Here is a 72089-nt window from a genome sequence, read left to right on the forward strand (position 1 = left end):
ACTATTTCATACTTGCAGAAGGTTTATGTAGGATTTTCAGCACAGCAAACCCCCTGGGAAATTATTGAGCTAGAACAACAGGGCAATTTATTGCGGAAAGCACCCTTGCATCTATGTAGTCACAAACCATACAACATTCCAAGGGTGGATCCCTCCATCCAACAGACCAACCTACAGGTGAACTTGCATATCACACATCATATAGTAAACACCTACATCTCTACTGCATACAAGTGCATTTAGTGCACTGCAATTTACTTATTATTAACATAGAAGTGACAAACAGAACCTTCCTAACAGGAGACTGGCGAAGAAGGAAAGCTTACCCCTTGTAGGCATTTACTAGATGTCAACTAAATGAAGGGCAAAAAATCAATATATTATTTTATAAAAAAAACAAAAAACATTCCTCATTAGGACCTTGTAGTGCTATCTAGACACAATGGTTATGGATAAAGATTTTAACTTTATTCCTTATACCAAACCAACGTATCTAAGTTAGAATAAAGTTTCCACCCGCCAGGTCTTTTTATTTGCTTTCTGTGAAGTCAGTTAATAGAGGTATATGAGATAACCTCTACAGATGATTAATATGAACAGTAGGCTAAGAAAACAGTAGCTAAATTACAATTACAATACAATGTAATATAAAATATTTTACTTTTCCATTCTGGATGGAATGGTTAATATGGACATGTGAAAAAGCTGGACTTTCATAACATTCAGTATAATGCATACCTCCCAACTGTCTCGGGACAGTCCCTCTTTTAACAGCTCAGCCCACAGTCCCATATTTTTACTGAAAGGTCCCTCATTTCCCTTTGATCTCCTGCACTGACCGCTAAAAAGATACAATGTTTCTCAAAACTTAATTAAAAAAAGTAGCTTTTGGCAGAGAGCCCAGATATCTTAACAAGCCACACCTGCACTTAGATACAATTGTAACTAATAAGCTAAACATGTCTTTTGGGGGAATTGAGACTTGCAGCTTAAAGGGCAATTTATACTTTTAAACAAAACTGTAATAACCCAAAACCACCAGAAATGTGTTCAAACTTCAAATAACCTGCCAAATTTAGTAAAATGGTTGTGGTAGTTAGGGGGTCTGGTCGCAAAATGGGTGTGGTAAAATAAATTTCACCACGCTACACGCACCATTTCTTTTTGTCCCTCTTTCCATTTTTCAAATGTTGGGATGTAAGATAATTTTACAAGAAGGTTCTACTTGTGACTAGTGATGAGCAATTTTTTTCACCAGGCATGGATTTGCAGCAAATTTCTGCATTTTTGCATTTGCCATTGATGAATTGTTTTGAGAAACTTCTGCGAAAATTAGTCACGGAAAAAAAAAGTCGCAGTCACGTCAAAATGGTCACGGCAAAACAACGCACGCCAAATGGGACTAATTCGCTCATCACTACTTGTGACTTCTATATTAATAATAGTAAGGAGTACTTAAGTGCACTTGTGGGTTGATCTATGTACCTGATAAAGGGGGTCCATCCCCAAAATGTTGAATGGTTTGTGACTAAATAAACACGGTGGAGCTCACTGCATTAATTGCCCTGTTGTGCCAGCTCAGTCATTTCCAGTGTAATATATTGCCAATTACAAATTAATTGTTTTGCTCTTTACTTACTCTTTATGAAAAGTATAATACCTACAAATAAAGTTTATTGAGGAGAAAAACAGGAATATACAGAAAAATGTATTTCCTGTATATGTAGTTTTTCTATGGTACAGAAGTTGGGCCACTTTATAATAAACTCAATTTTTACATTCAGTTTTCAGTTGATCCCTGAATCCATTATTTCACTTTCTAAGTTTAACCTTCCATTTGCTTTACCCCCCAATGGTCCCCCTATTTATTTGACATTCCATGGAACCCCTAAAAGAAGTTGGTAATCATGGAAGTTCCAAAAGAAACTGCCGCTGTTCATGTATAAATTCTTGCATTATAGAAAGTTGTGTAACACTGTAGATGCTAGGGGTCATTTACCTTGACACCCAGACACAAGTGCTAGAGCACTAAGGGGTACAAATGCACACTCCTTATTGCTGATTTTCAGTAAGGTCATCCAAGCACAAAAGGAAGGCTGAAAAGGAGAAGGAGGAGATGATTTGAAAACGAATATACTATATATCCTAATAACTGCATATGTGTTTTGTGAAAACTTTGCAAGAATTTCATGGGTAGCCAACTGGCTGCAGGACTCTGTTTACTGAGTAGCAATGAGAATCAACATTTATTAGATTACCATCTAAATTATCACCTAAATTTTGCAACATATTATTCTGTTTCCACCTATCTCTAATTTTGGTCCAAATGGTCTTTATATGCATTTAGTTTCTGAATAACTCCAACAGGTTCCAAGGCAAAATGATACTAGAACTGAGTACTGTTTGCAGACTCCCGTGTGTTAATTTTCATGCACACTGTTTATCTGCTGTGGGCATTTCAAGTTAAGGCAGTCATGTGCAGAAACTGTGACAGAACATCGATCCCGAGGGCCCCCTCAAGCACCTAGGGTATCAGATATGTGCTTGCTGTTAAAATGTTTATATTCTGTACATCCTGATATTATTCAGAAAGGCATCTTATCTCAACCGAGATTTTATGCCACGTTCATTTTCTAATTTATTCCCCCTTTGTGTGTAATGGACTTAGGAGAATACAGGATAATGTTTGTGTCCTATGCATTGTCAATGATAAATCAATAAAAGTTACCATGATAAAACGTAGCTATGACAGCTGTCATGCAAGATTACATCCCAAAACGAAGGATAAAATGTAGCCGCAGTTGGAATCTCGCTACTGGTGCTGCTATTTTTATGACACTCTCATTAAAACATCATTACAGAAACTCCAGCCTTAAGGCACCAGTCAATCCTTTTTTCCACTCTTTATCTGGCACATAGACTAGCCCATCCCTAACATTATTATTTTGCCATTAAGTTATTCCAGGAACAGATACAATATTTTTCAGTATATGGAAGGTCGCATTTTGAGATGATTGTTTAATACTATTATTATTACACTTCACATAAATGTCCAGCAGAAAATAACCATGGCAATGGACAGCATAACAAACCAATGCAACAGACAGCACTGAATATAATTTAAGCAAATGTTTAGTCTAGTCTGGGTGCAGATGAACAAAAGTTAACAAAAGCTATGGTTAGTGACAGAACAAAAGTGAAGTTGCTGGGGTTACAGCAAGGATCCTCAAGAAACCTACAAAAAGTTTTGCTTGCAAATAGTACGCCGGAGATGTTCTTTTGCAAGGAAGATCTTACAAAAATGGTATATAAATATGCTTTTATACTTTTGGCGGCAATTGTACTTTGACCTAAACCTGCACTTGTAGTTGCATGTATTTGTGGCAAAAACAATTGTGACTATCCAATCTAATGAATCATGCACAAGGAAAACTGGAACAAGCCTGGTTATTGGTCAAGAACATGGCCAAAATAGCACTTTTTACACTAATGCTGCCTTCATAAATGACCTCCACCAGGTCTTCTATATTGAATAAGGAACATTATTTGTGGTGGGAAATAACTGCCCACAGCGTACTGTATTTTTTTATTTTGGACCTGCAACTTTCTTGCTTTCAAGGTTAAAACCCCCATATGGTTGCCCTTTTATTGGCTCCACTGGGATCACCTGACTGTAGCTGGGAAGAGTGGGAGCTACAAAATGGAGCTGGCCACTGCTCCTGTATAAAATGTAGCAAAAAAGGGGGAAGTTGTGCTCAACCACTAAATTTTAAACCAGTGGAGCCAATTACAGGGCAACCATATGGGGGTTTTAACCTTGAAAGCAAGAAAGTTGCAGGTAAAACTTAGTCCCTTTGCTAAATGTATATTAAAGCAGTAGAATTCTTAATGAATCACATAAGTCAGTGTAGGACTGGCCAGAAGGGACGACTTTGTTGTAGTTGGCCATCTTGAAGTATATTGCAATATATGGACAAACAATCCCTGTTTTGCTTAAAGGGGAGGGCATTTCTTGGTAGCTTAATGCACAGAATGTCTTAATGTCCTATATATATTGATAATGGGTGAGTGCAGAGGATCTCTTGTTGTTGTCTATATGTATTTTGTGGTCACAACCTCATTGCACCCCCGCCAAATGGTTTAAATTTTTTTTGCTCTCTCTCTCTCTCTCTATATATATATATATATATTATACATACTAAGGTAACTTCATATGTGGGGTGGGACTTATAAAAGTGTGCCAGTCTGTTTGTTTAATTCCTTCCTAAGCTTCAAAAACTTCATAACACCGAGGCAATCTTTTCTACAATCAAAGCCAGATTTAGCTCTTTTTGTAGCACAGCTTGCTCATTACAGCCATATTTATACATGTACACGTAGCTAAATAAAGCTTAATTGGAATTTAATTGAAGCTGGGAAAAACTGAAATTATAATGGCTGGAGATATCTTGTTCTGGCAGTGAAATTAAATTTTCAGAACATTGCCGGCCTCTCTAAACAATGAGTTGTTTACTCTGGACAAAATACAGGCGTTCCAAAAAAAAAAATAAAAAAATGTGAACTTGACTTGACCAATAACATAAACAAAGAAACAATAATGATAAGACAAGTGAGCGAAAATTCTAAATGACTTCCATCTGCCTGACTGCATACAAAACTAGATTAAGATGCTAGATTTTATTATACATATGGTTCAGGGCCTCACATGAATTATGCATGTTCTCTCTGGCTTTTTTTATAATTTCGTTTTCCAGGTCAATATGTTTTATTTGTTTACAGTAATTATATTTTTATCAATTCCAACTCACTGCTGTGTGGATAATTTCCCAGGCCTGGTGATTGCTAACATGTGTGTAAATACTGCAGATGTCCTCTCTTCCTCTCTGTATTCAGCAAGAAATAGCCTGATTGTGGGACTGCAAGACAAAAATAATGCAGATGTAATTGTTATTAGTATTTGTATTATTTCCCTGAGATAAATCTACACTGTTACTGATATTAAAAAGGGGGAATCTATGTGGTGACAGTATGCGCCCATCTGCCGCATCCACATATATCATCAAATGTGAACAAACTGGATCAGAGCTTTAGTATATGGCTGTCTTTTACTCCTAGAGCATTTAAAGAGGTTATTCATCTTTGAGTTAAGATGTAGAGAGTAATATTCTGAGACAATTTGCAATTGGTCTTCATTTTTTTAATTTCACTTTTTATCCAACAACGCTGCGGTTTGGAATTTTAGAAGTTATCCAATTGCTACAATTCAAATTACCTTAGCAACCAGGCAGTGGTTTTAGTAAAGACTGATATATTTATAGGAGAAGACCTGAATAGAAAAATAAGTAATAAAAAGTAAGAATAACAATAAAATTGTAGTCTCACAGAGAATTTTATGTTTAGATGTTGGGGTCAGTGACCACCATTTAAAAGTTGGAAAGAGTCAGAAGAAGAAGAAGGAACATCATTCAGAAACCATAAAAAAGACCAACTAAAAACTAGAATTCTATAAAATACTAAAAGTTAACTTAACTTAAAGGTAAATTATACTGCAAATCCATCATCTTTGTATTTAACTGAACGGCAAATCTTTCACCAAACATTCGGCTGAATACCAAATCTGAATCCTAATGTGCATATACATGCTTGAGGTACATTTGATTTATATAGAACAGAAAAAATAACACCACTTCCCCCATTGGCCAAGTCAAGTATCAATACTCTACACTGATAGCTTCAGATAAAGTTTGTGGCCAAACACAAGTGCCAGAAACCCAGTGTTTCATTTACTACATTCTACATGACAATATGTTGTTTACAGATAATCCCATGCACTGACTATTAGGCATATACAGCAATACTGACTGTTAAGCATATAAACATATGGAATAATGTACCCCCATTGTAAAATGTATGACTATTATAAGTCACCATGTAGTTTCATGGTATTGGCCAAGTGATTTTATATAGGTTGACATCTAGAATAGGAAATACATATTTGTGGATCCAAGCATCCCCCACCAAAACTTCACCAAGGGGATCTGTTGGTGTATGATATATAGAACATATACAATCAGTAATCAGTTAACTTTCCCCATCAAATCAACATAATACTAAAGTGGAAATTATCAGTGAGGGAAATTAATCAGGAACAAAGAGGCAAAAGGAATACTTAAAGGAAAACTATACCCCCAGAATGAATACTTAACCAACAGGTAGTTTATTGGAATATATATATTAGTATATATTGCCCTTTCCCTTGAGCCACCATTTAGTGATGGGCTGTGTGCTCCCTCAGAGATTACCTGCCAGGAAATAATGCAGCTCTAACTGTAACAGGAAGTAGCATGGAAGCAAAAGGCAGAACTCTGCCCATTCATTGGCTGATGGGGCCTAGCATGTATGTGTGCCTTGGCTTGTTTGTGTGCACTGTAAATCCTATGATCCCAGGGGGAGGGCCTTAATTCTTAAAATGGCAATTTTCTCTTTAGGATTACCCAGTAGCACATACTACTAAAATTTTTTTCTGAAAATGGTTTATTTAGATGAATCAGGGTTTTACATATGAGCTTGTTTATGCAATATATTTTTATAGAGACCTACATTGTTTGGGGGTATAGTTTTCCTTTAAATGAAAGAGATGTAAACTAGAAATTATAATTTTGCATAATAAAGACAATATAGGCAATATATTAATTAAAACTGTGTATTAATGTAGGGTGATCAGATCATTGCATTTATTGCAATTAAATTTAAAGAAAACGTGCATTTATTAGATGTGTCCCTAAATTTTCAAGTGATCTGGTCACTCTATATTGATTTCAAAGTTATTTGTAATTGTAAATTCTATTTAAAGCGGGTATCTGTCTTGCCTTCTCCTTCCGGCAGGACTTTACCTACCCCAATACCTGGCATTTTCAGTAAAGAAGGTTGTACAATCACAGCAGCATTCAAGCCATTTGTAGCTCTTGTTATATTCCTTAGGGCCGATGCTGCCCCTATATAGACTTTATATACAGTATATCCAAAGGTAAAGGTTACGTTTCTCCTAAGCACTTTGTTTACATCTCATCCAATATGTCATAACAGTTTTAATCCAAAACAAACATATCCCATGTAATGATATCATTATTATCTTGGGGCAATAAAACAAAGCTTCGTGTCTGAAGTAGGTCACCCATTCAGAAATGCAGGAATCTCCTATTCACCAAGATAATCAAGAATAATCAAGGCAATCAAGGATTTTTACAATATAAAATAGCAGCCATTTGAAAATAGCTTAACACACAGTTCATACAGAGGTTAAAATGTTTTAAAATGGACAAATTTTTATGATAACAAATGTTATTTCAACCAAATGAATTAATTCAAATGTTACTATTTTAACATACGGATACACAAAAGATTTAAAAAAAAAATTATATACTTTTAATACCATACAGCTCATTTGGCAAAATTCATTTAAAGAAGCTTAGCTGCTTTCTTAATCTGCATCTGTCAGGCAATATCTATACTGTGTATTCTATGGGGCACATTTACTTATCCACAAACGCTCCGAGCATTCGTTCGAATGGTCCAATCGTATTTTCCTTGACTTTTTCGTACCTTGCACAAATTTTTCAACGCTTCCGTATTTTTAGCCTGAAAATTTTTTTTTTTTGCCGCTGTTTACAATCGTTCGGTACGAAAATTTTGTGAGTTTCGGATCGCCAATACGATACTATCGTGACTAATATGATTTTTTCGTAACCATTTTCGTGATATTTGCGATCTTCAGAAATTTTCGTTTCCAATCCGAATTTTTCCCATTCGGGATTCGAACTCGTGTTTTGATAAATTTGCCCCTATGTATAAATACATCCTAGAAAAGGAAATTGTGTTTTATTTCATTAATTATTTTCAAAGGATATTTGTGTGTGTGATTCTGAAAATTGCTTCTGTTTTACAAGTTGTCTATGAAAAGTATACAATAACAATATATTCTACAGTATATTTATACAGACTACATTCTGTTCCATGAGCACTGGAACCCATGGGAGGGGGGCAATGCTTTTATATATATATATATATATATATATATATATACACCATCCCAGGTATATATATATATATCCCAATTTAAAATGATTATCTTCTGAGCAACCCCTCAACAGTAAGAAAATGTTTTAGTTTAGAGCATTGATAGCACAGGTAAAGTATGTATGTATATCATTATTTATAAAGCATTATTTATGTATGCAGCGATGTACAGTAATTCACATAGGCATTTATTCGGTGTTTCCACGATCCTGATGTGGCATATACACACCTTCTGTTGAAATAATTTGTACAAATGAGAATCACAATAAAAATTGCAAGGTAGAAAAAAATTGCAAGACAGCTGTTAGACAGCTGCTAGATACTATAAACCAGTGATGCAAGGCCCTGCAGTTTGCATGGAGGAGCAGATCTTCATGCTCCTGAATTGGCACAAAGTGCAAACAAAAATGCTTATGGTGGGAGACAGTTGGGTGTCCCTGGGAAGCTTGCACATCATGGACTAGAGAGCACTGGAGACCACACAGAACTACACTTACCTTTTGTCTAGTATGGGGTTGACTTGAACTTCTTGAACCATTCTGCACTTGGAGTCAGATTTTCATCTGCAGTAATTGAGAGTGCTCTACGCACAGGCACTAAGGGCAAATTATGCTTTTACTAACCCAGGAAAAAGTAAATTAATCCTTTACCTATCAATACCTTTTAACAAATGAAATATTCCCATGAGTCTAAATGGGTAGTTTACCTTTAAAAAGACACTGACATCAGAATTTAAACCTTTTTGTACATTTATCATAACATTGCCTTTGCATGCTATTTATAATTTTACCCAATGCTTTTACACTCCCTATTGGATTCCCAATGTTGCTCTATGAGGGGGCGGCCATATTTATGCAGCAGTAGGCCGTTAGCATTAGAAGCTATAACTGGCAGGTTGGGAAGGGACAGTCAGGTTGGCAAAACAGTCAGGTTTAGGAACTTCAAGTAACAATTACTTACAACAGCAGCCCTAGCAGCAAAAAAAGGTAAACTTCTAGGGGCACATTTCTGAACACTCAAACCTTCAGGCTCAAGCATTCGTGTCCCAAAACCTAGCAAATCAGGTTCTTTTTTTTCCCCAACCAAAAAATAAAAAGCTTGGCAGGTGTGGGGCTTTTTATTTTGGTCAGGGGAAAAGAAAAACCCGATTTGCATGAATCAGGCTATTCTGATAAGGAAATCACGCGAGAGTGGTTTTGTCTTGTGTGGTTTTGGGATACGAATGCTCGAGCCTGAAGGCTCTAATGTACATTCATATTTTGAACAGTAGTTTTTTTAAGTGTCAGTATCACTTTAAGTGAACTTTTAGTATCTTAGATAATGTTCCATTTTTAGCAACTTTTCAATTGGTTTTAACTTTTTAAATGTATTTTTTATAGTTTTTTTTTTTATAGTCTTTGTAGTTTTCATAGTTTCATAATAAATTGGACCCTAGCAACCAGATTACTGCTGAAACCCAATCTGGAGAACTGCTAAACAAAAAGCTAAAAAATAGGTACAGGATCTCTTATTTGGAAACCTCCAAATTACAGGAAAGCCATTTCCTATAGAACCTATTTTATGCAAATAATGCTTTGTTTTTTAATGATTTTGATGTACAGGTATAGGACCTGTTATCCAGAATGCTCGGGACCAAGGGTATTCTGGATAAGGGGTCTTTCCGTAATTTGGATCTCCATACCTTAAGTCTCCTAAAAAATTAATAAAACATTAATTAAACCCATTAGGATTGTTTTGCATCCAATAAGGATTAATTATATCTTAGTTGGGATCATTTACATGGTACTGTTTTATTATTACAGAGAAAAAGGAAATCAGTTTTAAAATTCTGCATTATTTGATTAAAATGGAGTATAAGGGAGACGGGCTTAACGTAATTCGGAGCTTTCTGGATAACAGGTTTCCGGATAAGGGATCCCATACCTGTAATAATAAAACAATACTTGTAATTGATGATAACTAAACTGTACAAATCCATTTTGTTGCCAAAACATTTATATTGGGTTTATTTAATGTTGAAATGATTTTTAGTAGACATACAGATGAAGCCACTTGGATTTGTGAGTTAAATGTGTCATGACTCAAAATAAACTGAAGAAACTGTGTTATCTTAAGTCATGTAAACTCATTAAGCACAGTTAACCTTTCAAAGAGCACCATTGTTTACATAAGGCAACTCCTTAATTAGATGGGACTCAGTGATGCAAATTCCTGTGTTAAATGGGATAAATGAGTTATATGAGTTTAGTTATTCTGCATTAAACACACAAAACAAAATGGCTCCATCTGTAAGGTATGGCGATCCAAATTACAAAAATAAAAGCCCTAAGCAGGAAACCCCAGTTACTAAATTCATCCTATACCTGTAATTTAAAAAACACAAAAAATAAAACATAAGGGCCAGTTGTAAATTGTCTCAGAATATCATATTGTTTTCATTATCTTCCTGTAGACTTTGCTAATTATAGCCAATTAGCTAGGTTTTCCTGTTGTTTTTTTAAGTGTGTGTAAGTCAGAAATAGAAAAGCCGATCATTATAATCTTTTTGGTGCTTCCAAAACCCACAAATAGGAGACCGTGAGAACATTTTCGTTAGTGTGCAAAGATCTGCCTGTCCTGGGAACCCTTGTATTCTTGCGCCCACCACCTGGGAAAAGGGCCAGAAACTGCTAATGTTAAAAACACAGGGTTTCACTGTACCGCTGCCTTTATTACAAACAAGTCCACATCTCTGTTTTTCTAGGCAAAAAAAAAAACAATATACATTTTAAAACAAATTGCATTATCTTGAAATAACTGCAGAATTAGTTCATTTAATCTTCGGGTTATACATTGCTTTTTCCAGTAGCCCTTTATTGGTAAGCGCAAGAAATAAAGTTTTTTCCATCAAATGTTTTATTTCCTCAAAATTCCAGCCTCATTCCACCCATGCACACAACAGATCGTATAAAACTGATGTACGTTTTCTTGTCTTTTCTATTGTTCTATAATTATGGTCCCATGAAAGTTCAAACTTTCTTATTGTGGGTGTCATATAGGAATGTTCTGGGGTGTTCACTTACATGGCCTCCAAGTGCTCATTAATTCATTGGGGGGGGGGGTTACAATGGAGACATTGACATCTTCAGGCTAACACTGATCCTGGTGCAGGGAGATGTTTCACATTTAGCTCTCCAGACACGGTTCCTGAGTGTCCTGGTGTTCCTGCATTGTGGCTAAACTCTGCATGCCCTAATCTGTGCCTGAATGGACTTGAAGTTCAACTGGGCCCCTTTGTTGCCTGTTCCAAGTGCCAGCCTTGCCAGTTTTATTTGTTTCCCAGTACCTGCTTGCTTCTTAGTCCTTACTTCCTACCCTGACATTCAGTGACAAGTAATATGTGTAATGCAGGCACGGTGTCTGTGTAAGCATTTTCTGTATGGTTTTAGAAGCCTTGGTGCGGGACAAGTGCAAGACCACCCATGTAGGGGAGAACAAATGCAGGATCTGGAGCAATAGTAAAACTACCTTAAAGGACAAGGAAAGGTTAATATAAATTAAAAGTAAGTCTAAAGGCATTCTTTTTAAGTACGTACTGCATATCTAAAATCCCAGATCCCTGCTTGCTTCTCTGAGATATGGTGCTGGCAGCCTACAGCAGTGTGAAGGCTACAGTGACATCACTGAAATCTCTCTGTCCTTCCTGTAGGTGCCAGCGGCAGCCTTCCTATTCTCTGAGCATGTGTGTAACTTGATCCTGTCCGCTGTTCTGAGCTATACATGCCCATCAGCCAATCAGAAGCGGATCTGCCAGAGGGGAGGGGGGGGGAGGGAATGAAACACATGTGCAGTATGAAGCAAGGAGGGAAAGGAAGGGAGAATACCTTTTTAAAGATTGTTCCTAGCATGGAGAAAGAGCTAACAAGCAATATTTGTCTAGGATTCAGGGATAGATGTATTACCAGTCAGTATATTTTTGCATAATGATGGTTGCTTTACACATTATTTCTGAGCAGATACCAATTTGTAGTAGCACTTGATGGCTCCCATTGACTTTTCAGGGACTGCTGTTGGACTCACCAGAGAAGAGTCATACCCAACGTGTAAATCAGCACATTTAAAAAAGCCAATTCGCTAAAACCCTTTCCTGACTTTGAACTGCTGTGAATCTGTGTCTGGCTGCGTCCCTGAGATCTAATAAAATCTTATCTTGTACAGGGGTGGTTTCTCAGTGATGTCCTGGAATTACTTGTGTGAAGAGATAATAATTGTTGATTCTCTGGATGAATTTAAAAAGGATGATTGATCCATGGGTTTTAAAGAAATCTGAGAAACCAAGAGGGTTGGGTCCACTGTAGCAGACTGGGCAAATGTCTGTGATACTTAAAGTGCTAAATTGGCTCAAAAAATAGATACAATTAACACAGTGTGCTACAGTACTCATTACTACAATCATTTCCAAGTCTGGTGACCAGTGAACATTTTGGAAATTAAACCATTCCTATATTTTACAAGATTTCTCATTTCCCCATTAACTCTGCAGGCTGGCATCAATTTTCACCTAATCTGCCAAAACATCATGCCTATAGGAATACATTGTAACATGCATCCTGCCATGCATCTTCATTTTGGTTATCTGGCTTACATCCGTGTTTAAGTGCAAGTCTCCATGTACTTGTATCTGTACCTTTTATTTTTTTGGGGCTCAGCTACATTGTATCCTAGAGGAGCAATCTTACCTTACTGAGCTGCACCTTGTTCTGGCCCATGGTAGGTCGTAGATAGTTGAGTTCCTGGGTGTTCTGATATTCTAGTTCCTAGTCATAGTTTGTAGTCCCAAGCTTGTCATGGCTATTGTGGTTCACAGTTTCAGTGTTCCTATTCATATTTCCTGGTGTTTGGTTCTTGCACCTGGTCTGTCCTTGCTCTCCAATTTGTCTGTGGTTACATCTGGGGCTTAACCTGGCTTCTGACTAGTCTCCTGTCTCACCTTTGTCTGTGTTAAACAGTCCTTTTTCACTTTGAATCCCCTGAATTTTGCTGCTGTTTGTAACACATATGTTTGATGCAACACACTCCTAACAGACTAACTCATTTTATACAATCAGTGGCTGTTTTTATATTACAGAATATCATATAGTGAATTATTTCAAGACTCCAGGTAGAGCAAACAAGAAAAACATGCTAACATGTTGAAGTCATCAATTTATACCATATATATATATAACCAATATTAGAATAAAGCACACTATTTCATGATGAAACAAATATAGAAAGGCATAAAATGATTGAATATTTATTGTTATGTCGTTATGATGTAATTGGATGATGCAATTAAAAGTTGTAACAATTGCATTAGCATAGTAACCCTTAGTAACCAATTAAGAGGTAGAAACTACTGGTCACATCTTTGAATGGAAACATCTAATATGTTGCTGTTGGTTATTAGACCTGGTACAATAAACGTTGCTCCTTTTATTACATTACCCAACCAGCATGTAGAGAATGAAGATTAAATCTATTGTGGGCATATTACTGAATGGTTGCATAATGGGAATGGGGTATCTCTGTACAAATACATTCCTGGGACTAGAAGTGGAAACATATTTTGTCTGATGGAAAAGCAAAGATAACAAAAGCCGAAACATTAATAAAAACACTGTTTCCTGTCACACCTATCCTTCATTTTTTTTTTGCAGCATTACATTTGTAAATAAAATATAATAACTTTATATTACACACTCAAAAAGACATTTAGCAGAGTCTTTTGATCTAACTTATACTTTAAAATGTATTGCAGCTTAATATAAACAGGGTTTACTAGAACCTCAAGGACATTAAGGGACACTACTACTCCCATAAAGGGCAATACATCAATCTGCTGGGTTCTGCTCCTTATTACCTCTTAAGGCCCCCTAATAGTTTCTTTTGGGTGAGATGCTGATCCTAGTTTATCGAGCAGTGTGTACCCTAACTAACATGTCTGGTAGCAACACTGAAGGGGCTCAGAGAAGCTAAATAATGCAGCTTTTGCAAGTAGTATGAAAAGAGATTACATTTATTTACAATATTTTATTTTAAACTTAATACAGTATTCAGGAGACTGGTAGATCTACCTACTATACAAAGGTTCCATAAATAAACAGATGTCTAAAAGCATATGGTTCTATTAATATTCACTTCAGAATAAATCATATACACCTACAGAAGATTTTCATTTTCTAAACAGGACCGGAACTAGGAGTAGGCAAAAAGGCATGTCCCTAGGGCGCAATGGTGAAGGGGCGATAGGCACGTACCTCTTCTTTCGCCCTCCCCTAGTCCGGGCCCTTGTCCCCCACTGCCTAGGGATTGGACGTCTGGTCAGCTAGGCCCGGCACTGCCTCTAAATGTTCACAAAAAAACAAAACCTCTGTATAGTTCATATGTCATAAAAAAAGCATAAATAAATGATAGAAAATATTAAAATTGCCAATAGTTGCCCCTAACCCCCCAGTGAGAAATCGGTTTGTATATTATGGAACTGGGTAGGTTAAAATCAGCTGGGGTATCTCGTCAAACTGTAATGCTTTTCGGCATTAGATTCCTTATTTGTTCTCCAAAAATGCTCATTCCACCTAACTAAGGGGAGAGTTGCCATCTCCTCACTCCCTGTCACTGGGCTAATGGGAGATTTATCCAACAAAGCTAATATTTTTTATTTTTTTAAACTACAAATTGTCCTTGAGTGTTTTAGGAATGCATGGTGCAAGTTGAACACACACAGCCCTTTGGAACACAATGCCATCTTATCCAGTTGCCAAGATTAGCCCAGAGCATCTGAAATATTCTGAGATGATATTAATTGAATCCTTTGCATTTAGATATCTGTTTTTTTATTAGAATCTTATTGATTGGCAGACTTGCCAAAATATTGTATTTGTATCTGTTTTCATTGTGGAATATAGTACAGGTATAGGACCCATTATCCAGTATGCTCGGGACCAAGGGTATTCCGGATAAGGAGTCTTTCCGTAATTTGGATCTTCATACCTTAAGTCTACTAAAAAATCAATAAAACATTAATTAAACCCAAAAGGATTGTTTTGCATCCAGTAAGGATTAATTATATCTTAGTTGGGATCAAATACAAAGCACTGTTTTATTTTTACAGAGAAAAAGGAAATCAATTTTTAAAATCTGAATTATTTGCTTATAATGGAGCTTTCTGGATATCGGGTTTCCGGATAAGGGATCCCATACCTGTATATATATATATATATATATACAGTATATTCAACGAATAGTAAGCGCACTCCAGGGTCTTAGCTTAAAAACTGAGTCTTTATTTCAATATTGCCATCTGATCGATTTTTTTAAGCCATATTAATTTTTAGGGCTTAGTTCTCCTTTAAGCTGTCTATATATGTCAAATAAAGTTGGACAGAACAGTTTTAGGAGACAGTTGGTATATTTGGTATACAATACAGTTATTAGCCAGTTAACAACCTTTCGATGATTATAAATTATAAACTCTTAAAAAAAGCCATCATACATTAAAAAAATGGAAAAAATATGCTCTTTGCATGCATGTATATATATATCTATATTTATAAATACAGTTTTTGTACAGTACTAAAGACGCCAAAAAGACAAGGACCAAGGATATTCAAACTTCTGCAACTTAGGTTTAGAACTACTCACAAGAAGTGAGGTATTTACTGTATGATCTAAATAAAAACATTTGCAAATCTTTCAATGTTCTTGCTGGTGACATTGTACAAAGCAAACCAGCATCACCTGAAGGCTAGAGGTCACCTACACTCACCAACTCTTTCCACCTGCAACTGCTACAGTCACCCCTTCTTGCTTCCTTGTAAAGCCAACTGTGTCTCTGTTTTATAAACAAAACCACACAGATAGCATCTTACTTTTACAAGGTCATTGGTGATACATGTTGCAGGATTATGGATTTTATAATGCATAGAAATAAGATTCCACTCCTATGAATGGCAATATTAAATCTTTAGTACACAGTAATATTTGTGCTAACAGATTATACAACTCAAATATTTTAAACTGTAACAGAAAAAAAACAGGTAAAGGAGAAATAATTATATAATCACTGGGGTGGGCCAAAAGTTAGGCAACCCCCAGCGATAACACTTGCTTACCTGATACCCTGGGATGGAGCTTCTGTTTGCAGAAAACTACACTGGCCTGGGGTTACCTCTGTAGAAGCACCATGGAGCAATCATCTTCTTGCACTTCTTCATTCTTCCACAGTTGTGGCCCAACGCATGTACCGTAAAGTTCAGCTTTAAAGGAATACTGTCATGGGAAAACATGTTTTTCAAAACACATCAGTTAATAGAGGTTCTCCAGCAGAATCCTGCATTGCAATCCATTTTTCAAAAACGCAAAGAATTTTTTGTAATTAATTTTGAAATTTCACATGGGGCTAGCCAGATTCTTCATTTCCCAGGGTGCCACAGTCATGGGACCTGTGCTCTGATAAACTTTAGTCACACTTTACTGCTGCGCTGAAACTTGGAGTGATATCACCCCCTCCCAGCAGCCGATCAGCAGAACAATGGGAAGGGAGCCAGATAGCAGCTCCCAGTAGGTATTACAATAGCACTCAATTAGTAAGAAACCCAAGTCCGGCTTGGGACTCCTCCAGTTACATGGGAGTAGGAGAAACAAATGGTCACCTGAAAGCCATTCTAATGTGTAGATAAAAATCATGACAGAATCCCTTTAAGTTCAGATTGCAACTTTATTGCACATGTGCACTAGATGCAAAGAAGGAAGTAGTGAAAGAAGTAGTAACCCGTGCCACTGCAGTTGTTACCTAGAGGGGGGGGAGGAGGAAACATTTGGCCCACCCCAGTGATTAGAACTTTATTTATTCTTTAAGGGGAAAACACAGCCTTTTTCCAACGCACCTAAAGTCCACCATATATGTATATTCCTTGTTAGTTTTCACAAAAATCACACAATCTATCTGTAGAGAATATTTAATATAAAGCTAAAAAGAGTACTAAAGCCAACACTATGGGGCTGATTTATCAATATGTGAGATTACAGCTCACTACATAAAGATTTTTGAGTGTTTTTCAAATTTGAAAAAAAAAAAACACAAAAATGTAATAATCTAGAAACTTCAAAACTTGGTTGCTTACATGTGTAAGAAAACAACTGGAACAGAATGAAATCACATTCCACCCTTTATTATCAATGTGTGCTAAAATTTGAAATTCATAATCAAAACCTGAACTAAAAAATAACTTGAAATTTAAAAATACAACTCTCAATGATTTCTACATGAAATGTCCATCTTTTAGATGCTACAAGTTTTTTTTAGTTTTTTTTTGGTGAAGATATGAGTTCTGGAAACTTAAACTCAAATTTGAAATTTTAATCGCAAAAAAATGGAATTGCAGCAAAAACATGAACTCAAATTTTGATAAGTTTGCTCCTAAATTTCAGTGTTGTCAAACTGAAGGCCCTAGAAAGGAATTTTAACAGACTAACAGTGAAACTATCATCACATTTTTTTGAACAATTCATAATCATTGTTATGCCTTTTGTATTCACAGAATTCTTGGCACTGTTCTGTTACAAAATATATATATTTTTTATAAAATAACCTCTAAACCTTTAAACCTTCTGTTATGTTGTTTTCTTTGCCTTGCTAAGTTGTGCTATCTCTGCCACTCTGCCAAGCTTCTAATCTCATTGTGTTTTATACTGTATATGGCAATGGTAGTACAAAATAAGTTTAGATCTCTACTTTCACTGCATTTTACTGTGCAGAGATAAAAACATTTTTGGACATAAACTCTGTTTGAAATTGTGATGTTTGGCACTTTGCATGTATTTTAGTCTGAAGTTTTTTTTCTAGGCAAAAATATAAGTACAAATCTTTAAATAAAATCTTTCCTAGGCAGAAAAGCATAATCTTACCAAGTACCGTGCCATAATAGAGAATCATTTCCAAACTGGAAGACTAAAACCACAATGTTCCCATTTTTCAAACCAGTTGAATTCTTCTAAAATGCATTCTACAGTCCAGAAAAATTTTGCAGTAGATTATAACTTCTAAGTGATTAATACTGGAAGCGTATGGTTTTCAAGATTTCATCAATATTAAGGAAGACGACATAAGCATATTTGTTGCACAATTAATTAAGAGCCATATATATATATTTATCTGTATATATAATATCAGTATGTTAAGATTAAATAAATCATTTTGTCTTGATGAAATGGGTGTCTTCAACAGTCTTTCTTTGGCACATTCTGGGCAGCATTTCTTGATTATAGGCTTCGAGAAAATAACAAATACCAGGAATGTGACTGGGAAAGTTTGGTGGGAGATCTTGTCTTGATCGTGGAGTAAATGTAAATCCTTTGTAATCCTTCAGCAGTCTGTTTAAATGGAAAAAGTTATTACTTAAATGTACAGTTTATACTGTTCACAATGCAAACAGGACGTTTCAGTGGTAAGTGTCCCCTGAAGGCAGCCTAGTGGATACTGCTTTTTTAGGTCGTGGGGGGCTGCATCCGTAGGACAGAAAGCTCTTTCTGCACAAGAAAAGACAAAATTCCAATTTGAAAACCAGAATTTTGGCTCTTGAAGTGACCAGTGGCAGATTTTTGCTGTCCCTGGTAACTTGCCGAACGCTGCCACCTAAAGCAAGTGTCTCAGCTCGCCTCATGGCAGAAGTGCCTATGAATGTAAAGCATTTTTTTTCAATAACAATTTTAAGGGTTTACTGAATAACATGGGTAAAGTTTACCCCAATCTAGTCAATTAAAAAACCAGGCAGTATAAGAATAGTAAAGTTTACTGCTAACTAAATGCAAGGACCCATGCACTGTGTAACTGTGCCTAAAAAAACAGACACATCCATCAAGTTTGGCTATTCATGCGCTATAGCTTTAACCATCCACATAAAGGCAAACAGCATAATGAGCAATTGGTAAAAAAAATACATGACTTACTGATCCCAACATGGAAATCTACTTTTTAGCTTGATCTATAATTATACTTGTTCCTAGACCAATCATTTTTAACACTATTGATGCTGTAAGATTGCAGGCAGAGCTGTACCGACATCTGAACCCATAGGACCCATTTTTATTCAGCCTGGCCGAACCAAATCTGAATCCTTAAAATCACGTGACTTCTTGTCACATGAACATAGAATTAGAAAACTTTCCACTTACTGCATGCACGGTTCTCTTTGACCCTTCTGTACTCTAATTTCCATATGCAAATTAGGACTTGGATTCAGTTCAGGGTCGCCAGAATCTTTCACAATGGATTCACCCAAATTCCCAAATAATGGATTCAGTGCATCCCTAATTTTTTTTGAGAGTTTGTAGACCCATTGAATATAATAAATAAAGTGTGAATTTGAGGCATTTCAGCTTCTTGTCACTGTTTAATTAGATCAAGTGTTTTAATAATTAAGCACACATTCCAGTTTGGTAAGTTTTAAGTTTATTCAAATAAAACCAATACAAATAAAAAGAATTCAAAATTAGAATGAATAGGCCTCTTCCTGTCTATTTATATTATCCTTACTCCTGGTTCTGATTCCTGAAACAGTGCAATAGAAACATAATGATAAACAGACCTGGATGAGAACTGACTTCTGCTAAACAAGAGTCAGAACCAGAAAAAACTTTTCTTAAAACTAGTGATGAGCGGAAAAAATGACACATGCAACTTTTTTTTCTGCATGTCATTTTTTTTACGCGCGCAACAATTTTTTTTGACGTGGGCGACATTTTTTTGCTGGCCGTTTCGCCAATGGCAAAATGAGAACATCAACAACCCATCAACAATTTTTAATCAATGTATTTTGGAAAGTGACATTTTATTTCATCATCCAAAAGACTGTTCTTAGGTGGCAATCACCTTTAAGTTTTTGAATATCATTTGTAGATCATTTGTACTATATCATAGATTAAAGATTGAATGCGAAATCTAGAAAGTTTCCTGATGGATTCCCAGCTATTTGATCTTAGTAGGAATTTCTCAAGGGTCAATTCAAGTTATTTTAATGAAACCAATATTTATCATTTCCTGACTCTTAAAGAATTGGATATTTCACACACCCCCAAAAGAAGTGGGCTGACATATTGAATCCCACACAAGTTTTTTTCCAACAAGTTTAAACAACATCGATAATTGATCGGAAAAGTTGCAAGGTGAACACACTTTTCTAGGAGACTGATTAAAATAACATCATTCTGACTCAATATTTGCAAAACTAAATTGCAAAGCAGTGAAGGATTAATCAATTAAATATAAGAAGCATGTCTTCAGTCTGGTCTAAATTAGCAGAATGTCTGACTGCATTATTATTAAGGATGACGCAATGCCGGATAATAATCAAAAAGGCTAGACAGAAGAGAAGGCCTTTTCTACAAAGCTGCTGTTGGTTTCTAATTTCAAGATATTAGTAAAATCACAATGTGTTCAGTAAAGGTGGTCTAATATTTAGGGTGTATGCTAGATTCCCAGCTCACATTTTCTTTTTGCAGCAATGCCATACATAATTAGCATAAATAAGCATATGCTAACTATCAAAGGGTTAACATTTAGGGGGAAAACCCTTCCCAATCCTAATTAGCATATGCTAATTAGGATCCGGATCGGGGTGGGTTCGGCCGAACCCAAAAAAAGTGGGTTCAGTGCATCCCTAGAAACAATAAAAGCTTTCTTTGGGAATAAAAGTTCATTTAAGAGTTTTAAGCACTAATTAAGTGGTATAGATTGTAAATCTCGTTATGTGTAATAGGATAACACACTATATCATGAAAGTGAGAGGAGTAGTCTAGATCCCAATTTACAACACAAACATTACAGCACAATGGGACACAGGATCTACCTGTAGGTTGTAGGGCTCACGTTGATCTTTCTTGGCACACTGCAGGATTCAAACTTGTTGGCAAGGGTCACATTGTTTCCAAAAAGGCAATATCTTGGCATTCTCACTCCAACAACGCCTGCGACTACTGACCCAGAATGTAAACCGATACGCATCTTAACAATAAAAAATAACAAGTGTATTACTAGTTTTCATTTGTCAGATTTGTTCAGTTGTTGCCAGCTAATAGTGTGTTAAACCCAAAGTAACAGAAATCCTCAAAAATATGTATTTCCCTAGATTAATCATCTCTACACTCAAATATTTTTTTCTTTCAATGAAGTTGCTCAAAGTAATGTATTCCTAAGTCGTTGCTAATCGATATCAATCAGATACGCCATACTGTCCAATTTCAATCACATGAACTCTTATTTAAGCAACTGACATCTATTTGTGAGATTAAAAATGACTGCTTTTTTGAACAGTAACAATAACCAGTAAAACGTGTTCTGTTTTAAGTTAATTAGTATAAAACAATCTTTTATAAATGGGGTATATTCTATATCAATGCAAGTTTTCAAGTCACAAACAGTAGACATTAGATAGCCAGCAAAACTGTTGCTCACCACTTAGCTCTATATGGAGAAGAGTAAGTAAAAAACTAAAAAAACATTACCAATGCATTCTGTGCAAAAATGCTTGCTTATATTCAAATATGTAGCGACTCCACTAGCAGCAAATAGATTGCGCATTTTATCATTTGTGCGAGTTTGCAATGTCTGTAGTTGGGAATCTGATCAGCTATTATCCTGACTTCTGCTTTAAACCCAGTGGGTGAGCTTTAGCCTATAGGATAAACCCATGTAAATGGGATTTTTTTTTTATGAGTTTGGAATTCATTCCCAGAATTCCTTTTGTTTACTTGTATCTGTATGAGGCAGTCTCCTCAACCTTAATGATTTGTCAATTTTTACAATAAAATTCTTTCTAAAAAAAGTAAAAAAAGAACCCTTTAAGTAGGGCTTTATTAAGCATGTTGCACAATAAAAATGTGCAATGTAATGAACAATATCACAATGCAAAATGCAGATTTTTATCTGTAATTTTGTGAATTGTTATTCCCAGGGCGGGAACTAGGGGTAGGGTGCAGGCCCCCTTTGCATGTGATGCCCAGTGTGGACACAGTTTACACATAGAGGCTGGCTCTTTTTATGTACTTTTACCTACAGTTTGTGTAGCAAGATGCAAACTGTGATCAAAATAAATTATTTAACTGACATATTAAACTGACCTTGATTTGCTCTCCATGGGGAGACATCACCTCATCTGAAAGTTCCATCATCTTCAAGGCCATCAGGGCTACCTGAAAAGCATGTGTTTCACTTTCTTTGTGTAAGCCCCCAGCCACACAATACGCATCGCCAATAGTTTCCACCTAAAATGATAAATATGCAATAAATTAGCCTAGATAAATGTAACAAATTAACAAAACACACATCTACCTACTATGATGACCTCTTTCTTGCTTCTTAATTGAAACAGTAACAATTTTTACATTTTCTTATGAAAACAGCTGTTTCAACCTTAACATTTTGAGATTTTTGACTCAAGTACTAAGTTTATAAAGGTATGTAAAGGTTTTACAAAAAAAGCAAGCCTTTAATAAGTAGCAAAGCCCCTGCTTAAATTATATATGTGACCATTAGTGATGAGCAAATCTGTCCCGTTTTGCTTCAGCAAATAATTTGCGAAACCGTGCAAAAGTCTGTGATATGGTTTAAAATTTGCGAAACATATAAAATGTTGCGCATAAAAAAAATGTCTGCTTACCATTATGGTTTAATATTTCTATGACTGTTCTTGCATTTATCACTCCCAAAAAAATTTCACTTTTCTCACAAGACAGTCCAACAAGCCCCTTAATAGATACCCATCTGGGGTGTAAATGAAAGTGACTCCTGGAGGGCTGACAAAATTTTCCATAATTTTTAGCACCATGCCTTATGGACTAGGGTCGCATGTTCCTAGTTGATGCTCAACCCCAGGGAGTCTGGGCAGCACATGTGATTGAGCCAGACATGATGGCTACCATGTCACATGGCCACCGACCTCATGAGGTTGGGAGAATTTGTGTGCGGGGCACAATTTTTTAGTTTCAAACAGGTTATGGGCATTCCAATATTTTGGAGCATTGGGGATAACATTTTTGTGAGTGTCATATATGGTACAGGTAGGACATTTGCCCATGTCACATTTGATCATGTACAGTAGAATAATAGCTCAGAAATGAAGGGTCCATGAAAATATAGGCAATTATGTGTGCAGTGATAAAAGCAAAGCCAAATGACTAAAAAGATATGAGGGGACATTACAATCAGGGAAAGAAGTGCAGAGAACTTAAGGGACAAAGGGAGCAGGAGGGGGGTGCATACTTGCCTCCCACCCCTCAAGAATACAACGCTAGGTAAAGTAGAATTCTATTTTTGGCAGTAGCCACAGGTCTCTGCACTCTAAATGTAGCACAGAGATTTTGGGCAATTTGCCAACAGTGAAGGCAGTGTGCAACAAACAAAATAGCAGACTGTGGTGTGTGTTTGCACTTTGCACACTGTTTTCTAGTAAGTAAATGACCCTTATGTTAAAAAACGACAGATGTAAAATTCATATAAAATCATATTTTGCATTCCAAAAAGGTAATACAGTTAAAATGTGACAAAGGTTATTATGTTTTGATCATTAAAAAAGGTGTATAACAAGAAACTACAGTACCAGAAGATCTCCTGGTGGTCCCAGCATTCGGTAGGCTTCTTTTCTATTCAGCTAGTTGACCTACAATTACTGCCAGTAACCCAACATTATAAACTGAATTAGCACTCTAGGGTCCTGACCATGCTTATTATGGCCTACCATGGCTAACTAAGTATTAGCTCTTGCAAATCCCTTATGGCTGTCCTGCTTCTGTGGGAATTGCAAGCAAGTAAGGAAGTAAGGAAATGCAAGCAAGTAAGGAAGAGAATGCATGAAGAGTGGAAATAAGAAGATGGTAGGGGAGAAAAAGTAAGTAAGAGGCAAGGGGGCAGAAGGTAAGAGAAGAATGGGGTTAAGAATGAAAGTGAAAAATAAAGATAAGAAATTTAGTGAGAAAAATAAGATGCTGAATAATGGAATAAGCAGGTTGGTAGGACAAATAGGATGAAGAAGTGAAAACCCAATAGGAGAAAAGATGGAAGCAGAAAAGAGGAGGTACAAAAACAATTTGGATAGAAATTGCTTAAAGACAAATGGACAATGTTTAATGGTCAGCTTGTTTTCTGGTGGGCACCATCATTCTCGATGTTTCAGTATATGCCGATAAAGCTATATTGTATTGTATGTTTATTTTATTGTACAATAAGGGAGCAGTGAAGGACAAGAGAAGCAAGAGACAATTATGAGCTAAAGTAAGTTGTACCCCATGCAAATTATGTTTTACCTTATAAACATCCAGTTCTCCACACTGAAAATCAAATAGGGTGTAAAGTTCACTGAGCATTGTGATAACTTGCATGGGCGAACAGTGAGAGCAGATTGCTGTGAATCCCACAATGTCTGAAAAAAGCATTGTTACGTTATTAAATTTCTTGGCCTGTACAGTTTCCCCTTGCCACAGCTGCTGAGCGACTTCACCAGGAAAAATTGAAAATAAAAGGTCCACAGTCTTCTTTTTCTCCTCTTCTAGAGCTTGATGAGCTTGCTCAAGAGTAGCTTTTAGCTTTCCTAACCTCTTTTTCAATCCATCCTGTGCTCTTGCTTGTTCCCCAGTCAATACAACATCCCTCAGGGCATTGTGAATTGGAATATCCGATAGATACAACCCTTGTCCTGTGAAATCTTCTAATCTGTCCACACATGGTGATCCCAAAAACAAAATGGCGCTGGATTCAAATACATAGATCATTTGACCTTTCAAATTCATTGCCTGGGAATAGAAAAAAATGCTCAGCAATTGGAATTCTTATTGCTCTTAGTAAAATCAATGCTACAAACAGATCAATTGCATATGCAAAAGGATTTATTGTAACCCAATTATCAGGTAGTAAAAAACTATACAAATAGTAAGCTCTAAATGTCTGAAATATTAAAATAATATAAATACAGGTATGGGACCTGTTATCCAGAATGCTTGGGACCTGGGGTTTTCTAGATAAGGGATCTTTCCGTAATTTGGATCTTCATAACTTAAGTCTGCTAAAAATCATTTAAATGCTGAATAAACCCAATAGGCTTGTTTTGCCTCCAGTAAGGATTAATTATATCTTGCTTGGGAACAAGTACAATGTACTGGTTTATTATTACAGAGAAAAAGGAAATAATTTTAAAAAATTAGAATTATTTGCTTATAATGGAGTCTATGGAAGATGGCCTTTCCATAATTTGGAACTTTCTGGATAAGGGGTTTCCGGATAAGGGATTCCATACCTGCATTGCCACTGTATATCATCGGCCTATGTGTCATTGGCATTACTAGAAATAAGTGGTCTTTGTTTTGATGCCGTTATCTACTAATTTCTCAACAATATCTGGACCTTTGGGATTTTGGGTGTGTGGCCAATTATATTTCTTGTCTCAACATATTCGTTCTTAGATTTATTTAGTGTTCAAAATTGTCTGTGTATAAACACTGTAGGCACTGTAATAAGACTTTTGAGAATATTTCAGCAAAACAAATTCTGGGAAGGAAGCTCAGTATTTCCATTTTAAGGAATATGCTTGAGACTGAGCCTCACCCTTTGGGATTAAAAACACAGCCCGACAGCATGCTTATCAGTTTTCCCAAATGCACACTGGATTCAACCTACTGCTTTTCATACAAATAAGGATGGGTCTCCTCACCAAAAATGTTTCTTAAAGTGATTCTGTTATGATCTGTCTACCATTTAAAATTTTATTCTTGAACCAACAAATGTATTTTTTATATGTAATACTGGTGTATAGGCGCATACATTTGAGGTAACCTATTGTTTCTCCTTCTCCCATGTAACTGGAGGAGTCCCAAGCCGGACTTGGATTTCTTACTATTGAGTGCTATTCTGATATCTACTGGGAGCTGCTATCTTACTCCCTTCCCATTGTTCTGCTGATCGGCTGCTGGGAGGGGGGGTGATATCACTCCAACTTGCAGCTCAGCAGTAAAGTGTGACTGAAGTTTATCAGTGCACAAGTCACATGGATGTGGCACCTTGGGAAATAAAGAATATTACTAGTGCCATGTGAAATTTCAAAATTAAATATAAAAACATTTGTTTGTGCTGTATTTTGATTTCAATTCTGGATTCTGTTGAAGAAGCTCTATTAACTGATCTCATGACAGTATTCCTTCAAGTGAATTCACTTCCTTCACTTCACATATGCCAATTAAAAAACTCAAATCTCACGGGTAGTCCGTATAATGAGAATTTTAGGATTCCTTTCCAGATTTCCTTCTGATTTGCATACAAATGAGAATGTCTCTTCTCAACCGAAATGCTTTTTTAAAAGAATATCTAATTTACAGAAAGCAATCTAACCACTCCCTTTCTATATACTTTAGTTTGAAGGGTTTTTTGCAGACAAATATTCCAGGATAATAACATCAATAACAATTAATTTGTGGAAATCACATTTGTAAATAGGTAAAGCTGACAAACACAAGTCTTGGAATGCTGCTAAATTGAATCACACCAAGCTTCTCACAGTCCGTTACCTGGAACAAGAGACCAGTAATCTTATTGGATCTCACGTGCACAGCTGGCCTACTGTATACAAGAAGACGAGTAAGAAACACCACACCTCACAAATATGGTGCCCACTCACTGTGAAATGCTGTAGTTCATACTACATACTAAAACTAACAACCACAAATGTATCTCAATGAATGAAGGCTCAATAACAGAGCATTACTACTATAACACATTATGCATTAACAAACAATCTGATTGCAGCAATCTAGTTAACATGCTTTATTCATAAATAGTCATTTGTGTGTATAGGAAATAGCTTGATAGCTTACCAACCCAGCACTTAAAGCATCTGCAAAAAATGTTCATCATGTAATCTTTTTGCTAATTACATTTTGTTTGAACATATTCTTTAGTGTTAAAATGTAAACCAAATTGCAATGGTTTTCTCTGATAGAGATACATCACCATAATAGAATGGCCCTGTGGCTGTGGAATGGTTATAGAGATATGAGAAATTCCAAGAGCAACTTTTTGTCAACAGCAGAGATATAAACACATTATTCCCTTTCTCAGAGACACTAGTGCCCTATGTGTTGATATGAAATTCTTTAATAACCACAATACGGTGCCAAGCTAAAGAAAAGCGACACAAGCACAGACATCCATTGTGGATTCCTGTAAATATTTTGCAGCTGTAGATTCATAAAGATAGGGTCTTAAAGTTCGCTTGCATAAGTAGGCTTGCCAGTGTCATTTGTAAAGAATAATGGTGGCTTTCTCTCTTAAGAATAACTTTACAAAGCAGGGTCATAAAGGTGGTATTAAATGTTTATAAGCTGATAAATATGTGCCAGAAGGCAACGATACACTACAAAATTATCTAGCATAAAGGAAGCCATATGTCTTTCTCTCTAAAACTGTTATTAATAGATTGATGCATTTACATTTCTCATGAGACTCAAAGATTGAAAACATGTCATATTCCATTAATGTCTTTGCAACTAATGAGGTGCAGTTTCAATCTAAATCCTCAAGGAAAGGAAGCATTCATATCGCATTATATATTTATGTGCACATAACTGAAAGATAAATGCATTTACAGCTAACAGCACATATTTCAATCTGTTTTCTATGCATATAACTAAGCATGTGGCCCAAACATTTTAAGTGTTTGCTACAAATTGATTTTATTTGTTATAAAACAAATCTTTCTTCAACTGTCTCACCTCCTTAAGATGAACTCTACTCTAAGGCTGACTAAACACAGCCCAATTTCCATTGAAACTGTCCTATTCAGGCCTATGGGGGATTCAGCCCCTTCTATTGTCAATATCCTCTGACCTTTACCACTAGGGACACTAGCAAGAAGCATTTTAAGTCCAAATGACTACTATCAAACGTCTCTTGATTTGCTCAATCACACACACAGAAGAATGGCTGACTATGGCTGAATAAGACTGGCCAATTTATACATTTTATTTTGGTAAGCCACAACATGATCGTTTAAGAGGTACGGGGATCCCATCCTTTTTTTTTTACCTATGAGCCACATTTAAATGCAACAAAAGCATGAAAATATACGTGGGGGTACCAAATATGGGCTTTGATTGGTTATTTGGTAGCCCCTATGTGGACTGGCAGTCTACAAGAAGATCTCTTTGGTAGTACATTAGGTTTTTCCTCCAAGCCAGAAATTCAAATACAGCACAAACACTTTGTTTAAGGCCACTGGGAGCCACATCCAACGGTTTGGTGAGCAAATTATTTTTTAAACTTTCTCAAAGTTTGTGGTCCAGTAGTTTGTCTAGGCCTCCTTTACCTTATAACAGAGTTACAGATACATAGGTAATCTGCCATGAAAAAATAATTCGGCACAAATAAAATGAAACCATTGACACCGTGTGTTACAAGTGCACTTAATAGTGAATCGATCAGTATAATATTGTTACATCAGTCATATTGCCACAGTTCTATGAATGTCTATGGCAGCAAATAACTTAACATGTTTACAAATATATGTAATAATCAGTCTGTCTGGCAAGTGATTTTAGTGAAAAGTACCGAGTAGTTCTCAATCTCTTACCTTTGATGTTTGGTCAGTTGTACTATCCCATGTTTTAACTCTTATAACAAACTGCATATTCAACATAGTCAAGATTCCACTAAACGTACAACTTATTTTAGGAGAAAGGATTTCAAAGTATTCCTCAAAAGTGGATTTCCGTGGAATGTCTCTCCAGTTGAGGAGCCTTTTCACTCCATTACCAATTTGCAACATGGTCATATCCTTGTCAAACATAAAATGGAAAGGAAATGTTTTGCAGAAAATGGACGCAGGTATTACAACATATGACTGGGGTTTGCTTGGTGATAATGAAGGCCTTGTATTTTTCACCTGCACAGAATACAGTAAGTAAGGTTCCTTAATAAAGTCATTGCCATCACTGCAAGAGTGGGGTATCAACCTCACTTCTACTTCAGTTTCAAACAAGATGCATGCCGCAGCTCTAATTATTCCAGGTAATATTAAAGGTGTAATATTATTAGGAAAGAAATAGTACACATTTAAATAATCTTGATCTTTTTCTAGGCACAGAATTGAACCTTCTTCAAGTCCACTACATTCTTCCAGTGTTCGGGATTGGCCACTCTGTTTCAGATGGGTTCCAAAGCTATTTAAAAAGTCTTTCAGTGTTCCCGCAACAACTTGCAATACATGTTCATCTTCTTCATAGCAAATTCTAAAGAGTTCATCACCCAAAGTTTCTTTAACATGCTCTACAGGAACACCTAAAATGATTAAACAATTATAAAATTAAACTAAAAAATTTATAATCTGTACTATTGTAGCATGCCAATTATATAGTTGGAGTGCCTTAAAGAGGAAGATCCCCAGTTTCCCATTAGTTCCCTTTCTGATAAGACTTCTTGCATTTAAAGGTGGCTAAATGCTGTCAAAACATAAAAGACTGTATACCCAAAACTGTTTCAAGAAAATATCACTGTCAAAAAGGCAAAAGTGGGTTCTGCCAGGACAGGTCAACATCCACCATTGGATCAAAGATTCAAGGTATCATATGACCAGTAATGAAAGGCAGCATTACAACCAGACATATCAGAAAAGTCTACACTGAGCCTGCTAGTGACCCTGTTGCCCTGGCCTAAGGAAACAAAGTAAACTTTATTAAATATATAAGCCATTGCCTTGCATTTTTGTGCAAACTAATGCTGTTGCTGAACATTTGTTTCTAAATGAATTGTTCAAAAAATATTGACTAGTTTTCCAGGTTTGCCTTTTTATAAAACTTCTTCAACTTTAAAAAAATATATATATAGTTATAGTTATGATTCATTAGTATCAGTAATCATTTATCATAACTCTAACCTTTTTCAGTGTCATTAATCTTACCAGGGCCCCAACCCTTAAGAAAGATATTAATGAGCTAGAGAGATTGCAACTAAACTGGTAAAGGGGATGGAAGATTTAAACTATGATGTTAGACTGGGGTGGTTTTCTCTGGGGCAAGGTGCTTGTGAGGGGACAAAAGAACAAGCGCTACCCCTATAGACTTGAGGAACTGAACTTTTAGCGATTTTGCATTAAAATAGATCCCATTCTAGTCTGCTCCCTGCAACATTTAACACAAAGTGAGGTGGATGTATAGAATGGGCTTTCTACAGTGGGGGGACAACAACAGTTGTCAATTATTTGAAACATAAGATCAAGTTTTAAAGAAGTATCATCAATTTTAGACAGGAGAATTCTAAAATCAACAAAATACAATAAATGTACAAATTAAAGGAAGCAATGACATAAATGGGCACAGATACATAGTGCCAGGCTGTCATTAGACTTTAGAGGATTGGGCCGGATGCATGGCAACAAAATTACTACTGAAGCAGATTACAATCAACGAATCTGTTTAGGATATGCAAATACGCAGATTTAAACCTCCACATTATGTAAAGTAACATTCTGTCATTTGCATAGTTTCAACAGCAGTGGAATCTGCGTCATCACTACAGTAATTTTAAGACATCAAATCTGGGCTTAAGGATCTTGGAACACTTACATCCTCTACAACAGATTCATGACTTTAATTGCTAACAAAGCATAATGTTCACTCTTTCTTTTTTTCTCTCAGTATTCTTAGGCATTCTAGTCCTTATTTAGGAATGAAATCAGTTAATCTTGTGAAATTATAATGATACAGTTGAGCATTATTCAACTACCATGGTACCTTTAGAGTTTAAAGACCATAGAGTCTATAATCAATGTATGTTTTGTTATGTCATTCAATTATTTTATGACTAGGGCAAGTAAAAAATAAAGATGGGGAGGGGTTATGTTGCACACAGGATACCCTTGTTAGTAATGTGAAGCAACTGCACAATTGTAGGCAGGTCTGGACTGGAATTCAGCATAGGCCCTGGCATTTCAAGTACCCAGAAGCCCAAGCAGCCACCCACCAGCCCAATAAATAGTGACTGTCTATTGCATCTTATAGCAGCTCCTCTGGCATTTGCCAGAATCCACAGATTGCCAGTCTGGGCTTAATTAATGGTGGTTTGAACCTTGACCACTGGTGTTACAAGTTTCTGGGCCCCACAGAAATATGCTGTAGCGTTCCCCACACGTAAAACATATGGAAAAATGAATTAATTTCATGTGCATATTGCATTTTGAAAACTCACCCACATTCTATTCATTTCTATGGGGTTTTTAGAAGTGTATTTATCAATGGGTGAAAGTTCAAACTCACCATTTGATAAATACACTTCTAAAAATCCTCCCTCACTTCTAAGAATCCTCCCTTAGTCTTTTTAAAACCAAACTAAAAGACTACCTTTTGGAGCACTCGCCCAGCACCTGACCAGGGAACTAGCACTTATATTGTAATGTCACCCACTGTGACCTACAGCACTTATATTTGCCTATTTGTGTCTGTAAGTTACCCTCCCAAATAGATTGTAAGCTCTACAGGGCAGGGACCTCCTTCCTCTTGTGTCTCTGACTCTTAACTCATTGCAACTGTATCTTGTATTTATTGTAATACTTTGTATTTATCTATTTTAATACCCCTGTTTATATTAATGTATTCTACTGTACAGCGCTGCGTACATAAGTAGCGCTTTATAAATAAAGTTATACATACATACATACATACAAAAATCCCATAGAAATGAATAGAACGTGGGTGAGTTTTTATGCATTAAGCTCTAAACTCACTTTTTGATAAATCTGCTCCTTAGTTTGGAAAATACTAAGCCAAATTTAGGCCAGATTCAAGTTAATGAGAATTTTTTTTCTTATTAAATTGAATCTTTTCCTATACAAACCCATGCCCTAAACTGAACCCTGGAATTGTTACATACATAACCACAAGGGTTAGTTAATGCATATTATGGCTTTTCACTATTTCAGCTTTGATCCAGAATGATCTCCATAATAATTATTATGAATGCAGGCTAAAGAGAATATCATCTACATAAAATGAATTACTGTTCAGAGACTGTTTATGCTAATATAAAAGGCTAAAAGTAGTGGAGAAAATGAGAATTCTTAATGGTTGCCTCTGGCGAGGTGAATTAATGGGAATTCATGGATACTATTTTTAGCTTGTGATGTTCAGTCATTTTTAATATGGTTGGGTGCACAAGCATCATGAAAGATTTTTTCTATCATGCTTAAAATGAAGAGCAACATATATGGACTATTTTTGACTGTCAAGAAAAGGAAGATAATAGAGATAGGTACTAAAGTAGAGACCATACACTAAAGAGCAAAGGAAGGAAGGGTAAATGTTTGAAGAATATGAAATGTGTTGTCAGAAGGCTAGAGGGTTTCAGCATCTAAGTTTTCAGTGAGTATACTCCAAATAAAAACCTTTCACTACAGGTAGTTATTGCAGTAAGTCCTGCTCAGTCTACATAACATTACATATAGGTTTCATTTAGGATAATGAAAATATATTATTGCTTCATATATTCACCTGCTTTTCTTGCAACCTACTGCTAACTAGCCTTCCAGTCACCCACCCCTTCTGTCTTTATTAAACTCTGATGCTAGAAAATGACTGCTCTCACCTAATGAATAACCTGTTCCTCCCATGTAAAGATTTAATAAGGTTAAGGATAACTTACATTCCCTTCTGCAAAGCCATTCACTCTTCCGCACTGCACTAATTCTCTTCAGTTGTGTCTCTATGAGCTCCTGATTGTCTCATACATTCCTCTGAGAATATAATTTTTTCCTCCACCCACATCCAATGCTATCTCCTGTCTTAAACCTTTCTTGCTGCTCTTTTCCTCTGGAAACCCATACATGAATTGCTCCATTATGAATTCACCTTCACCCTCTTAAAAACAAAAATCAAAACCCTCCATCTTGGAGAACCAGCACTGTATCTATGATTGTCTGTATGTCACCCACCTAGATTTTATACTCTAAGGGCCAGGGACATCCTTCTTCCTGTATCTTCTAACATAATCTTTGTAACTGTGTATCAATATCTGTACTATTACTGTATTGTAAAAATGTACAGTGCTGAATATAAAAATAGCACTATAAATAAATACATATATACATACATATTCACATACATACCTGCTGCATTTGACTGATCGATAACAATTTTTTCAAAATTTTCTGTTTCTGCAGTTTTTCCACAAACAGGCATACTTGGCAATTTAAAACCAGAAAAAGCTGACCTGCAAAAACAATTAGCACAAACACAAGTCACTCAGTTAAGTGTCCTCAGTATTGTGGTTGAGATAAGTAAGACATATATTAATCTCAAATACTAGACCAAAACCATCAAACCCCAAAACAAACATAACAATAACAGTTACACTAGAAGAACTGGAAATACTCCAAAATTCATTAGGATATGGTGTGATCATTTATAAGAAAAAACTCCTACTGTTCTAATCAGGAAAAAATGCTGAATTTCAATTCAATATTTTTGTGCGTGCACGTGTTTGTATACAGGTGAGCTGAAAAATGAATTCTAGAGGGATAATGCATAGTCCTTCTTCCTTTTATAAATGTCCTTTGTGTTGTTGCTATACCAGGATTTCAAAAAAAATATGAAAATATTCAAATGATAGAATCCAAAACGTACCTAATTTTAAATGGAATTGAAACTATACAGTGGAAGCTATAGATAAGAGCTCTGTGGGAGATGGCCTTCCCATAATTTGTAGCTTTCTGGATAATGGGTTTTCAGATAATAGATTCCCACCCCTGTAGTTACAACAGAATTTCTCTGAAGCTAAACAAATGTTTAGGTACGGCACACTCAATAGGTGTGGCAAAATTAACAGAAACAACAGTCAGCTTACACTATATATTTTTGAGTAATTATTTTTATAAAAATGACTCTTGAGTGTAACTGTAAACAAAATAGTTCTGTTGTGCAATAAGCTGATGCAACAAAGCTGTGCATATTAGTGTAGCTAGAGACAAGCAGTGATTCACATACAGTATGGGGCACATTTACTAACCCACGAACGGGCCGAATGCGTCCGATTGTGTTTTTTTCGTAATGATCGGTAATTTTGCGTTTTTTTCGGCGTCTTTACGATTTTTGCGTAAAAACGCGAGTTTTTCGGCGTCTTTACGAAAGTTGCGCAAAGTCGCGATTTTTTCGTAGCGTTAAAACTTGCGCGAAACGTTGCGCCTTTTAAGTTTTAACGCTACGAAAAAGGCGCGACTTTGCGCGCAAGTGTTAACGCTACGAAAAAATTGTGACTTTGCGCAACTTTCGTAAAGACGCCGAAAAACTCGCGTTTTTACGCAAAAATCGTAAAGATGCCGAAAAACTCGCGTTTTTACGCAAAAATCGTAAAGATGCCGGAAAACTCGCGTTTTTACACAAAAATCGTAAAGACGCCGAAAAAATCGCAAAAAATACGAAAAAGTCGCAAAATGTTCGTTTCCAATCGGAATTTTTCCAATTCGGATTCGAAATCGTGTCTTAGTAAATCAGCCCCTATATGTTAAACATACAAATGACTGCATGCCTAAATGCCAATATGCCACATTACAAGAAAATATCCGTTTTGTTCTATGTTCATTCCAGAGCAATATTAAAAATCTCAAAATTCACCATTTTCACATTACATCAGAGTATAACAAACTCCCAATGAAGCTGTCATGTCTGATGCAGTTACCGTCTATTTTAGCTACTTTTTTCCCTTGGTATAGGACAGAGTATACATGAGAAGTACTGTTCTTCTAAATATATACATCTATTACTTAAGTGCATGTTATACAACTTGGGTGGTGACGCACAGCAGAAAGATTTATGGGAATAAGCTCACGTAGATCCCTTTTCCTGTCTTCTGGTTGCAACCTCTCCCTCTGCCATATTCTACTGTGTTTGCGTATAGTATCCAAATTTATTTTTAGAGAGCTTTACTGTACGATTTATAGTTAAAAGTAACACTTGCTATCTAAATTTAGAATTTTGTCTTTTTTACGGATCTGTGAATATTTGTACTTTGCTTTTCCAACAACATTTGGCTTTTAACCAAATTAAATGTTTGCTCCTTTGTTGTGGAGCTGCAATTTCTCCCCTGTCCCCTGACATGAGAGCCTAGGAGAGACCTATATGCCTCTTAACTGCAGTTTATGTATTTTTTTAAATACTGGCAATAATTAAAGTATAATGCAACATTGGTGATTTCCAGCAGATTCCTGGATGCAAGCTAAAACCAATTCCATACAGGAACAGGCTGCTCCAGAATTTGCAGTCCACTTGCCATGATACAAAAAATGTAACCTATTTAAAAGGCTGTTCATCCCAAACCTTTTTTTTTTTACTTGTGAGCTACACTCAAATATCCAAATGGTCATAGCAGCACTCTAGTTGGAGTGCTGCCTATGACCATTTGGATTTAAGTGTTCAGGAGTGGAGGGATCCTGATGGATGTACACCCGTTATTTGATTTTGCTACCTATTTCGTTAGGAGCCACACTCAGATGTAAAAAGTGTTGGTGAGCCACATAAGCATGATTAAAGTTTTTTGGGGATGCCAAATAAGGACTGTGATTGGCTATTTGGTGTCCCCATGTGGACAGGTAAATTGCATGGGGCTCTGCTTGGGGTAAAACTGTGTCTCTGTGCTTCCAAAATTTTAAAAATGGGCACCTACATAGTGGCCACTGGGAGCAACATCAAAGGTGGTGGTGAGCAACATGTTGCTCATAAACCACTGGTTCTCCGATGGAGGTCACTCAGCCCAGCAACCAAATAACTATTGCTCCGTAAGACTAAAATTGTATTGTTATTGTTACTTTTTTCGCTTTCTATTGATGCCCTGTCCTATTCATTCTACAATCTCTCATTTTTAACTGTCTGCTTAAAAGTTAATTGAAAGTAATCCTTTAAGCTAGCTACAAGTAGTCAGCTCTCACTCAATCTTGTAGCAATGATTTCAAAGTTTACAGGTGCTATTAGAGCTAAACACATAACTTAACTATCTTATTAAACACTTCATTTTTATGGTAATGTTTTTGGTATTCTATCTCATGTAAAATTCTCCTTTGTAACCGCCAGTTACTACTCCACAGCTGGCAATATTGTAACACCAGTGCTTATCTTCGTTCTTTTAAGAGAAGAGATTATGAGGAATTATTAAGCATAAAATAAAGATCAAGATCAATTAAATATGCCAGAAAATTGTTATATGTACACTATACTCTTAACTTAAAAAAATAGTGTTTTACAATATCTACTGCATCCCTTTCATTTTTCTTTTATTATAAGAAAATACAAACTGTATGTGTAAGGATAACCAAAATAAAGTGGTTGTGATACAGCACTAACTTCCTCTTCATATGTTCAGTCTTAGATTATTTTGACAGACAGGTCAGTGATTGCAGCCTTAGGAGGGCTTAGAAACATCTATTTTTATCCTGAACATATTAAGGGAATAAAAGAATGCACTATAGTCAGGGATATATTGAAGATCTCGTCTGTGCCAGTGCTATGAATCAAAAGAAGTCTACCTATTTTACTCCAATATAAATACGTGAATGCAGATATTTCCACAAATCTGCTTACCTGCTGGTGCTGCCTCTTATTTTGTGCCTTGCTATTGACCGCTGAAGGGCAAGATTCAGTCTGTCAAACTGAAAAAAAGAAAACACAAAGTGATTAATGGCTTTTATTAAGGGGAAAAGGTGCTGCTGTTCATTTTGCTGCTCTTACAAGGCATAGAAATGTTGACCATGTATGCAGGAGATGCTACAGGAACGTCAGACAACAGCATTCTGGGTCTCCCAAATGCATAAGGGGGGGGTAAGACCCAGAATGCTCTTGTGCTTGGTGATAGTAATGTTGTCATGCTATGTTTTCTTCTAGCTGCCATGCATTCAGTGTGCAACAAAATGTGCCAAAAAGCTGTTATCTTATTGAGAATGACTCAACAATAGATAGATAGATAGATAGATAGATAGATAGATAGATAGATGATAGATAGATAGATAGATAGATAGATAGATAGATAGATAGATAGATAGATAGACAGATGATAGATAGATAGATATACAGACAAACCAGTAACAACAAAAAGTATATTAATAGCAGGTAGGGTCATAGTTGGTACTGCTGGCTCAAGCAGTATTTATCTTAAAATTAACTTTAAGTATGATGTAGAGATTTATATTCTGAGACATAATGCAACTGGTCTTCATTTTTTATAATTTATGGTTTTTAAATTATTTAGCTTTCTGTTCAGCAGTTTTTTAACATGGTTACTGGTGTCCAAATTACCCTAGAAACCAAGCAAAGGTTTGAAGATGAATGAGAGCCTGGAAGATGACCTTAATAGAAAGAAGAGTAATAAAAAGTAACAATAGCAATAAAATTTTAGCCTCACAGAACAATAGTTTTTGGCTGCTGGGATCAGTGACCCCTATTTGAAAGCAGGAAAGAGTCAGAAGAAGAAGTCAAATCGTTTAAAAACTACAAAAATAATTACTGGCCATTCCACAACTTACTTAAAATGTAACCTAAAGGTGTAATTTAAGACCTTAAAGCTTAAGTCTAAACTCTGTGCTGAGGTGTGTGAGTAAATTATTACTAGGATTTTTTAGCATAAAAATATCCCTTCATGGATCAAACTCCCCTGTATGTAGATTCATACATAGTCCAATTCAAATCAAGACGTCATTGAACGTAGAAAACAAATTTGTGAATTGATTTTGCTTGTTGCAACTGGCAGTGATTCAGGCAAAATTAGGATTCTGCCCGACTGATATGCTCATCTCCGGTGGTGACATTCAGTGCCCTTGGCGCAGAGAAGTCAAGCTCTGCAGCTGTTCTGTAGCACAGCTCCCACAATCAGAAGCTTTCCCAGATTAAACAATGACATCTGGGATTCAACCGGAGCTGCAAAGAATCCACTGCGCTGTGCAAGTACCGGAGCTTTATATCCTAATATTAGAAGAAAAGCCACTTGTGTTTGTTGCTGTTGCAGTGCCATTGTGTCTGGAAGTGATTCCCACCTGCAGAAATATTTACATCCTGACTGTTTCCCTTCAGCAAGTCATTAAACCAGACTCACCAGGCGACAATTTTTATATCTTAAAAGGGGTCGATTTGCCACGAGGGTAAAATGCAGTTAGCCGTGCTTTTCAATGGCAAATCTACACAAAGTCGGTACAGATTTATTTCCATATCAGCACATAAGCACTGCATACTGCACTGTACATCCGTTAAATTCTCAACATATGCCTGAAATAAGTCTAGAAAGCTGTTAAATGCCATCTATAAATGTGTCTGTTAAAAAGTTTCTCATATAAACGCTGTTTATTGCAATGCTAATTTTACTGGATACAAGATATGTATAACTAGGAATAACTTGGAATGATATAGACAGAACTAAATAAGGCTAAGTTTATTTGCAGGAATAGAAAGTGTTTCCGCCGGTTCGTTCAACTGAAGCCAGAAATCTCACTGGCACACTTATCTACAGCATATGTGCACTGGTTGGTGGCATTCTATCATATCTTTACCTGCCTAAGGAATAATACATTAGCATGTGAAAACAGAACGAGCAGCGCTATTTACTTTTAATTCTGATGTAGATCAGAAAGAGGAATGGAACTTGCATCCATTTCTGCCCAGTGTGATTCACAATCAGCACCATACAATATACAGTACATCCCTAGAGACAGGGATCATTGCTCCAGTAATCAAGCCAGATTTACCAAGTTCAATCCAATCATCTAGATTGAGAAAGCAATTTTCTGCCTTAGAGCTGATCTGGAAACACAATTTTCACAGCAGCAGCTGAGAACAACAGCAGACAGGTTTGGAGCTTAGCTTGGCAAGAAAAGTCAACACTTGAGGTGACTCCAGTACATCCAGAGATACAAAAAACACGTTAAAAGGGAATTTTCTCTAAAATATATATAATTTCACACATATGGCCTGTGGTAACTTGTAGCTGCTATTTGCAACTGGCTTAAATAGAATTTGTTGTTTCCAATGAAAATTCCAAAGAAAATTATACTAGCATCATTTTCTGTTTTGACTTTGATCCTGCACTCTTTGCAATCTACTTTGGTCTCTCTATAGGTGGGAGGTGCTCCCTATAGTAATTATTTGATATCTCGTTATACATTGTTTCCAATGGAGCAAGCTGCATGTTGCTTTAAGACTAGAATAACTTGTCCCCAGGGGGAAGCAAAGAAAGTGATTTGTAGCTATTTACAAACTGCTGCGACAGATATGCAAGTGGGACATATAAATATCTATTTTAAAATGTGCATCAATTTTATAATACAAATTCAATGCTTTAAGCATATAGCCATGAATTCTTTTAGGTACAGCCATATCAGAAAACAATATATGAGGGGGGTGCAATGGAATTTTATTTAGCATCTGGGTTTCATTCTGAGAGACACATTTGGACAAGACACTTTACATTAATTGAAATTTAATTTAAAAATTTCAAAAATGAGATATTCACATTAAGTACAGTTTTAATCACCATTTCATACACTTGTAATATAAATAATCTTGTCATTCTCCCTTTTATGTGTTTTCTTTTAGTTGTACGTATTTCTGTTTAGGGTTTTCTAAAATAAAACTTAAACATTCTATGTTTCTAATGCAAAGTTCCTGGCAACTAGAAATCAGACTGACAGTTCTCCTTATGCAGCCATTCTCCTATTTGTCATTCTGTTATGCAGCTTACTGACTAGTTGCTATGGAGGGTGAGCCTACCAACCAGTTAGATTAACCAGAGAGTTGTAGAACAAGTGTGTCTGCATTATAATAAAGTGTAACCCTGCCTTGCAATCTTATTGTTCCTCAAACAAAAAATATAACACCTTATTTACTGGGGCAGATGTTTTTTGCCCTTTGCTCCAAATGCCCTGGGATTTGCACCTGTTAAACACACGCAAGACGCTTTCCGTTTACAAATACAGTGCAGACATTTCTGCCTGTTGTATGCAGTGCTGGCAGTGCATTTTAGTGTTGCATCCTATATGGCTGGCACACAATTTTGTATTATTTAGGACGCTCTAGGCAGGAGAGCCAGAGAATGCTAGGTATATTTATGGTACAGAGAACGCCTTGCCGCTGCCATGGGTGCAGGCACAAGAGGTCTGTGTAAGGGCCCTGTAACACTCCAACACTTGTTCCTGTACCCATGGTGAATGAGCCCAGCACCTGGACTATTCTATGTACAGCACTGTACTAGATACCCATAGGCACTTTGCCCGTATGCACATATACATTCCAATAAAGTTGCACCAAATGCACTGCCCTGCTGCCCCTTTGTTATATCAGATACCCCTTTCTAAGCAAAGCAAATCTCTCATTACATAAGGTCCCAAAGCATTAACTCATTCTTGCTTCTGATATGATTCTTCACTAGATAGGACATTCCCAGCAGTATGCTTGTTGCTGCCAGTTATCCCTGAGAGTAACTGTTGCCCCATCCTTTGCTGCATCAGCAGGACTAAAGCACCCATGTCCCTGCCCCTTTGCAGAATGGTGGTGCTGTACAGTAAATCCAGGACTGACCCAATACATGATGGCTAGTGTACTGGCCAGTAACAGAAAGAAAACAATTTGGAGCGATTAACTCCTTCTCTGCTGCCAGTTTTGCCAAGTATTTTGGGCAGTACAGCATGTCTGGCTACTGGGGCCCAAATTTGCACTTTTCTCATATCAGCTAAATAACTGTGAGCCCATTCCTAGCCCCTTACCAAACCGCATTAACCCCTTGGTTGCCGGCGCCTTAGTAACTGGCTCGCCTAACCAGAGTGTGTATATGTGTGTGTATATGTGTGTGTGGCAGCAGTTACCTCAGGGAAGATAAACTTTCGGATGCTTTCTGCCAAGGTGTGCAGATAGACCTTGCTCCGGCTGCTCTTTCGTTGCGGGGTTCCCTCATCTCTGTTTCCCGGGCCGGGGATCTCACATACTTCCTTACAGATGGGGGAAGAAGCAGCAGCAGTGCCCGGCACATCCTCGTCCCCTTCCTCGGAGCCCTGACTCTGTGTGAGCAAAGAGAAGGGACATTCCCCTGTGAGCTTGAGCTCCTTCAGCTTGGTGCAGAACATAGTGCCCACACTGGCGGCTCCTCATCAGCCGCCCCTAGCGCTGCCACACACAGCCCCACAGGCTTTGGAGCAACAATTCCCGACCAGCTCAGGGATGCAGGACATAGGCTGAAGCCAGTGTGTGTGAGAGAAGTGAATGCTGCTGGAGAGTGAGGGGCGGAGGGAGCTCTCTGGCATGGGGGAGGCACCAGTACTCCCTATGCCACAGGGACACACCACCCTCCTGCACTTGCTTTGGATTCCCACCTCTCTGGCTCCCTCCTCAAGGCATTTGGATGGGAGAAAGGTGGAAAATGTTTCCCTTTCAGGCTACAGGTTTTCCTGTTTGCTCCCTGTTTTATTTGCCATGACAGAACCGGAATAAAGACACAGCCCTAGAATCTTTCCTTGCATTGATACCCATCTATAAAGGTTCCATTGCCTATATTTTAAGCAATTTGCTGTTCAGTGTGAAGGTGAAGTTGAAAAAAAAATCGTAGTTAATATATTGTAAAATGCATGTTTTGTATACAAATTTAACTGCAACACTTCACTATAATACTTTATGTGTGTGTTCATTAAATTGGAGTCAAGCTGTGATACTAACCTCATCTATCTGTATCTATTTAAAGACTAATGGCAGCAAATAAGGAATTATTGGAACGGAGAGCAGGACGTGATGGAAGTGTGTCTTTTTTACAATAAACCCCCTTTTTACAATGATAGATTTGTATTTCACAAAGATACCCAGTGTGCCAGTCAGGGCCAGACTGGCAATGTGCAGATTCTGGCAAATGCCAAAGGGGCTGCTATAAGATGCCATAGACTATTTAGTGGGCTGGTGGGGAGCTGTTTGGGCCTCTGTGTACTCGAAATGCCTATTTTGAATCCCAGTCCAGGCCTGACAAAGGTGACATGTCCAATGGCCATTACATTAGTGGATTTTCTTCTCACAGCTTTCATTCCCAAACTGATGCACGTCAGTATATGGATCTGGGACCCCTTCTAGTGCTAAGTCTACTTTACCCACTTGACTGGACTGTATAATACATCTAGAGGGTTCCTATGCTTAGCTGTGAGAGCTCATGTAGTTGGCATCTTTGGGTGGAGACAACACTTGAAGTACTTTAAATGCCAGAAGGTGCAGAATGGGGTCAGTTTGACTCTTCAATTTCATACCTGTGATTTTAAGACACTTGCCCCAGCGTTAGTGTTGCATATATTAGAGATGAGCAATATTCTGTCCCACAAAATGCTCAGCACCCATGTTTGTAAAATATATCCATTTTGCGTGGGGAAATAGCCATTTCACAACCACACTATCCATTTACCAGAGCTGATACACCATTGCATCCAACTCCAGCTCAGGTGTGTAACTATAGAGGAAACAGACCCTGCAGTTGCAGGGGGGGGCTGGAGTATAGAGGGCCCGAAGGGCCCTAAATAAATAAGCAGTTTCAATATATCTTGGTAAAACAGGTCAATTTTCTAATGTTTGGGGGCCCTAAATTGAATTTGCTGTGGGGCCCAGTAACATCTAGTTACATCACTGGTCCAGCTTACTGTCTTTGGACTGAAGGTTGAGCTGAAATGATTTTTTTCGGTTCCAATTCCCAAAATGTAGGGGCAGACTTTAACGGCAGGATGTGACCAAAGCTTAAAGATTGTTCCGTTCCTTTATGTGTGCAGTTTGTAAGGCAGGACACAGGCTAGCATTATCAACCCACCTTTTCTGCTTCCTGCTCTGCAGCCCCACCAACCCACAGTAACCTATAGTAGTTAACTATCATCCACAACTTCAAGTACATTACCCCCTATGCTCAAAACCAACCAAGGTCTGCCCTTTCCTGCTTGTCAACAAATATTCTTGACCACAGAGCCTTGACAAGCTTACATTGCAAGAATTTTCACTGCCTTTGCAGAACTCCCAGCACCATAACTGTCATTCACAGCTCCTGGCATCTTCACTGCACAACTTAAAACACGGCGCATCACCCCTACCGCAAGGCATTGCAGTTTCCTACCCAGGTCACACCTCCAACAACAGACATGTCTGATGGAAAATACAGAATGCATGGGAATACAGAGAGATGCAAATGAGCTGGAATGTATAACACACGCTATATTAACAAGGTGCAAAAGCATTTATTTTAACCATGCCCATTATGAGGTGCTTCTAAAAGCATTTTTTGTGATAAAATGCATTGAGGGGCCTGGAGAGATGGCAAATGAAACTAAAACTGAATTAGTTACAGTGATATAGACACATGGCTAACTGCACATTAAATTGTAGGGATTTGACTTTGGAACTCAGATCGGATATATATTTGGTGTCATTGCTTAACCCAGGGTGATATAGCACACATCTTTATCTTGCTTTTTAAGGATGAAACCCAGCCACCCTTAACAAGCTTATGACAATGTTCATCTCTGGTAACAGAGGCAAATGGCAGCATTGCAAATCAAAATGGCCCATGGTTCCTTTATTTATACAGCCTAAATCAGCTTGGTAAGAAACAAGATGTACTCAGTTTATACAGAACTGGTGTTTGGTACCAGTACATGGAAAATTCTCCATTTACCCAAGTCCAATATTAGACAGAATATCAATATTGTTTCTAATTCTTTTGTCTGCAAAAGATAAGCAGTCCATGAACTATCTGACTTTGTGCCTGTGCATTTTGCAGATAAATAAATTTGGCTTTTCTTTCCTTGAAGAGGTAACAGTATTTCATCTTTCAGTGTGACTTTTATGAGCTCCCTGCTGAGAAAGGGAAAACATAACAACAGTCTAGAAAAAAGAGCAATATATATAAGAATGAGCATAACAAGCATAATAACAATATTTGTTAAACAAAACATCAGCAAAACTATATAAATTCTTTTATTTATATACTGCAGTTATATAACGAGCAAAGCAGTAAAAAGACCAGACAATAGCAAAAAAGCAACACCCCAGTAGGCCAGTCAACTATTTAATTGCATGAGGAAAAAATCAGCTCCTTCCTTCTCTAAAACTGTGATTCGTATAGTTCACTGGATTAATATAGGCATAACTCAGCGTTTAGCTCATTAAAAAAGACAAAGGAGATACAAATGCAAACATAAAATTCTAAGCAGCTTTCAAAAATACAATAATTTAAAAAGTTCAATGGTTTTAAAGTTACAGGTAAATGGTCCATTATCTAGAAACCCATTATCCAGAGAGCTCTGAATTACGGAAAGGTCATCTCCCATAGTCTCTATTTTAAGCAAATAATTTACAATTTAAAAAATGATTTCCTTTTTCTCTGTAATAATTAAACAGTACTGAGTACTTGATGCTGACTAAGATATATTTACTCTTTATTGCAGGCAAAACTTAATGGGTTTATTTAATGTTTAAACTAGAGGCAAATTATTAGAGGCAAAACTATCCTATTGGGTTTATTTAATGTTTAAATAATCTTTTAGTAGACTTAAGGTATGGAGATCCAAATTACGAAAAGATTCTTATCCGGAAAACCCCAGGTCCCAAGTATTCTTGGTAACAGGTCCCACAACTGTACTTTATGGGTATGGGACCCCTTATCCGGAAACCCATTATCCAGAAAGTTCAGAATTATGGAACAGCCATCTCCCTTAGACTCCATTAGAAGCAAATAATTCTCATTTTAAAAAAAAAATGGTTTCCTTTTTCTCTGTAATAAAAAAAAACAGTACCTTGTACTTGATCCCAACTAACATATAGTTAATCCTTATTGGAGGCAAAACAAGCCTATTGGGTCTATTCAATATTTTATGGTTTTTAGCAGACAAGTTATGCAGATCCAAACTATGGAAAGACCCCTTATCCGGAAAACCCCAGTTCCGGAGCATTCTGGATAACAGGTTCCATACCTGTATTTGTAAATGTATTTGCTGTTGCAAGCTGTATTGGCTATTTAAAAGCTGTATTTGTGTGCCTCTTTTTACACTTCTGGTCTTTACTCTTAAAACAATGTAAATATCAATATTAAGGGCGATTAGTTGCTAATCTTTGATTAGTTGCAGGGACTTCTATTCTACTCTATGGGAGAAAAGTCGCCGAGACTGACTTAATTAAAAGTTGCGCTAATCGCCCCATGTGTCTTCACCCTTAGGGCACTACAGAGCTATTAGTAGCAGCTACTTGTCGTGGCTACTAAAACAGACAATGCTGATCATTTCCTGATAATTGACTGATAATTCTCTTAGCAGAGGCAATCCTCAGTATTGTCTATGGCAGGGTATTTTCTGGAGTTTAGTAGCCGTGAAAAAGTAGCTGCCGCTAGTAGCTCAGTGTATCTTCACCCTTAAGAGGCTAATACGGATCCTTCCGACAGCAGCCTATCTGCCCATCTGTGGGCCCTCCCTAACACCAGCAATCTAGTGACAGGTTTAAAAAGCTAGTTGGGTGGAGGACTACATCTGATTTTAATGTGGTCCTCTTCTCCGTTGGCCACAGTTTTGTTCCAATTCTAAACCTGACAGCCAACCGATATTATATGGCCCAGCACATACCAATGTACTCCATGGCCAGTGTGCAGAAAATAGCAAGAGATAAACAAATACTACTGTAATTACCAATTACATTTACATATAGTTTGAAAACTGTGTAATGGTTTGTAATGTTTATGTAAGACAGTAGATAAATGGAGGTTGGTTGCTCCAGGGGGTATCAGCTTGTGTCTCTTAATCTTAAGGAGTGGGCCCTCGTGTTGGAGGCAGGGTTCTGCAGAACTATAATTCTCAGGTAAAAATTAATAAACGGGTGCCAGTGTTCTTAAAACAAACCATAACTTCTATATTGGCAGAAATATACACAAATCTCTTGGGGAAGAGGCACAGATGATTTAGCACATATGCAACTGCTCAGCATATACTCACAAATAGGACCTTTAAAAGTGTTTGCCAATCAAGGGCTAGTAACTTGTCTGTGGATAGTCAACTTGCAAATATTCAACCCCAAGCTTCAGGCCCAGCTTCAGGCCCTAAAGTGAAATTTAGGCATGATCTACCCATAGGTCTGTACACTAGTGATGAGCAAAACTTCCACAGAATTTTGCCACAAAAAAAAGGGTGCAGTAGCATCCAAAAAGGTGCAGTCGTGTAAAAAAAAAAAAAAAAAGAGGCGTGGTTGCATAAAAAAAGGCAGGGCTGCATCAAAAAAGACACAATTGCATCAAAAAAGGCTCACGCATCAAAAAAAAGATGTCTGCATGAAATATACGCGTTTTGCACATTTTTGGCTGTCTCACAAATTTTGCCATAGTGTCACAAATTTTTCGCCGAAGCTACAGACAGATTCGCTCATCTCTACTGTACACCTGAATCCATAATCTGAGGGTGCTACACCCAAGACTTTAATCCTTTTACTTTCCTCATAGTAGCATCAGGCTGCTCACTAAATACCCTGACCCTACAGTAGCTCTTATTTATTTAGTTATAAGAGAATATCCTTACAATTAACTACTGAACCAACTTCCACCTAGACTCCACTCTTCTTTTACCTGCCAGAATAGGTGGAATCCAAAAAGAAAGAGGGAGAATACCAGCTTCTACCCTTTATACAATAGAACAGTTAGTCCCACATGCTCCCTCCCCCCCCTCAAGTCACTGACTTGACTTGACCGTAATGAAGATAGAAATTAACAATGACATGAAAAATATGCAGATAAAAATTTGTAGACTGATTTTGTATTCAAAAACCAGTGGGTATGTAAGCATGTGGAGATTGCAGGTTCCCAATTAAATAATGTCTGATTTGAATTCACAAGCTCAATTGGATCTCAGAAATAAAAATAGAAATATATATCAGAGCAGCAGAGGAATTACTGCATAATTTTGTCTGCGAGTGCCATTACATTGATAAAGGATAAAGAAGATAAGAAAAAAGTTTCTGCAGCTTGGAATTGGTATTATTAACTGAAACTCACTGAGAAGGGGTTTTAAATACTTCAAGCTTTATCCTCAATTTAACATATACAAAAACTATATACATAGATACACAAGAACTAATATTATTTTGGCTGTTTTGGGTGCTTTAGGCCCCCACATGTAATAAAAGGCACTAAGTTTACCCAGGAGCAGTAGCCCATAGCAACCAATAAGATGTTTGCTTACAGGTGACCAGTAAATTCTACCTGCTGATAGGTTGCTATGGGTTACTGCTCCTGGGCAAGCTTAGTGCCTTTTATTACATAACCCCAATAGTGCTTAAAGCCCTAGTACCCAAAGAAATCTATGGAGGCAATCTGTTCAGTTCAGGTGCTTTAGTTAATCTATAGGGGAGTGACAGGAATGGTAAAAAGGCACGCTTTAATTATGTTTGGAAACTTCGGAGCAATGCCATTTTCCAAAGATTTTAGTAGATTTTTAATCATAACATTCATTACATGCTCTGTCTAGTAGAATAATGCAGGATTGATAATTAAGAATTAACATTTCTAGATTTTGGTTTAGGTAAGTTTATTGTGCTATTTTGGTCATTGGCAGAATAAATTGAAATTATATAAATTTCAGGCATTCCTCCATTAAAAGAAATACGCCGCTGTAAAAGCTGTACGCTGACATTATTATTATTCTTAACACATATTTATAAAGTGCTGACATATTCCACAGTGCTAAACAAAATACTGTATGGGTGTATACTCTGAACATATACATTCATTACGTATTTTAACTGTTATAGAAGGTACAGAAGGCTTAACTCAATAGAACCAAAAACAACTTAAAAGTCAGTAAAGGTTCTTCCTTCGGTGTGATGGGAAAACAAATGTAATTGTGCAGGAATATAATAAAAGTATTGCACCTGCATTCCACCTTAACACTCCACCCCTGATTTTTTTTTTTTCTCTGCATGTTTTTTTCTTTTAATATTACTTTTTTGCAGACAGATATGTCACTACATATTAGAGAGAAGCAGACATCATAAGCGATCCCTGGAGTCAAGAATATTTGAATCAAACAGCGTATCACGTCTGATCATACAAGCACCACAAATTAGATTCCGTGAGCCTTTTTTTGTGTAATTAAAAACAGATGCACTTATACAGTATAGGGGGACTTAACACTTGCAGTAGCTTTCTTCAAATGTCAGAAGAAGGATACAATAAATAAGAAACATTCTAGTCCGTGAACATTAAGTTATGCTGAATCAATTGCATGGCATTTGCCATAACCTGTTTTTCACTTGACTAATGTAGCACTTGGAGGCAAGATGTAACAGAAACCATTGTTAAGCACTTATCCCTGCTCTGAATAAATGTATTTTGTTCTTGAATTATAGACATGTTGTTTTTTTTATCCTCTTGGGTTTTGAAAGATAAAGATATTAGCAAAATAGCAAAAAAGAATAGCAAAAGAAGGTAATAAAAACAAGACACAAATCAGAAAACTGCTTATTTACAAAGTGGCTTTTAGGTAAATAATATATGTCTTTATTTGCTATTCACAGACTCCATTTTAATCATTATCAGTGTAAAATAAGATGCAGCTGTTGGGGAACGAAATCTTCCAACATCTATAATACTTTAGATTGCTTTGCTTAATAGAACCTAGAACCATTTCTCACATCTAGCAATGTAGGTATTACTGATATATTCAATACACATTATTTGTATGTATGTATATCTTTATTTATAAAGCACTACTTATGTAGGCAGCTCTGTACAGTAGAACAATAGATTAATACAACGGGGTTATTAAAATAATGGAAAAATACAAAGTATAATAATAAATACAAATAAATACAAGATACAGTTGCAATAAGTTAAAAATCAAAGAGACAAGAGGATGGAGGTCCCTGCACCGTAGAGCTTACAATCTAAATGTGCTGCAATATATTGGAGTATACACCAGAGTGTTACATAGATGAGCAGATTTACCCATAGAAGTGAGAAAATATATGAGTTAGTTCCATGAAACTGCCTTGTTTAACTGCCATATCCTAGCACTTGTGAAATATTAGCATTTAGGAGATGTTAGCACTATTGCCATGCCCCCTGACACTAGTCTATGAATTTACATAGTTACATAGGGTTGAAAAAAGTCCAGAGTCCATCAAGTTCAACCCATCCAAGTAAACCCAGCACCCACAAACCTATACTTACCAATCTATACACTCACATACATAAACTATATACACAACCACTAATGCTAACAGTAGATATTAGTATCACAATAGCCTTGGATATTCTGATTGTTTAAGAACTCATCCAAGCCCCTCTTAAAGGCCTTAACAGAATCTGCCATTACAACATCTCTAGGAAGGGCATTCCACAACCTCACTGCCCTCACCGTGAAAAACCACCTACGCTGCTTCAAATGGAAACTCCGTTCCTCAAATCTAAAGGGGTGACCTCTGGTGCGTTGATTGTTTTTATGGGAAAAAAGAACACCCCCTAAGATAAAGAGTCCTTCATGAGTTATAATCATAGTGTTCAGCTATAAATGCTTAATTGGGGTTCCATTTGTACTTGAAGGGGATGTCCCTAGAGAGAGGCTATATAAGGGAGATAGCAGTGTGCTACTTTCTCTTTGGTTGATGTGAGAAGAAAAGTGACTGACGCCAGGGACTGGGAGCCTTGCCACTCTTGTGAGGTACTGTATATACTCGAGTATAAGCTGAGTTTTTTAGCACTCAAAATGTGCTGAAAAAATCACCCTCGGCTTATACTCGAGTCCCTAACAGATGGCAAGATGTTAGGGGCGGCAATCAGCGGCAGGAGGCAGCGGTGCATAAAATAGTTAAATTATATCTTGCCCGGCCAGCCGACTCCCGAGAAGAGCCAGGGAGCCACTGTGCGCATCTTCTTCCACTAGTTCTGTTCTCTGAGCCATGCACAGCGCACACAGAAGGGAGAGGCAACGCCAGCAGCGTTCATGTGAATTTGGCTGGCTGCAAGTTTCCTTCCAACTCTGCAACTTAGTGCAGGCTACTCAGCCAACCACAGCAGCAGGTAGGGACGGACCTGTTCCAGTTTAGTTGGTAGTTTAAATGGTTAATTCATTTAAAAAATAATATTAATGCTGCTGAGCTGGCTGCTAATATAATAATGTGAACCAAACAGTTTTTAAGCAAATGCTGAGATTAAAAAAAAAGGGGTTTATAATATTTAACTGCACTGTACAGTACATTCACATTTGGACCTGGTCTTTGTCTCCTGATATAAAGCTGTAAATAATATACAGTATACGATCAGCCTTAGTTAATGTACCAGTAATTTTATTGGTATTTATTTTTGATTATTGAAACTTAGCAGTAGCTGCTGCATTTCCCACCCTAGGCTTATACTCGAGTCAGTAAGTTTTTCCAGTTTTCTTTAGTTTAGGTTTGTTTTTCACTCCTCATTCCAGTGAAGAGTTAGAAAGGGGCCAGTGCTGCAGCGGCAGGGCCCGAGCTAGGGGTAGGCAGAAGAGGCATGTAGCTAGGGAGCACCCATGGAGGGGCCCTAGGCATGTATCTCTAACTTCGCCTACCCCTAGTCTAAGCCCTTGTTCCCCACTGCGGTTTGTCAGCATCACTCCAGTGCACACTCCCCTCACCACCTGCAGCATTACAGATGGTTGAAAGAGTGCACACATGCACAGTGTCGCTGCAGGGGGTGGGGGAGTGCACACTGGAGTGGCACTGGATGGCTGGCCAGGTAAGCTAGAGCGCCTGGCTGGCTTGACTCTGCCCAAATTAAATAGCAACCCAGTAAAAAAGGAAAAGGCCTTAGGACCCTGAGAGCAAGGTTGACCCCTGTGATAGGAGTCCATAAAGTACAGAGCAGTTGGCCTGAAGAGAAGGAACAGGTGGGTAGGCATTAGGTGGGCCCACTCTGGTCTGGGAACCCTTGTTCCGTTTATTGATATTTGTTTGGAGATTTGTGTAACAGTATGTGCATACCCTAAGGGGTTTATTTAGCCAGTGAATACTAAAATATTTTAGGCATCACTTCTGAGGCATATACCTGTAATAAACTGCACTTTTCTTTTACTGGCCTGGTGTGCGTTTCAAAAGTGCCTGCCCTGTAACCATTCCATAGTTTCTTTAAGACAATGTCTTCAAAATAGAATGCACAGAGGTGGCTACAGCTGACTTAGCAAGCATATAACCTTTTTGTTCTCAAATGAACAGCCTCATTAAGCAAAAGCTAACATGTCTGTGTGGGAAAGTGGAGTGGAAAAATATCTGCAGTATTGGTAATGTTTTATTGTAATTAATAAAGTATGTACTAAAAATACTCTTTCTCTCTGTAAATTAGAGATCCAGAATCTCAGTTGAATAATAAATAATTATTGCCAGCTTATCAAAATAAAAACATCAACAAATATAATAATAATATAATATAATACAAAATCCACTTTATTTTATCAAACATGTATGTGTATTAATGGGAAAAAGAAAATACACCCACTTTCATATCTGTGAATAAATCTAATCTCATGTGGTAAATAACACATACATTTACTTTTGTAATGATTTAAAATTTGAACAGGCCATGTGTAAGTACGATTTATAACTCATGGTTTGTTGCATGCAGAATCATGTTTAGCAGCAATAATATATATTCAAAATGGGCTTATCAGTTTCATATCGTATACAAAACGCTTTTTAATCTTACAATCCTCAAAGGTGGTGGTAGCTCCAGGATTCTCACAGCAGCCTGCGTTAAAACTTGTGTTTATAGAACACAGAATACATGTAATTATGACAAATTGCGTCTGGAATAACGGCAGGAGAACACAGCAGAATTTCACTACAATTGAGTCTGATTAACATTGAAGTGCACAAGCAACTCATATTCACCCATCTGCTGCAGCTGCATCTGATGCATTGCCACCATGCAGCCACAATTATGTTGGAATTGTAGGAACATGTTTCATTGTGGGTAATGAAAATTACAACTTGTGTCTGAACTTGCATTTTCCACACTGCCTTTTTCTCATTAAACTGAATTTTATGTTTTTCCCCACAGCGCAGTGTTTTTTCCCAGAATTCCATCATCTTTGCAGTAGCAAAGTGGTGATGCACTTCATGGAATTGCACCCAACCTACTGCAATTGTATTCAGTTTGCTAAAATTAAAATAACTGCACATTTTTCACAAATCAAGCACATTTGTTCAGAATATTTTTCAAGTCCACCCAGCATAATTTCTGGTGTTTACTGTGCCAGTGACTCATGTGCTGTATTCTTTTGGTGCAACTGAACTGCAGCAATTGATGCAGAGTTCCCCTGCGTCAAACATCAGTATGTGAAAGGCTGGAGCAAGAAAAATGATGAGGTAGAAAGAAATGGAGAACAGAAAGAAAAAATCTATCAATCTAAATTTCCTGCAATGTAAATAACTTTTTATTCAACATTTCAGTTGCTAACATACTGGACACTGAGGTGATAGCATCTTTAGAAATAGGACAACATATTGTTTTGCTACATGCAGTGTTTATAAAGGCAGGTTCAATAAAAGCAAGAAATATAATTATGAATATATTCACGGGAAGAGCAAAGTAAAAGTAGAAAACTGTAATCTAATTTATTTGATATCATTTTAACCATGATGGTTTACTGAAGAAAGCTATGAGAAAAAGCATCACTTATAAAGAAAAAGAAAAATAACATAATTTGTATCAAACCATAGTTTAAAAGAATTATCACAGCATCTGTTCCATAAGAAGCCTTTTTATAAGTGTGAAAAATCCTTTGTAAATTCCTATACTTGAAAAACAGTATCTAAGACTTATTTGCTTATGGGTAAGTGCAAATTCAGCTGCTCTAAGGGACAAGAAAATTGCATCCGCTGTATACATAGGGGCATATTTATTATAATGTGTAAGCCAACATCACCGGTGATGTTGCCCATAGCAACCAATCAGATCATTGCTTTTGTTTTCCAACTGGTAGGCTTACAAGCCCTAAAGGGCATATTTATTATGTGTGTAAACCAACATTACAGGTGATGTTGCTCATAGAAACCAATCAGCAATTAGACTGTAATGGTCACCTAGCTAAATACAAGATAGAAAACAAAAGCAAAGATCTGATTGGTTGCTATGGGCAACATCACTGGTAATGTTAACTTACTATAATAAATATGCCCCTAAGTATATTTTTTCAGGTCCCCCACACCTCATAACAAAATGGCATATTCCATTGTAATATCTGTCAACCTGATATAGATAATGTTCACCCCAAATCATACCAAAACTGTCTTTCAGGAGATCCAAGAATCAGGTTATGCTCCTTCAACCATTGTTTTGGCTAGACGCTCAGTTTGGAAATCTCTGCAGAAGGCATAGGATTATTTTCTTAAGTAAGGAGGAAGAGGTTAGGACAACATCTTAGGACAACCCTAAGGTGATAGTCTCACAAAAGGGATGCACTGGTACATGGATTTATGAGCCCTACTCTGATAATGAAACATTGCCTAGCAAAGTCTAGAAAGTCTTCAGGCCCGTGATTCATTCTTTCATTGTAGTGAATATCAAATCCTACGTAGAGGTTTTTTGCTGTTTGATATTTTGTTTTAAAGCACCACAACCCCAATTTTATTTTAATATGACATTGTTTTATATTAGAAGAAAAATGATTAGGTGAGAAGAGATACCCTTTATTTGATTCAAGGATGTGAGTTTTTTTCCCTGTAGATTTCAATAGAGTTTTCACATGATAAACAGTGAGATAAGTTTTTCTGAATTGAATTGCATCTCAAATTAATTTTGTCTATGAGTTTTCACATGATGAACATTTTTCTCACTGTATTGAATCTGGCCCATTGTAGTAAAAGCCAAATCCTATGTAGAAGTTTTATCCTACAGTGTCCAGGGTTACCACAGAGTGCAGTGCACAGAATCTAGGCAGAGGGTGTCCTGTGTGCCAAGGGAAGGTCTAAACTAAGTGAGATCCCCCAGGGAACTCTTGCACACCATCATATGTGCCATCCAACAAACTACGCAAATTAAGCTAAATAGAAACCCTATACAATACATGTTCTGTTGGACTGACCTTGTTCTACAAAGCTATAAACTTACATGTACATGTATGTATCACATCTTTGCTATTAGGAGACTGAAAAAGTATTTGAGTGGTATCAAATGTATCAGTGTATCTTGCACACTTACTTTGTCTATCCTATTTAAGTACATGTAATGTTATACCTGCAGCTCAAACAATAATGTGATTACTTAACTGCCACAATTTGCATATATTAAGTGAAGCAATCATTCAGTTTGAGGCGGATATCAACTGCGTGCCAAGGAATATAATAAAACTCTCCAGAAAAATTATCCTGCACAGCCAGAAGCGTGATCTGTACAAAGGAGATGATACTGAAGACTGCTTTCTAGCTAGGAAGATATAGTAATAAGACCCAACTATTAATTATGATTTTTTTAAATACATAGGATGAAGAAAATACAGGTAGGTAATGCAAAGATCCCAGGTTTTTCTACCTGCCTATGGCAGATAATAAGTACACTGCTACCTTGTGCTTGACCAGTTCCTTCCATTGAATTTTCCCCAACTGCAGGTTAATGGCACAAGGGGAAGTATTCAGAAGTGTCTGCTGGTAATACTGCATATTGTAAATGTTCTATACAATATATAAATCATTATGAATTGCACAATAACAAGGGCAGACCAATGAATATTGACTTAATCCTATAGTTTCCTGTGTTGCACCATTGTCAAAAAGTTGCATTGTCAAAAAATCACTTTAATGGAAGCTAAGTGCAAAGTTATATTGATATCATTGTCATTGCTAGCTGCTTATTTAAAAAAAGGGTTTATTCATACAGCTCAATCTCTTCATTTCTGCAACATAAGTTCCATGCTAGTGGTACTTTCCACTATGGTGGTTTTTGTTGTTATTTAATAGTGGTTGCACTATAATAAAATACATTCAACAATGTTCAGGGTTTTGTGTTTACTAATATACCCAGCCTGGTGTATGGTTTCTTAATGTTAATATTGATTACTTTTTTCCTTTACTGCATTTCGCATGGGAAATTTGTTTTACAGGATGACAAGTACTGTACACTGTCCCCTACCTAACAAAATCAATTTTAAAAACTTAAAACTGCATTGTAAAGTTCAGCATTTTATAGCAAGACAAGAGGGGCAACTGCTTTTCTACTCTCACATCCAATATTTCTTTGCATGACAGATTTATGAAGCACAGAACAAACATATTTTATCAGAAACTTACACACAGAAAGCCATGTTTGTTTTTTTTCTAGATTTGTGATGAATGTAGGCCTCGAGTGATAAATCAATGGACACACAATAGCTCCTGGACAAGCCATGGAAGGAAACTGGTATTAAAATGTATATAAATCTTATTTGGTCAGGTTTATTTACAATGCCTGCTTTCAGCAAAACTATTATTTTCTCACTTATGTAGTCTCTTGTGGATAGGATAGGAGCATTATGTTGGTGCATATCTACTGAGACTTTCATTTATTTCATCTACATCATAAACAATAGAACACAAACTGCTTAAGGAACAATAAGTCTTTGGGCTGTGATATATCCTTCATATAAGGCAGCCACATTCCATGCAATATATATATATATATATATATATATATATATATATATATATATATATAGCAGAGTGCCCTAAACAGATAACATGAAATGTTAATGATGTCAGCTGATTGGATCGAAAGCATTGCTGGAGAGAGAATGGAGCAAGTACATGGGGAAGTCATATTTTGAAATGACAAAAAAATAAAAAAAAAGTGACCTTTAGACTTTGTTGCTCTGTAATATAAGATTATAAAAATACAAAAGCAATGCACTGGACTAGCTCAGCCCTTAACCGCTTTTGCTAAATTTTGTACTTTCTCTTTAGCAACTAAAGGATGATCTATCATAAACAGATTCTTCTACTACAAAGCTACTGCCCAACCTTACTATCTTCTAGTTCCTATAATGTCATTTGAATAAATAGATTCACTCCTCTTTGATTAACTAGCCTGGACCTAAAAGTCTCTTTTCTAAATTTTTTTTAGCAACCAAGCTCTGATTTTAAAACATACCCAGCTAAAGTGCATGGTGGAAAAAAGGGTGCGTGTATAAAGAATGGTCTCCAAACACCCAAAAGGGCATTTCTGGCATGTAACCACTCTGGCACAGGCATGACTACATTTATTAAACATTTAAAAAAAAAAAAAAAAAAAAATGAATGTTGATGTTGAAACAAATATGTGTGCAACAAGACCTGCTACTGGCACCCTGGTACTTTCTATTCTAATAGATATTGCACATCTGTTCCAAAAAAAAAAACCTCAATCTTGTACTAAATGGTATATATATATATTATTACCATATATATTATTATATCTTCAATTATTCTTGAAAGATCAATAAACTTGCACATGAATAATAACAATTATTTGTTCTAGATATGCTGTAGGTCTAAAAATTTATGGGTTAATTTATAACTGCAAATGTGGGGCTGAAGATTGCCACACAGTCAGTTGTGTGAAAAATCCCATTCATTAAATGATACAGAACAATTCTTTCCGCATTAGAAAGATAATTTTTTCCATGACAAATGGCATTTGCATAACTTTGTTACCCCCTTTGTTAAACCAGTAATATAGCTGAACTTCATATTCATATTATCAAATTAGATAATTATTTTGTCCTCAAGCAATTCATACTTTCTTTAGAATCTTTATCAGGAAGCATATTATTTAGTGATCCTCTCATAAATCTTCAATTTTACTAAAAACCCCATCCTGCATGCCAACTTACAGTACTTAGTGTCATTTATACTATGACTCTGTGACAGACAGATAAGCCTTAATCCAGGTTATTAGTATTCTTTTATTATTACAAAAGTACAACACAAATATTATATTAAATGTTATGAGTTGTCCATTAAGATGACTTTTATATTTATCAAAGATCAACAACTTGAGCTGTATAACCCCGACTTAGAAAGTACCACATTTAACAGAAAATAGCAATTTAAAAAATCTGTAAAGCACATGCATGTCCACAAGTACAGTGAGCAAAGTGCAATTTTGAGTGGAATTGCCATTGTTTTTTCCCACAATGTAGAGTTTTTTCGCTTGATGTAATTGCACTGTGCCTTCTGCAATAGCATCCAATTCACCAAATTCCAGCAACTGGATGCACATATTGTCACAAATCTAAAGCATTTGTGAATAAGCCAGCTGGCATCATTTCCGGTGTTTGCCGTGCAACTGACATCTGTGCCCAATTCTTTAGCTAAAGTGAGCTGCACCTATTGATGCTGGCCATGAAGGGTACCCTGGAGCTATTACCTGGTCAGGAGGTGGCAGTAGGTCCAGGGTTTCCCAGCGTCAATAGGGGCAGCAGTACTTGATTCAGAACAGAAGGCAGGAAGGATTGACCGGCACCAATCGCAACTATATGGAAGTATATTTTCCAGACCTTGTTCCTGCCTGCACTGATTTTGGCCCACACTTGCAATTTTCTTAAACGTTTGTTACCCTGCCATAGACTTAATCATAATTCATGTTCCATCAGAATCTGCCTTGCTTTTGGACTTTTTTCCTATGTTTATATCCTAGATGTGTTTGTCTAGGTTATAATTATTAGTGATAAACACATCCTTTGTTTCAGAGGCAGACTATTTTGCAGCCACGCATAGTATACACAGTAATTTAAGTTAAAAAAAAAGTCCATCGAGTTCAACTGTTTAATCTAAAGATAACCTGCCTAACTGCTAGCTGATTCAAAGAAAGGTAAAAAAGCCACATCTGAAGCCTCTCCAATTTGTCTCAGAAAGGGAAAAAATCCTTCCTGACACCAAAATGGCAATCAGACCAGTTCCTGGATCAACTTGTACTATGAGCTATCTTTTATAACCCTGTATTCGCTCACTTGCTAAAAAGCCATCCAACCCCTTCTTAAAGCTATTTAATGTATCACACAACACAACTCTCACTGTAAAAAATGGAAATCGAAATGAAAGGACCTACTTGTGAATAAAGCATTAGAGTTTATTATAGATTTCCTTTATCTATTTTTACATTGTTACCAGATCTCCCCTTTAGCATCTCCTCTCCAGTGTAAACACCACCAACTTCAGCAGCCTTCATAACCGAGACTTTTAATGCCATTTATCAGCTTAGTTGTCCTTTTTCGGACACTCTCTACATTAAAAATATCCCCTTTAAGCATTTATGACCCCGGGGAGCAAGAGCAACATTGGGGCCTATTTATTTAAGTACGATAGGTATGAAATACGTATTTTTTTCGTATACTTGCGTAACTTTTTCGTACACTGCAACAAAATTTGTGCGACAAAATCATATTGTTGCACCTAGTATGAACGTTTCGGATTCATTCAAGCTTCGGTATTGTGACTTTCCTTGGGCCAGGTTGGAGCTGCAGAGTGCCATTGAGTCCTATGGGAGACTTTCCTTGGGCCAGGTTGGAGCTGCAGAGTGCCATTGAGTCCTATGGGAGGCTTCCAAAATCATGCACAGAAGGATCAAAGTCGTAAAGGTTTTCCCGGCGTTTACGATCGTTTGGATACAAAAATGTTGTGACTTTCGGATCGCCAATACGATCTTATTATGGTGACTAATCTGATTTTTTCGTAAGCATTTTCGGGATATTTACGATCATCAGAAATGATCGTATCTAATCCGAATTTTACCCAATTCGTGATTTGAACTTGTACTTTGATGAATCAGCCCCATAGTGTTCACTCAGAAAGGCACTTGCATTCCTTGCACAATGTGTTTGTTTGCTCTTGCAGCTGCTAACTGACATTGCTTCTTACAGCCAAGTTTGTTACAAGGACTCCAGGTGCATGACCATACATTTATTGACATTGAGTGTTATCTGCCCCTTAGACGTGCAAATTGTCAGTTTGTCAAGATCCTGCTGCAAGGATCCATATCCTGGATGGAATAAATTGGATTGCATAGTTTTATGTCATCTGTAAACACTGAGACATTACTTGCAATACCCTCCCCTAAAACATTAATAAACAAATAAAATAAAAGTTGATCCAATATAGAAGCCTGTTGCCCTGTCCCAAATACAGAATGTACACAATCCTTTAGCCAGTTTTCTACATAACCAAGATCAACAAACCTTAGTTTAAAATACGGGTGTTTGTGGGGCACTGTATCAAACGCTTTAGCAAAATCCAAATAGATCAAGTCTACTGCACCCCCACTGTCCAGCTTCTTAGTAACCTCATCATAAAAAGCAATCAAATTTGTCTGACATAACATGTTCTTCATAAAGCCATGCTGATTACTGCTCATAATGCCATTCTCTAGAACATAATCTTGAATGTGATCCCTTAATAAACTTTCCAATAACTTGCCCACCACAATTTATGGGCCTATAATTTCCAAAATGAGGTCATAATCCTTTTTTACATATTGGAATTACATAAACTTGAATTCATAGGTACCATACCTGATGACAGTAATCCTTACTATATTGTTTGCTCCTGAATTAGCATGCTGGACTGTGCAGTAAGAGTTCTATGCTAGAAAAAAGACAATGGTCTTTTTTCAACCCTATGTAACTATGTAACTATGTAACTATGTAAGATTTACCCAAGTTTACTAACCCTAAACAAAAAGTGATTTAATAATCATTATTTTTTTTTTTTTTTAAAAAAAGCTTTTATATGAGGTGTTTTTTTTAATAAACAATGCTTTAGCATAATTCAATTGAGATTTCATCCTAGAGAAAGATAAAATTGTATGAATTAAAGACATGTAGACAAATGTCTACATCTACATTTTTTAGGTTCATGACAATTTATTCCTTAAAAACGGAAAGGGAAAATGGAACTATAACTCCTACACTTCACACCAATAACAATGACAATTTGTTTATTAGCCAACATACAGTATTTGTCAATGTAAGCAGAACTATGCAGTTAGTTCTAAAAGGCACCTGTATAATGATTAACTCGAAAAAGTTGAGTTTAAATGGATGTTATTATTTGTCCAGCAGCCATTTTAGGAGCATTGGCACTCATTCTTGGAAAACAATAATGTGTTAAAGTTTTACTTGAAACTGGGTGAAATAGAAAACAATGATGTTATTAACTTCCCCTTGAAAATGTGTGAAATAGAAAACATTAGTGCAGTAATCCACCCTGGAAACTGGATTAACTTCTCCTTGAATCTGGGTGAAACAGAATTCAATGAGGGATTTATTTCTCCTTGAAACTGGGTGAACAGAAAACAATGAGGTATTCATTTCTCCTTGAAACTGGGTGAGCAGAAAACAATGAGGGGATTAATTTCTCCTTGAAAATGTGTCAAGGACAGGCTGTCACTGACTATTCTATTCCTCTATTATTCAAAGCATCCATAGGACTTAACAGATCAAACCTGTCAATTTTTTTTTACAAAAAAAGTTAACTAAACATTAATAAATCACAAATTATGTGGAAATTTGCAAAAAACACGAATAGTGGAAAAAAATAGTACTGGCAAAAACCTATTTGTAAATCTCGAAAATATCAAGAAGTAAAAAAAAAATTACTTTTTCTCAAAATTGCTTAGTAGTGATGGGCGAAAAGTTTCGGCAGGCATGGATTCGCGGCGAATTTCCGCGTTTCGCCATTGGCGGATTGTTTCGCGAAACGGATGAAAAATTTCGCCGCGGAAAAATTTGCCGCACGTCCAAAAATTGACGCCGGCGTAAAAAAAGAATAGTCGCGGGCGACAAAATAATAGCCGCGGGCGACGAAACAATAGCGCGCGACAAAATAATAGCCGCGGGCGACGAAACAAGAGCCGCGCGACGAAACAAGAGCCGCGCGACGAAACAAGAGCCGCGCGCGACGAAAAAATAGCCACAGGCAACGAAACAAGAGCCGCGGGCGACGAAACAAGAGCCGCGCGACGAAACAATAGCCGCGGGCGACGAAACAAGAGCCGCGCGACGAAACAAGAGCCGCGGGCGACGAAACAAGAGCCGCGCGACGAAACAAGAGCCGCGGGCGACGAAACAAGAGCCGCGCGACGAAACAAGAGCCGCGCGACGAAACAAGAGCCGCGCGACGAAACAAGAGCCGCGCGCGACGAAATAATAGCCGCGCGACAAAACAATAGCCGCGGGAGACGAAACAATAGCCGCGCGACAAAATAATAGCCGCGGGCGACAATTTTTTTGTCGCACGACATTTTCGCAGATTCGCGAATTTTTCGCGGATCTTTTCAAAGATTCGCGAATTTTTCGGCGAAGCGAAACGGAACAGATTCGCTCATCACTATTGCTTAGTAAATGTGCCCCCTAAAGTATGGAGATCCAAATTATTCTTGATAACAGGTCCCATACCAGTATTACATTTCTCTGTGTGTTTTGGCTTTCAAACAGGGTGCTGCAGCCTTGAGGCGAGTTGAGCAACTCACCTCAGGTGGCAGCGCCTGGCAAGTTACCAGGGGAGGCAAACAGCCACTCCTGGTAACTTAAAGATCTGAAATTCTGATTACTAAATCGGAAAAATGGCTCTTCTAGTGCAGAGAGTGCCATTACTATCTCTTCACTAGCAATGTAAGTAGCAATGCTTCCCCTGACACGAAAAAGCTAAGCGGGGGGGAAGGAGGGGCACGGCATTTACTTGGCCGCCTCAGGTGGCTAGGACCCCTGAGGTGGCGCTGCTTTTAAAGATCATGGAATGCTTTTAAGTGATCTTGGTAGACAATGAGAGCTTTTGTAATTAAACTGAACAAAATGGATATATAAACCACATTTTCAATATAAATATTTCTGTATTTTTATGCACTTTGAAAAGATTGTATTCCATTATCCTCATTACATTTAGTCTGGCCGTCCACAGTGTTCTGACATTTTACCCATCCTGGCATCAAAACTTTTTTTGCTTAAAGCTATATTGAATTAGAAAGATAATTCATCTTTATACGACCCTTTCAATTTTAATGGACTAGCTGGCACAAAAAATACTTATGTCGCAGACTGTTGGGAATAGGTTGGAATGCAGGACTGATCTTGTTGAAATACAATACATTTTTGCTTGAAGTATCAAAGCAAATTACTAACAAAAGCACATACTTTTTAAAAATTTGCACTGCCCAGGGAAAAAGTAAAACACCAAAAGCAAAAGAATATATCCATTACTGCCAAGACATCTATAACATATAATGGATATGCGCCCCCAGGAAAAATTTATTTTGGTACAACATTTTGCAGTACAGGGTTTCAAAATGACAAATTTGAATGACAAAATTTACTGTAAAGTATCTAATAAGTACAATCTGGTATTCTGCTAGATGTGGCAATGCCTGCTGCCTTGGGCCATAAAGGAACTATTTTTCTCCTATATACTGGAAAGCAAGAGGAGTTTCTTGCTGGTTAAAGAAGACTGTGCCCCTTCTAGAGCATTACAGGCAACAAGTAATAAGCTCTGACTTTCAGGAGGAGGCATCAGAAACATACAGTGCATCAATTTTGTTGTGTTGGTTTCAGCATCTTCTTGATCTACTTAGCTGTTCTACAGGTGTTTGGGTGAATTGCATGTGTGGTGGCTTTAGATACCTTCCATAAATTGTTCAGATGTAACATTGGTAACATGGCTTAGTTGCTCTCAAAGACTGTATTGGAAGAACACAATTCTACTTCCACCAGTAGCGGTAAATAATGTGACAAGTCTATGTAAGTACTGTGGGAGAAGTGATACTGACACTAAAAAACAACTCCTCAAAATATGAATGTACATAAAAAGTTGCCTATAGGTCATGTTGATTGATTTTCGCTGAGAGATTTGCTTTTGTAAATAATTGTTGCTTGAAGTTCCTACACCTGACTGTATTGCCAACCTGACTGTCCCTTCTCAGCCTGTCAGTTATAGCTTCTAATGTTAACGGCCTCCTGCTGGACAAATATGGCAGCCCCCTTATAGGGGAACATGGGAGATCAGAAAGGTAATATAAAAGCATTGGGCAAATACTTTTATGGCAAAAATGAAGGTCATGCAAAGACAATGTTATGATACAGTAGATGTAAAAAAAGGTTTAATTTCTGGTGTCTGTATCTCTTTAAGTCTATCTATAAATATAGAAGTTTCACACATGGCCAACTACCTAGGGGGAGACAGAAATACTGTCGCTTGTAGAATCACTAGGGCATTACCGAGTCACCAATAAATCATAAGAGGGTAGGTGGAAGGTTAGCTAAATTGATGGGGCCATATCCATTCATACTCATATACAACAGTAATGGGATCATTTTTTTTATTTGGTCTGCAAGATGAAGTTCCTGATATTTGAGAGAATTATGGCACCTATAGATATTTTTGTATCAATGCTGCCCCCTGGACACAGCCTCCTGGGAATAACATGTTATCTTTAAATAAAAAATGTAGGGGTTTATTTATGGAGCTGTAAAGTGTTTTTGTTTCAGTTACGCAATTGCTCAAGTCTGGATATTTTTAGCAACATACTATAAATATTATTTTTTTTAATATGAATTTCTGGGGTGTTTACAACCAAGGGGAAATGATGTCAACAGGGGATTTTGTCCTTGAATTTAAAAAGCCATCATTTTACATGCAGTTGACTTTTCAGTTTTGCTTGGCGCATTTGCAACCTTTGCAATCTTTTTTCAAGTATTATTTTTTTGCAGTAATACATATGTGTTTTCATAGTATTTTTCACCTGAATATGTTTTTGCATAGCAACTGAGCACTGTTTTAAACCTGCATCTTTTATAAAGGGGTGGGGGCAGTGGACTAGCACCTAATATTGTTTTTTATGTTCTTTTAGACCGCTGTCCCTGCTAGGATCAGAATTTTTACAACAACATTTTGATTTATTTCCTTTTTGCATGAATTGCTTTATTAGTTTCATAGATCACACTTGTCGACAAAGCAAAAGCACAAAAGAAAATTAAAAAAAACAAACGTCACATAAACAAAAAAGTTCTATGTTTAAAATAAATATGCTTCTTAGTTTTTTGGAATTTAGACTGCTGACTTCCATTATTGATTGATAAACAAGAAAGGGCACAACTGAACAAACAGAATGTACTGCACTAATAATTGAAAATGAGTTCTTAAGTACAAGACATGAGGTTTTTTTTTTTAGAACTCAATTTTTAAGAGATAATCTGCCAACAATATAACTTTATAACCCTGCTACATTCCTTATACTGCATGTCTGAAACTGTCAAATGGCTTGCATAGATACCAGTGCAGTATGCACAACATCTGATTACTAATAAGACTGGCAACATGGGGCTTACTTAAAGGAACAGTAACACCAAAAAATTAATATAATGTGCTGCTGCCCTGCACTGGTAAAAGTTGTGTGTTTACTTCAGAAAGTCTACTATAATTTATATAAATAAGCTGCTATGTAGCCACGGGGGCAGCCATTCAAAGGAGAAAAGGCACAGGCACTTAGCAGATAACAGATAAAACACTATTGTATTCTACAGAACTTATCTGTTATCTGCTATGTAACCTGTGCCTTTTCTCCTTTTTTCCAGCTTGAATGGCTGCCCCCGTGGCTACACAGCAGCTTATTATATAAATTATAGTAGAGTTACTGTAGCAAACACACCAGTTTTACCAGTGCAGGGCAACAGTGCATTATATTTTTATTACTTTAAAGCTCTTTGATTTTTTAGTGTTACTGTTTCTTTATGGTACTGGTACATGTTATCCAGAATGTTTGGGACCTGGGGATTTCCAGATAAAGGATCTCCATTAACGATGAGCAAATTTTTTCGGCAGGCATGGATTCGCAGCGAATTTCTGCATTTCACCGCACCGCATTTCAATTTGCGAATTGTCTTGCTAAACTTCAGCGAAAATCTGCCACAGAAAAATTAGGCGTGGTCACATCAAGAATAGGCGTGGTCGCATAAAAAATGGGCACAGTTGTGGCAACAAAAAAAAAGACGTGCCCAACAAAAAATTTGCACAACAACTGCGTTTCACAGATTTTTCGCCATTTTGTAAAATTTCCTGCCATTTTGCTAATTTTTCGGCAAACGAAACGGGACATTTTCACTCATCACTATTCTCCCTACCTTAAGTCTACTAAAAATAATTTAAAAATGAAATGAATCCACTGATTGTTTTGGCTCCTATGAGGATTCATTATAGTCAAGATCAAGTACAAGGTACTGTTTTATAATTATAGAGAAAAAGGGAAATCTTTTTTACATTTTGAATTATTTTATAAAAATGGAATCTATAGGAGATGGCCTTCCTATAATTTAGAGCTTTCAGAATAATGGGTTTCCAGATAATGGATCCCATACCTGTACTGGTATAACGTTTCTTCTCATAATCTTACTTTCTGCTCAGCCAGATATTTTGCTGCTACACTTATCCATACGCTAATTTCAGTCTCCTGTTGGCTTTAGAAAAAAATTGTATATATTTTGCCCCCACACACCAATATGTAATAAAAAAACACACCTCTTATGATTAGCATATATATTTTTATATAGTTATGTCCACGCGAGATCTTGGAGTTACTAGAAAATGTTTCACAGAGAAATATATTTACTGGAAATATTCTGCAGTATTTACCTTACAGTCTAGAAATAGAAACACAATTAAAAAGCGCCATCCTTGACTAAAGCACTAGATATAATTATTCAGCCATTTAAAAAAATGACCTTGAAATTTGTACACTATTTAGTGCTTGGCATGTCATTACACAAAAAATAAGCCTCAACATGGAGGATCTAAAGTTCCTGAGGATTAACCGAATCAGTGCAAAGTGTGTGGAATCTTGTGTTCCTGACTGTATAATAAACAGGATTTCATATTCCATAGTATGGTGTAGTAGAGCCATTTCTCCCAGCCGCAACAAGTTTATGCCAGATTCACTGTGGAGAAGGCTTTCTATGGTCTTACTAATGTTAAGCAAATGTCAGTAAGCTATTAATTTCACTAAACCCTCAATTTATACCCCCTAGAAAAGAAGACCTTGGACTATAAAACCAGGATAGAAATTCTAATTTTATATTATATATATATTATAGAGTTGCAGTATTTATTATGTTAATTTAGGGAACTAATGGGATTATGTAATATAAGGAGCAAAGTTTGCTATACCTCTTATTACCTATAGCAACCAATGAGCAGATAGCATTTACTGGTCACCGGTTTTTATGGGTTACTGCTCCTGGACAAATTTTGTGCCTTTTATTACATTTGGGGGTACAGTATATGTTTGACCCTCAACGCTACTTTAAACCACAACAAGGTCATCTGCAGCTATCAGCATGAAATGCATTACACTATGCACTATGATCTCTTAGATAAGTATCAAAAACTAAAGGGCTGAAATATCAATTTTTAAATCCAGAATTTTGCCACAATTTAAATTTTTTTGCACTAAAACTCATCAATCCAAATTAGGGTTTCCAAAACACTAAGGGGCAGATTTATCAAAGCAGTGATCTCCAACCAGCGCCTCATGAGAAACATGTTGCTCACCAACCCCTTGGATGTTGCTCTCAGTGCCCCCAAACCAGGTAGTTATTTAGGAATTCCTGACTTGGGGGCAAGTTTTGGTTGAATAAAAACAAGATTTGCTACCAAATAAAGCCCCTGTAAGCTGATAGTGTGCATAGAGGCTGCCTAGTAGCCAATCTTAGCCCTTATTTGGCACCTCCATGAACTTTTATGGTGCTTGTGTTGCTCTCCAAGTCTTTTTACATTTGACTGTGGCTCACGAGTAATAAAAGTCGGGTACTCCTGGCTTAGCGCTTAATACATAAAAACTCACCCACATTCTATTCATTCCTATGGAATTTTAAGAACCATATTTATCAATGTAAATGTAAAACATTGGCATCTAAAAGGTTGCATATTAATGTAAAAGCCAATGGGAGTTTCCAACTCAAATTTCACATTTTTTTTTTTTTGCAGACCCATTGAAAATTATGAATAGAATACAAATTTGATACATTTGAGTTATTTTTCATGGTTTTATTTTATTGAAAATATATTGCACAAACAAGCTCATATGTAAAACCCTGCTTTATCTAAATAAAGTAGTATGTGCTATTGGGTAATCCTAAATAGAAAATTGCCATTTTAAGAATTAAGGGCCACCTCCTGGGATCATAGGATTCACAGTGCACACAAACATGCCAAGGCACACATACATGCTAGGCCCATCAGCCAAAGAATGGACAAGAGTTCTGCCTTTTGCTTCCATACTACTTCCTGTTACAGAGCTGCATTATTTCCTGTCAGGTGATGTAAAAGGGAAATATTTACGGATATATATATTCCAGTTGGGTGAGACTCTTTAAACAATCACTTAACATAATATAAACTGTTGGTTAAAGGAAAAGTAACACTAAAAAATTTTAAGTAAAAAATCTATTCTACCCTGCACCAATAATTGCCCTATCCTGAAAACCACTTAGTATTTTGAATTCTTTATTAGAAAATACCTGCTAAAACTTGGCTTCTGGTCATTTGACTAAGGCGATACAGCGAAGGAAGGAGCAGCATCCACTATGCGACGATCGATTGATCGAGCCTAGCCTGACTCCTTCCTATACAGAAGGAAGGCTAGGCTGTATCCAATCCGAATTTTTCCCATTCGGGATTTGAACTCGTGATTTGATGAATGTAGCCCATAGTGGCTCTCTAAGTCTGAGCTGGTTATTTTTCCATTATAACATATACATAATTTACCCAGAAGTTGAACAGGGAATGTATTTCTTTAATCTGTCTTGTGCTGTGTATTTCTTCCCCAAAAGATGGGAATTTCTCTCCCATCTTTTGCAATCTAATGATTTTCAGGTTTATTGTTTTGCACGCTTGACCCTTTCCTGTCTCTTTGTTCTCACAGTTAACCTTGAGTTTGTCTCTCCATAAATATATTTAAAATACAATAACAGAATAAAGGTATTTTGCTGTAAGGGTGAGTAAATTGGCAACATTTCCCAAGGTAAAATACTCTACATCTTCTGTAGTTCAGAATGTATTGACCACTATGTTTTGTATATCACATCATGGATAAATGTGCTCATCCATATAAAATGATCAGCTGTAAATGTATTAACATTTTTGTTGTGGGTTTTCTACATAATTCTACTCAGTGAGCTTATCTGTAGGAGAGGGTTGTGTAGGGAGAAAATAGCCTTTTAAGCTCTGTAACCTAATTTTAGCTCAGTTATATCGTCTGCAAACAACGCTAACCACATCTTTATCCCTTTCTGTCAGCCAGAAGTTCTGTGTTTACCAGATAACCTATTGGCAGTCATACATTCCTGACTAGTGTCACTCTTAACCAGCGTGTTTCCAGAAAGCAAACATGAATACATCATTTTAAAAAACACATCCATACTGTTTCTGCTTATAATATAGTATGATATTAAAGAAATATAAGAACATTAACACTGTGATTAAGAAATCTCCACACATTACACATAGCGAAGTGTTTCTAAGCAACATACACATTACAAAACAGACGTTTCCATCAGCAAATTGCACCCTAGGCCACGTGTCCCCAGAAGCTCATACTTCCACTATGTGTCACCTTCCATCAAATTGCACTAAAGCATTCCAGCAGCAGGTCCAACAAACCTTATTAATCCCAAGCCTAGATCACCTTGTCTAAGTTTCCCAAAAACACATTACCTGTAGCCAAATGTAACCCAACAGTATAATGTACAGATACCCCTATGTGTGCCAACCATAACTAATTACATTGGTGTAGGTGTGTAGAATTATATATTTTATAGACTCAGTGTCATTCCTAAACACAGGCAGAACAGGCTCTTCTTTTTCCCTACAATGCCCATCACTGCTCTTGAACCTGGAATAGCTGCAACAATTGCTGCAAGGACTATGGAAAATTTCATATCAAAACTACAATTTTGATTGTAAAATAATTAAATCCAGAGGGAAACATATTTTGGGATGCTTTGTCAGCCACGGCAGAGGATGCGTCTTGTGAGCAACAAGGCATCTCATCTACGATAACCCCTAGGGGCAGATTAGTGATCCTGAAAAAAGTGTATATGGCCATTTACTGCCTATTTAAAGGAGAATTGTCTGGCAATGGAGTATGCTGTTCTGCCTTATTTTTCAGCAGTAGTACTACTATTAGTGAAGAACAAGGCAGAACAGCAGACTCCTGCCAGATAATTCTCCTAGATGACTATACATTTTTCAACATGAACAAAAGAAATAGAAATGATGCTAAAAATGTATTCTTGATTATTGGTCTGTGCCCATCAATAACTTGTCTGTGTATCAATAACTCCCTCTTTTTTCTTTTTACTTGCAGATAGGGAGAAGTCCATAATTTAGGGTGTTTATCTCAGATCTGATAAACTACCTTCTTCTCCTGCCATAATTGCTTGCAATAACCAGAAAGCTGGAAATGGAAACGCTTCATTTTTAAACTCAAGAAATAACAATTTATTAAAACACTGAAAAAAAAATGTTCAGCCCAAGTCAAATTTATTGAATGTATGTTGAACTAGAGAGTGTACTACCCTTTAATAAGCTTATTCTATTACAGCAATGCTCAATGCTGCCACCTATGTTTATCAGTTTAATTGAGTCAGCAGCCCCTGAATATTATTAATTGTGTTCATACATCAAAATACTTATTAATTGAGAATTTCCTGGTTTACCTACCATGTAAATACATTGGCTTCCCTAGAATTTAGGTACGTTAATCTAAAATATTCTCTAATCTCGGTATTATATATTTTAATAATGCATCTGTGATATGTATTAATATAGTGGCTAGGTCATTCTACAGGCTAGTAGACTGCTGTAATCTATAGCATGTCTACTGTTATGGCTTCCATCAGCCTGAGGACTTTCCTTAAAATAACTTTCTGTAATGGAAAAATGTGGAAGATGGTATTGACCCTTGAAAGTGTTCAGTTGTCGGAGTGGACAGGCCTATAAACAAAATGAAAATCACTTCCACATTTTATTATTCAAGTGACAGTTTGGGCAGCTCTTTGGCTGAAGGTCATGACTAAACAGGATTACAGCCCAGGAGAAATGCAATAAGATATTGTGTTGTGTTTTGTTGAATTATTGTTCTTTCTCCGTTCAAATTATGTGCATTTTATACATGAATTATCAGTCATTAGAAAGCAAAGCTTCAGGTTTCTAATTGCATGCAACCATCGTGGAGTTTTTACCAAAGAAGGTATATAGGCACTTCTTCAGATTGAGAATTTACAAGCTTTGTCATCCTAAACATTTCAACAGACTATTTGGCACAGTGTAATAATTATAATTCTTGCACAGAACTGGCAGCAGAACACATTTGTCAACCAATAAGATTCCTTTCCCTGGTTGAGTAAAAATATTTATATTTGGCACACAGAATGAACTCTGCGTCACTTTATGCAGTGTTTATACATCATTTGTCAAGTTCTGTGATAAATATTATAGCAATAATGTGTAAAAGATAAAAACATTATGCACTCACACACCTTATACAATCATACAGAATTTAAATTTAAAGGTGAAGTGAAAGTAAAACATACAGAAAACTGGCTAAATGAAGTATGCATTGCTGGGCTGCATCCAAAACCTTGTAACCCACTTGAGGAATTTTGTGTTGTACTGCACATACACAGATTTGTTTGTATTATTCCATCATTTCTGAGCAAACTGTATGGTGATTGATCCAGGACTGGGCTCCCGTAACAAGTCAGACACTGATTGTATTTTGGATAGGGATTTTCTCCATTCCACATGTGATACAGCAACCTACAGTACCTTGCTTCTTGAACTATTACGCCTGCCTCTTCTATATGGTATTATTGTGTCTCCAAACAGCTTTACTTGTTACTAAACAGGGTGTGGACAAAAACAAAAAACCTTATAGCATGTAACAGAACAGTATATGTCAACAGACAAGTAGGCAAGTAAGGGCAACCTTTGATTTTCCCAAATGTAAGCATGTGCGGATGTAGGTAAAATGGTGAAAGACAACTGATATTATAATATTCCTATGCCCAAAATCTCTCTTCCGCACACCACTTACTTTCTTTTCCTGGTGTATAATCCTGTATAGTTACTCCAAAACTGTTACAAGTAAAATGTCCACCTTTTTCTTCTGGAGTACCTTTATTCAGGTGGGCTATGGTTTTGCAAGTGCAATGTACGCATTCACTACAGCTAAAGGTACCCATTTTTAAAATTTGTAAAAAAATTTTTTAGAAACCAGCTGACCGGTTGGTTTACCCCTTCTATACAACAATAGTGGGACATCTCACTCATCCAGTGTTTTTAGTATTATTGTTTTATGTGTGTGGTTTAATTACCGAGTGTTAATGCAAAGGGAATTTTCTCAACCTACCTACCAACCATCCAGGTTTGGTATATTTTGGCATGATTTTCAGGACCCCTTCCCTATTATGGGGCCCATTTATCAATGTACGATTGAGTCCGAATACTAAAAATTCTTATTTTTTCTTACTTTTAGAACTGTACGTATTTTCTGCAATATTTTTCTTTACTTTGCATGACTTTTTCGTACTTTGCGACAATTTATACGACAAAAATGTATTTATCACAATGAGTGCGAAAGTTTCGGATTCATTTAAGCTTCGGTATCGTGACTTTCCTTGGGCCAGGTTGAAGCTGCAGAGTGCCATTGAGCCCTATGGGAGACTTTCCTTGGGCCAGGTTGGAGCTGCAGAGTGCCATTGAGTCCTATGGGAGACTTTCCTTGGGCCAGGTTGGAGCTGCAGAGTGCCATTGAGCCCTATGGGAGACTTTCCTTGGCCCAGGTTGGAGCTGCAGAGTGCCATTGAGCCCTATGGGAGACTTTCCTTGGGCCAGGTTGGAGCTGCAGAGTGCCATTGAGTCCTATGGGAGACTTTCCTTGGGCCAGGTTGGAGCTGCAGAGTGCCATTGAGCCCTATGGGAGACTTTCCTTGGGCCAGGTTGGA

At 36.9% G+C, this 72089-nt stretch overlaps 1 protein-coding gene across 1 annotated transcript; it reads right to left on the reverse strand.

Annotated features, from left to right (window-relative positions):
- Positions 1-16793: 16793 nt before the first annotated feature.
- On the reverse strand, positions 16794-41372 carry gucy1a1 (guanylate cyclase 1 soluble subunit alpha 1). Its single transcript, XM_002933475.4, has 8 exons — positions 40953-41372; positions 36691-36758; positions 33228-33331; positions 28704-29410; positions 24394-24879; positions 22213-22356; positions 20943-21097; positions 16794-18468 (listed from the first exon to the last, which is right to left on the reverse strand). The coding sequence occupies exons 1-8, from the start codon at positions 41208-41210 to the stop codon at positions 18288-18290; spliced, it is 2103 nt and encodes a 700-aa protein (XP_002933521.3). The 5' UTR covers positions 41211-41372; the 3' UTR covers positions 16794-18287.
- Between the last annotated feature and the right edge of the window lie 30717 nt (positions 41373-72089).

Source organism: Xenopus tropicalis, chromosome 1 (assembly GCF_000004195.4).
Source record: "Xenopus tropicalis strain Nigerian chromosome 1, UCB_Xtro_10.0, whole genome shotgun sequence".
Taxonomy (NCBI): domain Eukaryota; kingdom Metazoa; phylum Chordata; class Amphibia; order Anura; family Pipidae; genus Xenopus; species Xenopus tropicalis.

Bases quoted from the DNA above. Each gene is read 5' to 3' on its own strand.
- gucy1a1 (XM_002933475.4), bottom strand. From the start codon at position 41,210: ATGTTCTGCACCAAGCTGAAGGAGCTCAAGCTCACAGGGGAATGTCCC. The intron at 22,357-24,393 runs GTAAAACATAAT...TTATCATTTTAG, and splicing joins GAGAACTGGATGTTTATAAG to GTGGAAACTATTGGCGATGC. The intron at 18,469-20,942 runs GTAGATCCTGTG...CCATTTAAACAG, and splicing joins GTGAGCCCTACAACCTACAG to ACTGCTGAAGGATTACAAAG.